At 41.6% G+C, this 72,089-nt stretch overlaps 2 protein-coding genes across 5 annotated transcripts; one reads left to right on the forward strand and one right to left on the reverse strand.

Annotated features, from left to right (window-relative positions):
* Positions 1-27,230: 27,230 nt before the first annotated feature.
* Positions 27,231-40,501, forward strand: LOC131254999 (uncharacterized). Its single transcript, XM_058255702.1, has 3 exons — positions 27,231-28,330; positions 33,555-33,982; positions 39,900-40,501. Exons 1-3 carry the CDS (start codon positions 28,166-28,168, stop codon positions 40,336-40,338), a joined length of 1,032 nt encoding a protein of 343 aa, XP_058111685.1. The 5' UTR covers positions 27,231-28,165; the 3' UTR covers positions 40,339-40,501.
* A 2,790-nt stretch (positions 40,502-43,291) lies between these two features.
* On the reverse strand, positions 43,292-52,002 carry LOC131255010 (centromere protein C). 4 transcript variants are annotated; one of them, XM_058255727.1, is made up of 11 exons: positions 51,677-52,002; positions 50,524-50,729; positions 50,313-50,401; positions 50,128-50,230; positions 49,256-49,476; positions 48,414-49,162; positions 48,227-48,326; positions 47,457-47,521; positions 45,497-45,599; positions 45,220-45,327; positions 43,292-43,946 (listed from the first exon to the last, which is right to left on the reverse strand). In XM_058255727.1, exons 1-11 carry the CDS (start codon positions 51,818-51,820, stop codon positions 43,819-43,821), a joined length of 2,016 nt encoding a protein of 671 aa, XP_058111710.1. In that variant the 5' UTR covers positions 51,821-52,002; the 3' UTR covers positions 43,292-43,818. The 4 variants fall into 4 exon arrangements, with proteins under 4 accessions (XP_058111710.1, XP_058111705.1, XP_058111699.1 ...); XM_058255722.1 differs by having other exon boundaries at positions 48,227-48,332; positions 51,677-52,001; XM_058255716.1 differs by having other exon boundaries at positions 47,457-47,542; positions 51,677-51,998.
* Positions 52,003-72,089: the final 20,087 nt, after the last annotated feature.

Here is a 72,089-nt window from a genome sequence, read left to right on the forward strand (position 1 = left end):
AAAGATCAATGACAACGCTTATGTTGTTGATCTTCCAGATGACATGGCGATCTCACGGACTTTCAACGTCGCGGACTTGTTCGAGTATCATGAACTAGCAGGATGAGAACTCGAGGACGAGTTCTTTTGAAGTGGAGGGACTGATGTAGAGCGGGTCGCGGACATTTTCATGGCCAAGATGGATCAGAAAAGGCCCGGTCGACGACAGAAGTGATCCGGACCATCGGACCTTAGATCGGGCGTATCTCGCAATCCAGGATGATTAGACGTAAAATATATGATTTTGGGGTAGAACGAGCTACTTTAGCCAACCAACCCAGCTATGCCGGGTTGCGCCGCCCGGAATTGCGAAAATACCCCTGGATCGACGGTCGTTTCCCCGTTTTAATTTCGTTTTTACTATAAATAGTAAGTTTTAGTTTGATTATAACTCTTCATCCGTTGGGCTTTAGGAGTTGCGCCCAACATGAAAAGAGCTTAGAATAATTAGGGGAACGGTTTGGTGAAGCCAAATAGGACACTTACTATTTTTGGCCGAAAACCTTGCGCACTAGTAGACATCACGACCGTCTATAAATAGTAAGTTTACTATTTATAGTAAGTCGCGGATTCTAGGAGTTTGAGTTGTAGTTTGATTATGATTTCTTTCCCATTGCTTGATACCCTTATTTAAAGGGTTGTGAACTCGATTTTATTCATTCATCAATCAATTTCGAATTTATTAGAATTTATTTCTATTTTCTGCTTTCTTTCCTCGTGGATTCGAGAAGTCTCTGTGAGGAGTCCAGAGAAGTTCCGTGGATTCGGAATAGTTATCCTCTTGAGGAAGACGGTGCTCGACCTCACGTCCTCCCCTGCGTCAGTGGTGCTGTTGCCACACCTTAGTGTATTTGTCTCATCCACACCCTGATGTATTTGGGTGGTGCTGTCCAATGTTTGGACGGTGCAGATTTACATGGATAATGTTTGGATGGTGCTCATTTACCTGGACAATGTTTGCACAGTGCTAACCATTGTTAGTGGGCCATGTGGAATGATAGTGTACAGTGATACACATGTTGCACCTGCTACTATTGAAATGATTTTTTTTATGTAATCCAAGTTTCCACCATCCATCAGGACGTGGGACCCATCATGATATGTGTGATTCATTCACGACGTCCATCTGTTTTATACCCAAGCTGTCCACCTGTTTTGCTTTCGCACCATTCATCTAGGACGGTGGACCACCCTGATGCAAGTGTTGTCCAGTACGTGGACCACCTTGATTGCATGTGTTTTATATTCCCACCGTCCATCACAGCAAGTGGACGCACCCCGATGTATGAGGCCTGCCTTGATGAATGTGTTATATTCACACCGTCTGTCCATTTTGATGGACGTATGGCCCACCGTGATGTATGTATTCTAGCCACGCCGTCCATCTGTTTCATCTGCGCCAAACCCAGCCTCGTGGGACACCATGATATATGTATCCATGCTGTTCATTTGGTGGGCCCATTTGGAATGTGCAAGCCCACCTGCTGGCTATGCAGGGCCCACCTGTCATGTATATGAGACCCATTAATGCGGTCCACTTGATGTATATTGAGGTCTACAGGTCGTAGCCCATTATGATGTATACCAAACCCTTGCATGAGGCCGTGGACCCACTGTATGTTCGGCCCTATGTGGGCCACTCCTTGGAGGCAATGTTGGTTGAATGTCTACATTGATGGGCGGTAATGGTTAAATATCCACATTGTGACCTCCCTTACGCCTGGATAGGCCTATTCTCATTGTTCTCTAGTGGGTTAACCCAAACGCTTGAGCCCTATTGATATTGTTTAATCCATCATCGGTCGTCCATATATGGACTTCGCCTTGCGACGAGGTCGATTACTGATTTCGATTATCAACCGATCCGATTGTCGTGACCGATTTACCGATTCTGATTATCAACCGATTCCTATTATCGGGACTGATCTTACTGATTCTGATTATTGATTGATTCGATTGTCGTGACCAATTTACCGATTCTGATTATCAACCGATTCCTATTATCGTGACCGATTTTACCGATTCTGATTATTGATTGATCCGATTGTCGTGACCGATTTACCGATTCTGATTATCAACCGATTCCTATTATCGTGACCGATTTTACCGATTCTGATTATTGATTGATTCGATTGTCGTGACCGATTTGCCGACTCTGATTATCAATCGATCCGATTGATGTGACCGATTTGCCGATGTTGATTATCGATCGATCCAATTGTCGTGACCGATTTGCCGATTCTGATTATCGATCGATTCGATTGTTGTGACCGATTTGCCGATTCTGATTAGCGATCGAGGCTGAGTATCATGACCGATTTATCGATTTTGATTATCGATCGATCTCGATTGTCGAGGCCGAGTATCAAAGCCGATTCTGATTGTCAAGGTCGATTGTATAGACCGCTTCCGATTGTTGAGGCCGATTCCGATTGTCGAGACTATATGATGTATATGCGAACTATAGTCGAGGCCTACTGTAATGTATTCATGGCCCATGGGCAAGGCCCATTGTGGTGTATTCGTGGCCTATGGGTAAGGCCATTGTGATATGTATTAGGCCCATGATGTATGACACATTTGATGTATTCATGACCCATGTGTAAGGCCCACATGTCATGTATTTGAAGCCCATGAGCAGGGTCCACCTGTTGTGTATATGTGACCCTTGAGTAAGGCTCATGGTGTTATATATTAGGTCCCTGTATGAGGCCATGAGTCTACTATATATTAGGCTTTATGTGGGTCATTCCTTAAGGGCAACGCTGGTTAAATGTCCACATTGTCGAGATTGATTGTCGATGCCGGTTATTGATACCGATTATGAGTATGTGATAGCATAGCATCATGATACATGCCCATACGCATCTTCTGCATGTTTGTTGTGAGATGTGTTGATCATTGCATATGTCATTGAACATGTTGTTATGAGACTCCCTGATAGGCGGAGGTTATCTCACATGAGCACGCAGTATGCGAAGGATTGATGCATGACTGGATTGTATGACTCATGCATCTCGCATTATGATTACTGTACGCCCTAGCGACATCAGGGCCGTAGCCTCCACAGGCATATCGTGGATGGCCAAATGGGACACCGAAAATGTTTAGTTCTAGCATACGGGCGTCATAGATGTCCCTGGGTGAAAATCCCTAAACCTCTGTGGCCAGGAGACGCCCCAACGTCGAGACCGAGTGGATGCATGAGCGCCCGAGTGCCGAATACCAGGAGGCCGCGTCTCCCACTGTGTCGTGGTCTGTTGGGAGGGGGTGTGGCCTTACCCGCCCGAGGGTAGGGGCAATACTAGGCTGAGTTTGACCAGCTTGTGAATGAGTCCGCTATCGACATGGCGGATAGTGAGGTTTCTTACGCTCACTTGGACTGTGCGGCTGGGAGAGCGGCAGTGCCATTTGGAGTGTACTAAACCCCGGTGATGATCCCAAAGTTGAACTATACTGATATGTGGATTTAGTGAGCAGGAGTTGCATACTCATTCATGCATTCATTCATTCACTATCCACTCGGGTTAGTGGTGCGCAACTATTTGTTACGTGTGCCTTCGCAATGGCCAAGATTTCGGTTGGGGCGCGCGACTAACCTGAGATCGGGAGTTTACCACATTGAGTCTGACTATTCAAATTTAGGTATGGGACTGGTTTGGATAAAAGTCTCTTGTGATGGACCCCATAGCCTGCGATACTGCGTACTATCATCCCGACTTCACACTCCAGCATGCTCATTCCATTCGCACCGCATATTGCATTACATCTGCGGCATATGGCATTTTGTGTTAACTGTGTTTGTGCATTTATATAGTTTAAAGGCGGCATCTGATATTTAACTCTTCATAACTTCTCATTTGCATAGTTGATTCGTATTACGTATTCTAATATTGTATGACTTATGGACTTGTCGATAGTTCCGCTTATTCTGTTATCTTATGATTCGTGGCATTGTCAGCATTTCTATTTACTCTGATAATTCATGATCTTGTCAGTATTCCTGCTTATTTCGACATTATACGATTTATGGATTACCAGTATTTTCGGTATTGTATAACAATGGCATTGTATTGAATACTTGGTACTTACCTTGTGCACACACTTACACCACTCTCTAAGCTTTCTATAAGCTTATGCACGATAGATGCGTTCAGATGATGATAGGTTGCAGCAGTGTTGAGCTTGGAGCGTGCAGCGGTCTTCTGGAGCTTGACTTTCGATTTACGTATTTCCCTTTCAGTATTGTATTCAAATGTTATATTAGTGGATATGTGATGATGATGATGTCTTTGTGAATTCGGTAATCTTGTGGTTATGCTTATTATGAGTTAAATGTATATTTAAAAAAATCCTCCTTGTAGGATCCTACGATCGAAATCTGGTGCATGGACACTAGGAGCCGACAATGGGGTACTACGGAGGCTATCGGCACTAGATTCGGCGATCGGGATTCCTGTGAATCCGATTTCCGGGTTTGGGGCGTGACAATATACATGCTTGTTCCTCATCTTTGATCACTTCCTCCATATCAAGCAGTTTGTAAACCAATTTGTTAAAGTTACTAATGTGGGCCTCCAGATCTCCACCCTTTACCATCTTGAAGTTATACCACTGTAGCTTCAACTGTAGGCACTAGTTTAAGTTTCATAAGCAATCCATAAATAATTCACAAACATGAAATAAATATGCATGAACAATAATAAGCATGTAATATAGCAATTTAATTCCAACAATTAACACATGTGATTATAAAATGAAAATATCGATTATCAATCAAAATTAAAATGAAAACTATCACTTAACTAATGGAAAAATGAAAAGCTCAAGGGGAAGAAATCATCACCGGATGTTTTGAACCGCCTACATCATTGTTAAGAGGTGTGTTTATCTTAGAATCAAATCCTACCATAGATTGCGAAGTTGTGCGGTTAGATCCAACTTTACACACTATTTAGAGTTAAGGTCTTAGCCTAGGGTTTAAATTGGTTATTCTTAGGGTTTGACGTAGAATTAGGGTTTTCATCCTAGGGTTTAGTCCTAGGTTTAGATTCTAGGTTTTGATTATGGAATTTGGGCTCTATTTTGTGTGGTCATTAATGATACTATTAATGGGAATAGTAAGTGAATAAAATAAATCAAATAAATTGGTTATTAATTTTAGGCATATTAACAATGGCTACTATTTTTTTAAATCATCTAACAACGACCCACGATGAATAATAATACTAAAAAATTCCAAACAACTATTAATATTAGCAACATACTTAATATTAGCTAACGTGACACTAATAATTATTGTGGTGAAAATAAATAGTATGCTCAATGTCAATATTAATATCTTAAGAACAGTAAAATAAAATACTAATATTTTAATAACGATAATTTTTATATTTATTAACCAATATCAGTATGAATAATTTACTAATGGTTAATTATATCTAAATTTAATAATCCTAAAAATGATAATAATAATGACAATGATAATTGAAATAATTTTAATCTAGAAAGAAAGTGTGGGCTCACCTTAAGATGCGGTCTATTGAGCGTGACCCAAACTCAGCTGGACTCGGTCCCAACTGAGTTGGCGTGGTCCTCTCATCCACTTTCTTTTCTTCCCTCTTCTTTTCTTCTCATCTTTCTTCTTCTTGCTCTCGACTCTTCTTCTTCTTCTTTTCCAACAACTAGATTGAAGCTAGCAAAACATTGGACTCCACCCAACTGAGTCGACTCAGTTAGAGTCAACTCGGTGCAACAACACCCATCTTCTTTCTTTCTTCTTCTTCTTTCTCTCTTTCTTTTCTCTCTTTTCTCCCACTCTTTTTCTTCTCTCTCAGCTATTAGGACACACTAACAGTGATGTCCAGCAAGCCTCTAACTCAGATGGACAGACTCGGCAACGAGTCAGCTTACACTCCAACTCAAACTCCCCACCACCCGCCCCCCCCTCTCTCTCTATCCTATCTTCTCTTTTTCTTTCTTTCTTTCTCTGCCGGAACCGCAGCAGCACTCGAACCAGGCCCAACTTGAACCTTTCTCGATTCGGGTCACCTGGTGCAATGGTGCAGTGCAGCCCAGCTTGAACTGAGCCTCCCTCTTTCTTCTTTCCATCTATTTCTTCTCTTCTTTTCCTCCTTCTTCCTGTTTAAACGGGTCCAGAAATACCTGGACTCAGCCTCAAGCATCAGGCCCAACTCGCAATCCAGCAAGTCAAGTCGAGATGGTGCAACGGCCCACCTTCCTTTCTTCTCGCACCGCACCTTCCCTCCTTCCATTTCATTTCTCACTGCCGAAGGTTCCACAGCACCACTAAATGATCCAACTCGAAGACAGCATGCCCGAACCGAGCCTGGCTCGGTTTAGGGCGGTGGGGAAGATGACCGGCTCTCATGGCAAACTCCCTCCCACGGCTTCTCCCTCTAATCCGACAACATGGGACGATTCATACAGCCCTTGGAAGCTTAAAGAACAAAAGGAGTGAAGCTCCAACGTCATTTGACCGATGGGTTCGAGCTTGGATGAAGACGGCAGGTTTTCTCTTTCTCATTCTCTTTCCTTTTTTAAAGACCTAGCTGGGACGGTCAAGATCACTTTGTTTGGGACGGTCTAGATCGGCCCTTGTTGGCTCACACGGATCGCCAACGTGGAGCGAGGACAATTTCCATTCTCAGAAACATTGTGTTTTTGAGACCTATTTGCAGCGAAGATTGTACCCACGCACGTGCATCCCAACGTGCGAGATGAGGAGGTTTCAGTCGAGCCCAAGCCCTGAACACAATGGATGGCTTGGATCGTCTATAGTGCCTGTGTAGGTGGGCCATTGATCAAGAGAAACGGATGCTCGTCCATCCTCTGTCGAACACCAAAGAGAGGGTAATCTCTCCTTTTTGAGAAATTTTCATGTCAGCGCAGTCTGACCAAGCTTCTCAGCTCAGTGCACTGCAAGTGCACACCCCTGGTGCACACAAATCCCATTAAGTGGCCCACAGGGTAGATCTTGACAGATCTGAGCCGTTCGTCGAGTTTTCTGGGTCTTATTAAGACATTAAGTCAAGGATAAGCCAGATCCTAGGCTTAGGTGGGCCATACTAACGGATCCAGTGTCCTTTAGTGTCGATTGCATTGACCCGACGATTAGATTGATTCCAATCCGGGCATGAACGGTCAAAAGGTTCTACGGGATCATTTGTACGTCTAAGTGCACCATCATATGTCACTATCTAAATAATTCTATTAATTTCTAATTACACTATTATAAATTGCCTCATCTTCACTTTACATGTGCATGTTGATTTTTAATTGTGTTGCAGGTCCCATTCTGATCTTGATCCATCCATATCCAAAGGTCCTAGGGATTTATTCAGGCAACCGGTGTCACGCCCTGAACTCGGAAACCCGGCTCACAAAATTCCCGATTGCCGAATCCGGCGCCGACAGCCTCCGTAGAACCCCATTTTCGGATCCCGGCACCCATTCACCAGGTTCCGATCCTGGGATACTACAAGGAGGATTTCAAATCATCAGTCTGATTCATAATGAGCATAACAAAAGCATAACCCACAAATAATAACCACAAGAACACCACCACAAAATCCACTATAATCAAAAACTTTTGAGTACAATGCGACTGAAAGGGAAAATACAATGTAGTGCAAAAGATAGAAACTCCAAAGCTCGTCTACACGGTCCAACTACGGCGAGACTACGGCTGCGACTACGTCCTGGTGTCACCTGCACGCATCAATCGTGCATAAGCTTATAGAAAGCTTAGAGGGTGGTGTAAGTGTGTGCGCAATATAAACGTGCTCAAAATGCAAGGTCAAGGTAATGCGGAATCATGGTGATGAGCACATGAATGCAATCAGCCGTACCAAGGCTATGCAATATGCGATGCGAGATGCAACTCAAGCAGACCAATCCTCATCATGTATCAGTACAGTTCTCATTCTGGATAATCACCGGGGTTCAATACACTCCAAATGGCACTGTCGCTCTCCTAGCCGCACAGTCCAAGTGAGCGTAAGAAACCTCACTATCCGCCTGGCCAATAGTCTGCCAATACCTATCCGGCACGTCAATAGCGGACCCATTCGCGAGCTAGTCAAACTCAGCCTAGTATTGCCCCCTACCCTCGGGCGAGTAAGGCCACACTCCTTTCCAACCGACCACGACACAGTGGGAGACGCGGCCTCCTGGTATTCGGCCCTCATGCGCTCATATATCCACTCGGTCTCGACATTGGAGTCATCCTCTGGTACCATCGGGTTTAGGAATTTTCACCCAGGGACGTCTATGGCGCCCGTATGCTAAAACCAAATATTTTCGATTTCCAATCCTGCCATCCACGATGTGTCTGTGGAGGCTATGGCCCTGATGTGGCTAGGGCATACAGTAACTACAATCACACAAATGCAAGTGCATGAATCACACTATCAGTCATGCAACAGCCCTGTATATACCATGCACTTATATGAGGCAACTCCGCCTATCAGGGAGCCCATAAACAGTCTATCTAAAGGTATATGCTATGATCGGTCACTCCTCACATCAGGCATACATATGGTGCGAATGATCATGAATCATAGATCTATACTAAACATGTATAAAGAGATGGGCTCTAGGTATAATGGAGGCGGCCCTAGACGGCCTACTTACCATAATTATGGGCCTATCAGTGGGCCTTAGGGAGAGTTATAATGCGGACATTTAACCAACATTATCTATTCAATGTGGACATCAAACCAACATTGCTCCCAAGAAATGGCCTTCCATGAATCACACATTGTAATGGGCCTTTTGTACATCTAATTGGGCCTTGACCCAAGGACCCAAATACATTAAATGCGCTACATAACATGAGCCCCATATCTATATCAAGGTGGGCCTCAATGGGCCTCATAATATGGGCCTAATACAAATCAAGGTGGGCCCCAACAAGGACCACTAATGCATGAAGATGCGCCTCCATAATGGGCCTTAAATTATCTCCAAAACAGTTGGACAGTGGGATGAAACACATACATTATGATGGAGCCCACACTAATAGAGGGTGTGGTTTACAATACTTACATAAGTGGGGCCCACCAAAATGCTCATTTTCCACCCAGCCTAAGGCCCAATGTTTATTTTCCAACCAACTGTTCATAGGGTCATGTGAACCAGGGTAGAGCCCACTGTAGTTTTTCTTTATCATCCAATCTATCTATAAGGTCACGTGGGCCTGGATAGGGCCCACTGTATTATTTTATTTTATATATATATATATATATTTTTTATTTTTCATCCAAAATGGGCCCACTGTTATATTTATTATCATCCAATCTATTCATAAAGTCACGTGGGCCTAAATAGGGCCCACTGTAATGTTTATTTTCCATACACCCCATTGATAGGGTGGTGTGGACCAAGGGCCCACTGATGATGTTTATTTCCATCCTATCCGTGGATGGGTTCACGTAGGTAGGGAGCCCACCGTGACGATATTTGGCGTCCAACCTGTTATAAGGTCATTGGACCTTGGGGCGGATGTGGGGCCCATCGAAATGTGGTTCACAAATCCAGCCCATTCATTGTGTGAGTCTCACCTGACTGACGGTCCATACCAAGTTTCAGCGACATCCAAAACTCAAGTAAGCCCCACCAAGCGATTTTATATGTTTTAGGCATGTCTTCACATGATTTTAGATGGTATGGCCCACATGAGTTCCGTATAAGGCAGATTTTTGGGATGGACGGTCAGTCCATGGGGACCCATCAAATGCACGGTGTGGATTGTCGAATGGCATCAAGGTGGGGCCCACAACTAGGGCCATGAGCCCAGTCCGTCCGCCCGTCGTCAGGCGCGACAACAAGCAGCAGCGCTGCATGCTGCTTCTTCCTCTCTTTTTTTTTGAAAAAAAATGATTTTGTATGGTTTTCCACAGACTGGGCCCACATCAGCCAGATCCACACCATTCATTGGCCCCTATGGCTCGATACAAATCTATCGAGGCCAATATCGAATAGTTTTCTGATGTACAGCAGCATCGGGGTGTATTTCAATGGTAGGAAACTGGTTTGCTATGCTAAGGCCCACCATAAGTTCAGATTGAGATCATTTTTCGGCTCAACGCCTAAAATGATCTGAGGAAGAGGATGGATGGCTTGGATTTGACTTATACATCAAGGTGGGGCTTGCATGAGAGGCCCACCACTTCTTCTCTCTTCTTTTTTTTTTTTTTTTATATACGCCCATGCCAGTTAACACTTCCCTTCACTGTTGCCAACGTCCAGCGTCCCTGGACGCTGGACGGCATAGATAAACACATGCTGTGGTGGGTCCCACGTAGATGTGGCCCACCAACATATATGTATATAATATATATATTATATTATATATATAATACATGTTATATTATATGTATTATATAAAATATAACATATATACATATATATAAAAAAATGCATTGGGTCCATCCAAACAATGGATGGTGTGGATCATCACCTGCAATAGAGTGGGCCACACCGTCTGATGTAGATGGACGGGGTAGATGTAACACATATTGGTGGGATCCACACCATTACAAAGAAAGAGAGAAAGAGAGAGATAGAGAGAGATATACGGTGAGATAGAGGAACCCCGCCACTATGGGCCCTCTAGATTAAATCACATACATCCAAATGGGTCCCACCAACAAGTGGGCCCTAAAGTTTAAAATAATGGCAAATCACCCACCTTATCTTCCTTCTTCTTGGTCCCTTAGACTCCAATGCTCATTAACTTCAACTTTGATAGAGGTTGATGGGGTTTAGATGGTGTGGATGAGAGATGAGAGGTGGACCACACTTGTGGTTTGGGAGAGAAGTGTTGGACGTGAGAGGCTTAGGTTGCTTGGAGAGATTTGAGAAGTGAGAGAGAAAATGAGAGGATGGGAGTAATATGAGGTGATGGAGTGATGGGTGTAATTAATGAAGCATGGGTTTGTTTGAAAAGTGAGTAAAAGAGGGATGGGTGAAGAGAGAGAGAGAGTTGACTTTGTGGAGAAAGAGGGATGGGTTGTTGTACTTGAGATAAGGTTGCATTTAATGGTTGATTGATGGGACTAATAGTGTAGAGATTCCCTCGAAATTCGCAGCGCGCGGTGTTTCTTCGGAATAAACGTAGATCGGCATCTTCTTGCCTGGGTATTGGTTCGGTGCGCAAGTCACGGCGTTGGAATCGCGGCGACGACGCGGTCGCTATGATACAACTTTCGGATCAAGCCGACGTCGGTGCGCGGGACCTGGCTTAGGATCGTACACAAACACCGGATACGGTGCGAAGGTTGCCGAAATTTGACCGGAAGGACCGCGGAAGCCAACGGAACAGTACGGACTAGGACACGGGTCTTACAGCTCTCCCCTCCAAATAAAAATTTCGTCCTCAAAATTTAAACAATCATCACAAGAAAACATAAATCATAATAGAAGAGGAAGCAAGGCATCGCCATATAAATATCAGAGACAACATACAACATACAATCAATCATCAAAGAGGTGAGGATAGCGCTCTCAAATCTCAGCCTCGCGTTCCCAAGATGCCTCATCCACAAAATGGTGACCCCATTAAACCTTCACCAAGGGAATGACCTTGGTTCGGAGGACCTGCTCCTTCCGATCAAGAATACTAACTGGCTGCTCGATGTAAGAAGCGTCCTCACGAACCTCCAATGGCTGCCAGTTAATAACAGGAACTACGTCTGACCCACATTTTCTCAACATAGAGACGTGGAAAACGTTGTGGATGCCAAACAACTGAGATGGTAAGGCAAGCCGATAGGCCACAGCGCCAATGCGCTCAGTGATCTCGAAAGGTCCTATGAATCTCGGGGCAAGCTTGCCCTTCACTCCAAATCGAACTACGCCCTTCATGGGCGAGACCTTAAGATCACATGGTCCCCTACATCAAACTCCAAGGGACGACGCCGGCAATCAGCAAAACTCTTCTGCCGGCTCTGAGCTGTGCGCATCCTCTGCCTGATGATATCAATAACCTCTGATGTCTCCTGCACAAGCTCGAGACCTAGGAGACGCCGCTCTCCAACCTCAGTCCAACAACTCGGAGATCTGCACAGTCTGCCATATAATGCCTCAAAAGGAGCCATGCCAATGGTCGCCTGATAGCTGTTGTTATATGCGAACTCAGCCAATCGCAGATGCTCATCCCAGCTACCACCGAAGTCAATCACGCAGGCCCGAAGCATATCCTCAAGGATCTGGTTGACCCTTTCGTCGCCATCGGCTGCCGGATGATACGCGATCGAGCCGCAAATCGGACCCATAGCTCTCTAAAGCTCCTCCAAAATCGAGACGTGAATCTCGGATCTCGGGAAACGATCGAGACCGGTACGCCGTGCGCTCACAATCTCCTCAATGAACAACCTCGCAAGCCGGTCCAAAGGCCAAGTCGCACGAATCGCAAGAAAATGTGCCGACTTCGTCGGATGATCTACGACAACCCATGGCGTCATGACCGCGCCGAGTCCTCGGCAAACCCATAATAAAATCTGTAGATACGTGCTCCCACTTCCACGTCGGGACACTCAACGGCTGCAATAGGCCAGGGGGTCTCTGATGATCGGCCTTGACACGCTGGCATATGTCACACTCGGCCACAAAACTGGCAATATGGCGCTTCATCCCCGCCCAAAAATACTGCCTCCTCATATCACGGTACATCTTTGTCGAGCCAGGGTGGATAGAAAACCGCGATCGATGTGCCTCGGTCATAAGATCTCTACGCAACTCAGGAATACTTGGGACACACAATCGACCTCTAAAGCGAAGTCTACCATCAAAACCAATCTCCCAATCCGACTGACTCTCAGATGTTGCCTCAGCCCTATAACTCTGCAACGACTCGTCTACCTGCTGAGCCTCGATTACCCTTGCTATAAGAGAGGGTTAAATTGACAGGCTCGATAACTGCACGATAGAAGACTGCAAACATCCTCGAGCATCTTCCACTCCTGAATCATCATATGCGCCACCAGGCCTCGTGGCTGACGGCTAAGGGCATCCGCCATCACATTCGCCTTGCCTGGGTGGTACTGGAGGTCAAAATCATAATCCTTCAGAAGCTCCATCCAGCGTCTCTGTCTCATGTTCAGCTCAGACTAAGAAAATAGATACTTCAAGCTCTTGTGGTCAGAGAAGAGCTCGAACCTAACCCCATAGAGATAGTGTCTCCACACCTTCAGTGCGAAGACAACTACTGCCAGCTCTAAGTCATGCGTGGGGTAGTTCAGCTTATGAACCTTGAGCTGACGAGATGCAAATGCTACAGGTCTGCCGTGCTGCATCAGGACAGAACCCAATCCAATATGCAAAGCATCAGTAAATACCACGAATCCATCACTCCCAGAGGGAAGAGTGAGGACAGGAGCGAACGTCAGGCGGTCCTTCAGCTCCATAAATGCTCGCTCACAAGCGTCACTCCAAATAAATTATGCGCCCTTCCGAGTCAACCTGGTCAACGGGGCTGCAATACGGGAGAAGCTCTCAATGAAACGTCGATAGTATCCCGCTAAACCAAGAAAATTACGGATCTCGGACGCAGTCGTGGGCTGACCCCACTGACGCACTGCCTTAACCTTTGAGGGGTCCACTGCGACACCCTCCCTCGTCACCATGTGACCGAGGAATCTCACCTCCTCCTGCCAGAACTCACACTTCTCCAGCTTCGCATATAGCTGGTGGGCTCAGAGGGTCTGCAAGGCGATCTCCAGACGCTGCATATGGTCCTCACGGGTCCTCGAATATATCAGAACGTCGTCGATGAAGACCACAACAAACTGATCGAGATATGGACGAAAGACCTCGTTCATCAACTGCATGAAGACCGCGGGTGCATTGGTCAGTCCAAAGGACATGACCTGAAACTCAAAATGACCATAGCGCGTCCTGAAGGCTGTCTTCGGGATATCCTCCTCTCGGACACGAATCTGATGATAACCAGAACGCAGGTCAATCTTCGAAAAGAACTGTGCACCCTGCAGCTGATCAAATAAATCGTCTATCCTTGGGAGCCGGTATTTGTTCTTAATCGTGACCCGGTTGAGCTCGCGGTAATCTACGCAGAGCCTCAACGAGCCATCCTTCTTCCTGACGAAGAGTACCGGCGCTTCCCAAGGTGAACTGCTCGAACGAATAAATCCCAACTCACGCAACTCGCCCAACTGACGCTGCAGCTCACGCAACTCCATCGGTGCCATACAGTACGGGGCCTTCGAGATAGGCGCGGTACCGGGCACAAGATCGATCTGGAACTCGATATGACGGCGAGGAGGCAATCCTGAAATCTCCTGGAACACGGAAGTCGCAAACAACCGGCAATCGATCAATACAAATGGCAACAGGCTCCTCGACGCAAGACATCAAGCAAGACAACGGCTCTCCTAGGCTCGCGATGAATCGGAATCGCGCAAGCCTGGTATGCGTAATGTGACCTGCCTCGCAGTAATACCCAAGATAGCATGGTACTGCAAGCCAATCCATGCCCAAAGATAACGCCAAAATCGCATCGGCAAAGACAAACAAGTCGGGTAAAAAGATATCACCGACAAGAACCGGCAAGATGGACAAAACGGCCCAATACTCTGTGATCCTCCCCAAGGGCGTCGATACGGTCAATCCTTCACTAGTAGACTCTGTCGGCAACGATCGGCGTAAATCCTCGGACATGAATGAGTGAGAAGCACCGTAATCAAATAATGTTCGGGCGATGCATGAAGAGACGGGAAGTATACCCTCGACGACTCCTCCGGATGATCGGGTCTCGCCGAGCCGCGTAGAATCTAGCCGAGTTGGCCGGGAGGTGTCGTCCCTCTCGAGGTCCCCGGTGCCGTTGCCTCGCGGCGGCCTATACTCCGCCTCGCGCCGGGGTCTCGGCGGCCGAGGTGGTTGTGGTCACTTCTGATGGGGTCGCTGCTGTGCTGAATGCCGAGGTCGCTGCTGTGCTGGAGGCTACCGTGGTGCTCTCGGCGGATGTAGGTGAGGCTGCTGTGATCCTCTCGATCTGCAGATGAGGGCGAGGGCACTCGACAAAGCGGTGCCCTGTCCCACCACATCCAAAACAAGTCCTCGTGAATGGCCTCTTGGGAGGTGCTGCTGGGGCTGCCGGTGCTCTAGCAGGTGGGTGGCTCATATACCTCGTGGTCGCCGCCGCTGGAGCTACCGGAGGAGGTCCGCCTCTTCGACCTCTCCTCTCGATCTCGCGCCTGCGCGCGCCCACTCCGCCTCATAAATCCGAGCCCTCCGCACTACCCTGGAAGGTCGGAAGCTCGTGCCCATCACACGGCCTCGAAGACCGTAACGTAAGCCGCTCGAAACGGCGGGCCTTCCGCCTCATCATCAACCATATAAGGCAAACCTCGAAAGCCACGAAACGAGCCGTGCATCGTGCCACGGCCATATCCCCGCACTGCAAGTCTCGAACTCCGGCCCTCGGCGTCGAATATGGTCAAAAATCGCTCCTCGAATCGGTCTATAAAATCATCCCATGTCCAGACGTAGTCGTCTCGCGACGCGGTAACCGAGGTCCACCATGCTCGGCCTCACCCGAAAAGAAACATCGCCAACCGAACTCGCCGCTCGGCCGTGCATGACATGGTATCAAAATCTTCTCCACATCGGAGCGCCACCTCTCCGCTGCTGTCGGATCTGGCTCACCCAGGAGGATCAAACTGTCGGAACTCTCCAAGTAGGGCACTCGCGCGCTCTTGCTCTCCTGGGCCGGTGAAACAACCGGTGTCTGCTCTGCCCCTGAAGTGCGGGGCCTGCTACATCTGCTGTAACTGGGAAGCACTCACGGATACGGTCGGATCCGCACCGGTCTCTGGTGGAGGTGCAGCATCCTCAGGATGGGCGGTATGAATCTCTGGTAGAGGAGCGACATCCTCAGGCTGGGCAGTAGGAATCTCTGGTGGCGGAGCAGGGGTCGTAGGTGGTAATGCGGGAGCTGCAGGTGGTGGAGCTGAAGTATCCGGTGGTGGTGCGGGAGTCGATCGGGTCACTCTCCTGCGCACCATGTCCTACAGGAAAGAACGAAGGCGCCTATCAACTTTGAAAACTCTAAAAGGCACGCTCGTTAAGGGTCGGTAATAAAAGATCGCTAGGCTATCCAAACTTATGACTTAATCATTTATAGCAGATATGTAATGTTGTTCTTGGTTATTCCCGAGTTATGCTCTGATACCAACTTCTGTCACGCCCCGAACTCGGAAACCGGGCTCACAAAATTCCCGATTGCCGAATCCAGCGCCGACAGCCTCCATAAAACTCCATTTTTGGATCCCAGCACCCATTCACCAGGTTCCGATCCTGGGATACTACAAGGAGGATTTCAAATCATCAGTCTGATTCATAATGAGCATAACAAAAGCATAACCCACAAATAGTAACCACAAGAACACCACCACAAAATCCACTATGATCAAAAACTTTTGAGTACAATGCGACTGAAAGGAAAAATACAATGTAGTGCAAAAGATAGAAACTCCAAAGCTCGTCTACACGGTCCAACTACGGCGAGACTACGGCTGCGACTGCGTCCTGGTGTCACCTGCACGCATCAATCGTGCATAAGCTTATAGAAAGCTTAGAGGGTGGTGTAAGTGTGTGTGTGCAATATAAACGTGCTCAAAATGCAAGGTCAAGGTAATGCGGAATCATGGTGATGAGCACATGAATGCAATCAGCCGTACCAAGGCTATGCAATATGCGATGCGAGATGCAACTCAAGCAGACCAATCCTCATCATATATCAGTACAGTTCTCATTCTGGATAATCACCGGGGTTCAATACACTCCAAATGGCACTGTCGCTCTCCTAGCCGCACAGTCCAAGTGAGCGTAAGAAACCTCACTATCCGCCTGGCCAATAGTCTGTCAATACCTATCCGGCACGTCGATAGCGGACCCATTCGCGAGCTGGTCAAACTCAGCCTAGTATTGCCCCCTACCCTCGGGCGAGTAAGGCCACACTCCTTTCCAACCGACCACGACACAGTGGGAGACGCGGCCTCCTTGTATTCGGCCCTCATGCGCTCATATATCCACTCGGTCTCGACATTGGAGTCATCCTCTGGTACCATCGGGTTTAGGAATTTTCACCCATGGACGTCTATGGCGCCCGTATGCTAGAACCAAATATTTTTGATTTCCAATCCTGCCATCCACGATGTGTCTGTGGAGGCTATGGCCCTGATGTGGCTAGCGCATACAGTAACTACAATCACACAAATGCAAGTGCATGAATCACACTATCAGTCATGCAATGGTCATGCGTGTACCATGCACTTATATGAGGCAACTCCGCCTATCAGGGAGCCCATAAACAGTCTATCCAAAGGTATATGCTATGATCGGTCACTCCTCACATCAGGCATACATATGGTGCGAATGATCATGAATCATGGATCTATACTAAACATGTATAAAGAGATGGGCTCTAGGTATAATGGAGACGGCCCTAGACGGCCTACTTACCATAATTATGGGCCTATCAGTGGGCCTTAGGGAGAGTTATAATGTGGACATTTAACCAACATTATCGATTCAATGTGGACATCAAACCAACATTGCTCCCAACGAATGGCCTTTCATGAATCACACATTGTAATGGGCCTTTTGTACATCTAATTGGGCCTTGACCCAAGGACCCAAATACATTAAATGCGCTACATAACATGAGCCCCATATCTATATCAAGGTGGGCCTCAATGGGCCTCATAATATGGGCCTAATACAAATCAAGGTGGGCCTCAACAAGGACCACTAATGCATGAAGATGCGCCTCCATAATGGGCCTTAAATTATCTCCAAAACAGTTGGACAGTGGGATGAAACACATACATTATGATGGAGCCCACACTAATAGAGGGTGTGGTTTACAATACTTACATAAGTGGGGCCCACCAAAATGCTCATTTTCCACCCAGCCTAAGGCCCAATGTTTATTTTCCAACCAACTGTTCATAGGGTCATGTGAACCAGGGTAGAGCCCACTGTAGTTTTTCTTTATCATCCAATCTATCTATAAGGTCACGTGGGCCTGGATAGGGCCCACTGTATTATTTTATTTTATATATATATATATATATATTTTTTATTTTCCATCCAAAATGGGCCCACTGTTATATTTATTATCATCCAATCTATTCATAAAGTCACGTGGGCCTGAATAGGGCCCACTGTAATGTTTATTTTCCATACACCCCATTGATAGGGTGGTGTGGACCAAGGGCCCACTGATGATGTTTATTTCCATCCTATCCGTGGATGGGTTCACGTAGGCAGGGAGCCCACCGTGACGATATTTGGCGTCCAACCTGTTATAAGGTCATTGGACCTTGGGGCGGATGTGGGGCCCACCGAAATGTGGTTCACAAATCCAGCCCATTCATTGTGTGAGTCCCACCTGACTGACGGTCCATACCAAGTTTCAGCGACATCCAAAACTCAGGTAGGCCCCACCAAGCGATTTTATATGTTTTAGGCATGTCTTCACATGATTTTAGATGGTATGGCCCACATGAGTTCCGTATAAGGCAGATTTTTGGGATGGACGGTCAGTCCATGGGGACCCATCAAATGCACGGTGTGGATTGTCGAATGGCATCAAGGTGGGGCCCACAACTGGGGCCGTGAGCCCAGTCCGTCCGCCCGTCGTCAGGCGCAGGCAGCGCCTGTGGCGCTCTGACAGCAAGCAGCAGTGCTGCATGCTGCTTCTTCCTCTTTTTTTTTTTGAAAAAAAACGATTTTGTGTGGTTTTCCACAGACGGGGCCCACATCAGCCAGATCCACACCATTCATTGGCCCCTATGGCTCGATACAAATCTATCGAGACCAATATCGAATAGTTTTCTGATGTACAGCAGCATCGGGGTGTATTTCAATGGTAGGAAACTGGTTTGCTATGCTAAGGCCCACCATAAGTTCAGATTGAGATCATTTTTCGGCTCAACGCCTAAAATGATCTGAGGAAGAGGATGGATGGCTTGGATTTGACTTATACATCAAGGTGGGGCTTGCATGAGAGGCCCACCACTTCTTCTCTCTTCTTTTTTTTTTTTATATAAGCCCATGCCAGTTAACACTTCCCTTCACTGTTGCCAACGTCCAGCGTCCCTGGACGCTGGACGGCATAGATAAACACATGATGTGGTGGGTCCCACGTAGATGTGGCCCACTAACATATATGTATATAATATATATATTATATTATATATATAATACATGTTATATTATATGTATTATATAAAATATAACATATATACATATATATAAAAAAATGCATTGGGTCCATCCAAACAATGGATGGTGTGGATCATCACCTGCAATAGAGTGGGCCACACCGTCCGATGTAGATGGACGGGGTAGATGTAACACATATTGGTGGGATCCACACCATTACAAAGAAAGAGAGAAAGAGAGAGATAGAGAGAGATATATGGTGAGATAGAGGAACCCCGCCACTATGGGCCCTCTAGATTAAATCACATACATCCAAATGGGTCCCCACCAACAAGTGGGCCCTAAAGTTTAAAATAATGGCAAATCACCCACCTTATCTTCCTTCTTCTTGGTCCCTTAGACTCCAATGCTCCTTAGCTTCAACTTTGATGGAGGTTGATGGGGTTTAGATGGTGTGGATGAGAGATGAGAGGTGGACCACACTTGTGGTTTGGGAGAGAAGTGTTGGACGTGAGAGGCTTAGGTTGCTTGGAGAGATTTGAGAAGTGAGAGAGAAAATGAGAGGATGGGAGTGATATGAGGTGATGGAGTGATGGGTGTAATTAATGAAGCATGGGTTTGTTTGAAAAGTGAGTAAAAGAGGGATGGGTGAAGAGAGAGAGAGTTGACTTTGTGGAGAAAGAGGGATGGGTTGTTGTACTTGAGATAAGGTTGCATTTAATGGTTGATTGATGGGACTAATAGTATAGAGATTCCCTCGAAATTCACAACGCGCGGTGTTTCTTCGGAATAAATGCAGATCGGCATCTTCTTGTCTGGGTATCGGTTCGGTGCGCAAGTCACGGCGACGACACGGTCGCTATGATACAACTTTCGGATCAAGCCGACGTCGGTGCGCGGGACCTGGCTTAGGATCGTGCGCAAACACCGGATACGGTGCGAAGGTTGCCGAAATTTGACCAGAATGACTGCGGAAACCAACGGAACAGTACGGACTAGGACACGGGTCTTACAACTGGGACCACCCATACTATAGATTTAGAATATTATTATTATTATTAGAATAAGTTTTAATAATTATTATTATTATTATTGTTATTACTATTATTATCATTATGAATTATTTTTTCATTATTATTATTATCATTATTATTTTCTAAGTTGTTTATCGTGGTTGGCATCATGATCAACACCATTTATTTACTGTATGGCTTGATAAGAAAGGTTAGACTATTTTAAATTTGTGAGTGAGCTATACTTTCTACATACATAGGTTATTTTACGATTTATGAAGATCTGACAGTCAGATCATTACAAAATATGATCAGGGATGATTCCTAGGGTTCTCGGCCTAGTTTAGGTGAAGTCATTAGAAAGTTTAGTAATCAAGTGGCCTAACCGTAATGATCAAGTGGTGTACATCTGTGGTAGTTTTTAAAGTTAGACAGACGATGGGTTTGTTAATCCAAACCTTAGGACGTAAGATGGATGGTTTGATTAGCTCATTCTGTGAACGAAGACAACTCCTAACGTGTGGATTCGTTGGCTCGTGTTCTGAAGATATGATGGACTAATTTGAAAATCAATCGGATAGATGGCTTGTTATACGAATGAATGTTATACAAGACGATTCAAATGAATAGATCGAGAGTAACCGAGTGTTGATGTGCAAAGATAACCATGTGTGTTTCCACATGCGTGTAAACAGATTTAGACTTCCCTAGTAACACCCATGTATTGAAAAGTATGGGGCATCACATAAACGCTCCACAGCCAACTAATTGTTGGATTAGTGGCGGCTTGCTGTGATTTAGCTCAGACGCCACATAACGATTTTCATGTGAACCTTGGATCTGAATCAATCACAAACACTACATGGCTAATAGTTATTGTTATTGATAGTCATATGGTGCTATGGGCCACCAGATGGATGTTTTAGATCAGCAAACGGGGCCCACTGAAAGGTGGTGGGTTTTCTGAAAAATCGGAGGAGATGGTGTCCTCATTAATGGCGGATCCGGATCCATCGGATGATCTTGCAATCTGGGACGCATGGATGGTTTAGATTTGACTGTTGAGCATTATGGGACCCACTAGATGGACGATGATCTGAGTTTTTTACTTAATGGACTTAAGTTTCGAGTTGCTGCGGCAGTGGGAGAAAGCTCGAATCATAGCTAGGGAAATCCCTAGTTTGGAGGGCTCTAATGGCTCTAAGTGGAGGACTAGGATGCTGCAGAGGCAACCTGCGTGGATCGCTAGTGTGGAAAGAAGGAAAAGGGGGAATTTTCCATTTTCGAAAACACCGGCCGTACGCACTCGTTTTGTGCTTAAGGTTGTGTGCACACCTGTGCGATCCAACGGGTGGATTAACCCTGGTTCTGGTCGGCTTCAACTGACCAACGAGATGGACGATATGGATCATCCATTCGGATGATCATGGTGGGCCACGACCAATGATAATGAGCGTTGCTCGTTCGAATTCATCCGGGCAAGAAAAGCTCCATGCTTTCTTGGCAATTTCATTGGGTCAAACCCAATTGACTAGATTCCTTCATTTGGTGCGACGTGGGTGTATGCCCGCTGTCTGTACTCACGTAGCAGATGTGGGGCCCACAGTGATGTTCTAATGGATCCGGGCTGTCCACTCACTTTTTTTTGCTCAATTTAGGACCAGATCCAAGGTTTAGGTGGGTTGCACCTTCAAATCTCAGCCTATGTTTGAGATTTTTGATGATCTGAGAGCCAGATTCTTCCTAAATCTGATCAACAACATATCAAATGGTTCATAATCCTATTTAGGGTAGATTTGACGATCATTTCTAAAATCAGTTTACCCTACACCTTAATTGGATGGGCAATCATGAGTTTAAACGGTTGAATTATTTTGAGATGATCATCGACGGTCCAAAGGTCCCCTGGATGAATCTAATGACTAGTTTTGATGTCCATATCAATCATTGAACGAGGTGAGGCTTAAGTCTAATTACCTATCTTGAATTCCATGGTTGATACATAATCCCAACGGTCGGATCTTATGATCCAGAAGCGCAAGTGTTTCATATTCACTCCTCATTAGTTCTAGGTGTCCTAAAATAAGTGTAAGTAGAGATCTAACCACTTATCCTATGCTTAGAGGGTCAAATGGCTCAATCTATGGATGAGGATCCTTCTACTGGTTAGATTTAGGTTAGATCGAAAGTGAATATCTAGACAAGATGACTCTGTGTTCGTACTAAACTTGATTCCCATGGTAACACTCGAGTACTGAAAAGTACATGGTGTTACAGGAGGCCTTCTCAACCTGAGGATTAAAAAATTTATTATATCTTATTAAAACTTTGTTATATATCATTTTAAATGGTTTTTCATCAACGATCACAAGTCTTACATACCACTCTTTCAGCTTCAGTTTTTCAAAATTATGAGTGGAAAGCTTATATTGAGACACATCTCCTTCAAACTTAAATTATAGCAACTGTTGACCTGGAATTTAGATTTTCAGTCTCTTTGAACAACTTTGCTATGTCTATTTAAATGAGTAGTTAACCTCCCAGTATATTTGTTGTATAGTGATTTGCAGGGCATACATCTAATCTTCAACACATCATTAACTAAAATTTTTCTTCAAAATCATCACTCACAATTGACATTTTATTTTTTTGTTGAAGTTATAACTGAAAACCCATCTCCCTTAACAATAAGAGGAGATGTAGCGGACACACCGACACAAGGGGTAGTTGGGGCTTCCTCACTAGCCATCTATAAATATAAATATAGGAAACTAACTTTTAGGTACTTATCAACATGAGTAGTGTGTGTATATAAATGTCCTCTAAATTTTTTAGAATTTTCTAGCTGTATAAATCAGTCACCAATTCAATATTGAATAGATTGTAATGTTTTCATTTTTCAATTTAAATGTCACGTCAAAATTTTAGCAGCATCTCCCCTTATCTCTCTAGATATATTAATCTTATATTTAATTTTCATGTTAACTATTTACACAAAGTATGGATATTTGATGATGGAAACAAATGCAAAAAATATATCGAAAGAGAATAAGATAGACAAACCGAAACAAACATATGCATTTAAATTAGAATAAATTAATGAAAACATTCTTGATGCAAAACAATTAACCACTTGCTCTAAAAGCTCGAACTGATAGAGCTTGGCGAATTAATCCCTTAATCTCATTACCCGAGGCCTAAATCCATGGGTTAGGTCCTCGACCAAACCCTCCTCATGGGCCCTAAATTCATGGATTCCTCCACCTCACATGGGCCCCAAATCCATGGGTTTCACAGGCCACCCACCCCAAGTGTGCCCCCGCATCCCACTGGCCACCCCACTCAAGCCCAGTGTGAAAATGCCCTTGCATTTATCACTCCCGATGAGGAGTCTCGAATACAAGACCTTCCGCTCTGATACCAATTTGATGCATGACAATTAACCAATTGCTCTAAAAGCTTAAACTGATAGAGCATAGCGATTTAATCCCTTAATCTCATAGCACAAGCCCCAAATCCATGGGTTAGGTCATTGGCCAAACCCTCCTTGTGGGCCCCAAATCCATGGGTTCCTCTGCCTCATAAGAACCACCCACCTCACATGGGCCCCAAATCCATGGGTTCCGCGGGGCACCTCGAGTGTGCCCCCGCATCCCACGGGCCATCCCACTCGAGCTTTGTGTGAAAATGTCCCTGCGTTAATTCTTATCTATCCAAAATTAAACTGTCCAAAAAGGGACAATTTGAAATTTTCTATACATCCAAAAACACATTGAATCTATGTCTGACAATATAAAAATCCTCAAATGGGCTACTGATTATTATATACTATAACAATAAAACATTAAAAAAATTAATGTAACTGATTAAACAATAAGAAATTAACAATAACATTAACATTAATATTAACAACTTAACATTGACATTAACAATTTAAATAATAAATAAATAACATTAACATTAACATTACTTTAACAATGGAATATTTAAAATCACATAATTGATAAATGATGACTAACAATAACATTAAGTCATTTACAATCTAAATTCTAACATTAATCTATATAATAATATCAATATATTATAATATATGTAATTTATATTATATTTATACAATATGCATCATCCATTCATCCATCCAATTATCTATCACATCCATGATCTATCTATCTATCCAACCAATCATTCATCCATCCCTCCCAAGTCACATCCATCCAACCAATCATTCATCCATCCCTCCCAAGTCACATCCATCCATCCCTCCCGTGTCCCATCCATCCAACCATCCAACCAATTATCCATCCATCCATCTCTACAAAAGTTTTAGGGTTTATATATATAGATTTTTTTATATATAATATATAATAGACTGTTTAGGATTTTTTTAATAATAATATATAATTGCGTATAAATATAATATATAATATATGGTTTACTGTTTAAGGTTTTTTTTATTTAGTAAATAATATATATTTATAATATATAATGCAACGACTAGCAATCAAGCCGCCAGCCATGGACAGCATCCAGGCCGGTTTGGCTGAACTATCAAATCTCACAACAAAAGGGTGGGGGAGATCACAAAGTTCGATTGTTTACCGGATGTGCAGGAGAGGACAGGGGAGATGGGTGAGTAGAGACGGACGGCAGCAACGAGTGAGCAGAGACGAATGGTTGGACCAGCAGGGGGGGTATGTGAGAGAGGGGTAGGGTTTTTTGTGGTATTTATACCGTTTAAACCAAGTCGAGTCAAGTCAAACCGATTCAAACCGAGTTCGAGTTATGTACCGATTCGAGTTGAGTCGAAATCGGACCAGCTTGAACTCGGCTCGAAATATTTTCTAACTAAAAAAATTAGCTCAACTTGGCTCGAACTCAGTTTCAAACTAATTTAAATTAAGCTTTTTCGAGTCGAGTCGAGTCAAGCAAGTTAACCGAGCTAACTCGGTTCGTGTACAGCTCTACTATCCACCCACTCGCGCAATGTGTAAAATTGGATCAGGCGACATTCAGATGGTGGGGTTCCTCCTATGATGATGGGTTGCACATTTGTCTTCTGTACGAAAGGACTTTTCGATACAGATAAAATGAAATGAGAAATAGATTCTTATAGTTGGTCGCGAAGAACAGTTACGAACACCTTTCCGATTAAGGAATTGAATCCAACGTACAAGCATAGACTCAAATGACTAGCTACTTGGTTAATGCTACGGATTACACTATATAATGTAAACAGTGAGCTAAAAAGTAAAAGATTACAATATGGAATATAATTTGCTCAAAAGGGAAAGTAAATGATTACACTATGGAATGTAAATAAATGGGTAAATTGAAATGATAATTGAAAGATAGATTTGGTTTGTTTGGATTGGTATGAGACGATTTTTCTTGTTAAATTCTTTTACTATTTATTACCTTAATTTACTCATCTAGATCATTCCCACATTCTGATGGTTACTATATCCGTTCACTACTACTTGGCTTTATAGATGCTTCCCACATTCTGATAGTTATTGTAACCGTTTAGCACTACTGCCTTCTGGAGGCTTTAGTGTCACCTATCCCAGTAACCACTCCAGTCTTTTTTGCTGACTCGATAGCATTTCACTCGGCCGCTCGATCGAGCTCCTGAATGATCATCTATTGCTTGATCGAGCTCTTAGATGACCATCGGCCACTTGATTTGCCTTCTGCAAGACCATCGGCTACTTGATCGACCTCCTGGATGACCATCAGTTGCTTGATCGACCTCTTGAATGGCTATCGGCTGCTTGGTCAACTGCTTAGTTTGCTTTTGAATTCCTTCCAATTGCTCCTCGCCTTGTAATCCTATTAGTTATGATTCCATAAAATTGACTTCAAACATCCCTGAAAATCTTTAACTTGCAATACCTTTCCATTGGTATAATATGTATCCTAAAATTGATGAGGAGCCGTCCAAACGTGAGCCCCGTGATACCAAAATCAGATTTATCGAATGACGGTAACCGCTGATTAACGGACACATTTCTTTGTTGAATATGGACAGTCCACTAGATGTCCACCTATCGGCCAACTTACAATGTAACTGTGGGCCCCTATTTGGACCGTTTAGTTTAGATAATTCCTTTCCATGTGTAGGACTCTCAGTGAGTGCATATGAGCTATTCCTGTCCGCCAGAGTATCAGGGTTTATATTTTTTTCAGAGAAACTACCAAGACAGTATGGTAACGGATTTTCAAAAAATTAACGGTTCCGTACTGATTTTTACCGGGCGAGTCTAGAAACCGCATTTCAAACTTCAACCGAAATGAAAAAGCTTGCGTCACTTTGGTACCGATAAGGGAAGCCTTACGTTCGCTGACGTGGATGGAACGATTTCATGTAAATGAGATCCACCCCGTCCATCAGGTGGTCCACCCTGTGTTCTGACCGTTAGCCAAAATTCAGACGGATTCAATACTTAGGTAGCCCACGCCATGGGAAAAGGTACCCTGTTAAAATCGTCCAAATTTCTTGTGGGGTCCACCTATTTTTTAAATTCCATCCAGTCCATTCATCTGACTTTTCACACCAGGAAGAACGGATTTTCCCAAAATCAGGATAATACAAAATTCATGTGGACTACACTAAATGAATTTAGAGTTTGAGGCATACTTTGTGCCGTTCTGTGGCCCACCTAAAGTATTTTATTTGAATCAATTTAGAATAAATATTTATAATGTGACTACCGACATGATGGACGGTGTGGATCTTATGCACGTGCATCCCATGTAGCGAGCAGATAGGCACATGTCAGGCCCACTAGCGGGAGGGGTAATTTGGTAATTTCGAGTTGACAGCAACCCCCTCTCTCTTCAACCGAGAGTAACCGGTCATCCAGGAGAAAAGAAAGCATATAACCCGTAAAAGCCGGTAAAATAAGAAAGGCTATAAATAGAGCAGATTCGTACCGTTTCTCGCTCCTGTTTTTTTCTTTCCCTTCCCTCCTTCAAAACCTTCCATTTTCCGTCCTTCACGCGGAAGTTTTCCGAAGGAAATTCGACAAGAATATCCGGAAAAAAATCTAAATTTTCTGGTGTTTTGACAAAGGATAGCGAAGTTCGGAGAGGTTTCTTCTCGAATTTGGTTGAATTTGCAGAGATTTGAAATCTCTTTTGCTGCAAACGGTGAAAGATAGGAGATCGGTGTGTTTTGAGGACGAGTTTCGAAGATCAGAGGCTTTTGTCTCAAATCTGATCAAATTTTCAGCAACGTAAGATATCTTTTGCTGAAAATCGCAAAAGATTGGATGTTATTCGTCATTTGATGAAGAATCACGAAGATCAGAGGCGTGTTTTTTTTTTTTTTTTTTTTGCAAATCCGTGTGTGTTTGAGATATCGTCCGTGAAACCAAAAAATCTATGTTTTTCACCTTTTGACGAAGAACTGCAAATGTCGGAGAGGTCTCCTCGAGTTTGGTCGTATTTGCAAAGATTTGAGATCTCTTTTTGCTGGAAATGGTGAAAGATCAGAGTTTTCTGTGTTTTGACGAATAGTTTCATAGATCAGAGGCTTCTTTTCTCAAAACTGCTCGAAGTTTTAGGAATTTAAGATATTTTTTTGCTGAAATTCGCACAAGATTGGATGTTCTCTGCCATTTGATGTAGAATCACGAAGATCAGAGGTATTTTCCAGTGAATTTGTATGTATTTGAGATATCTTCCACGAAAGATCATAAACATAGGATGTTTTTCATCTTTTGAAGAAGAGCTGCAAAGATTGGAGGTTTTTTTCTCTTTATTTTTCAGAAATTTACAGAGATGTGAGGTCTATATAGGAATAATATCAGCGATTTAATATTTCTAGTAATCTGATGGAAATCAGAGAGTTGTGATTTTGTAATCTCGATTGAGCACTTCTGGTTTTGAATCTCCTCACCATGGGAGTGGATTACTACAACATCTTGAAGGTGAACAGAAACGCGACAGAGGAAGACGTCAAGAAAGCATACCGGAGATTGGCGATGACATGGCATCCAGATAAGAATCCCATCAACAAGAAAGAGGCAGAGGCCAAGTTCAAGCAGATCTCCGAAGCTTATGAAGTAAGTTATCAGATCGACTCCATTGCGACTTTGTTCGAAAAAATCTTGAAATGTAAGATGGTTTTTATGAGGGTACGGTGCCCCCCACCCCCCATATTGCATCCTTAGCTTGATATGAATCAATCATGTTCTCATTATTACCATTTAGAAGCCTTGGTCTTATAATCATGTTTCATTGATGATCCTGACCTTTGAATCTTGGATTTGAATATGAGCCATTAAATATTCATCTTCATACACAATCACCCCAGATAGCATAGCTCTTAGATGGTAGAAACTGGCCCCTGTATGGTATGGCGGCACCGTGCCCTAGCAAAACCCCATAAGATTACATGGAAGGACTTGCAATGAGTTTCTTAGCTGACATGGTCATAGTATGGATTCATATGAAATGTTTTGGTTTCTGTGATGCATTTTGATAATCTGCAGTTGGAGGATTCTTTCAACTTTTACCTTCTTTAAGGTCTTGAACAGAGTGTAACTACCTTCCAATCAAAGTTTATTTTGGTCTGCTGCCTTCCTAAGGTAGGGCCCACCATGAATGGTGAATATTAGTCAAGATGGATCCCATCCTGAATCCTATGCCCTAAAATCCTCTATATGCAACTATTAAAACTACAAAAACAGTCAAAACAGATGTAACAAGAGAAGAGTCCGATTTACACAAACTACTACTTTATGGTAAACCATCCACGAAGTATGCATGCACACCAATTGGGTTATCCAAAATGCAGGCCCGTTAATGCAAACTTGAAAGGGGAAGCAAATAGATCAAAGAAAAGAAGAAAGAGATTGTGGAAAAGGGCCTAACAATTCTCTAGCCAAATGCTAGAGACTGTGAATGCAAGACTGTGAGCAAGCTCAACAGTCCTATATTCTTAAACTAAATATTACTTCCCCCCTTCAACAACTAGTGTAGAGAAAATAAGAAATTTTTCACAAAAAGAAAATATTGTTCAAGTATTTTATTCCATATGGCCTAGGCCTTATTTATAATCAATCCTTACAATCTGCAATAAAAACTATGGAATGTAAAAATAGAATTCCTATCTAACAAAGATCTAAAAAATAGGAAACTATCTAAATAAGAAACCATTTAAATAAGAAAGTACTTAAATAAGAAAATTCTAAGATTACTTCTTACCTAATATAAAGATATCAAGGAAAATTACCTAATGTAAAGATTTAAAAGCAATGGAAAGTAAAGATATTTCCTAAAGTAGAGATTTGTCTAAAATTGAAAAGTGGGCCCTTTCTTGTGCACATGTGCGGAGCGTGCATGTGTGGGATGTGAGGCAATAGCATCAATTTCCCCTGGCTTGAAAAAACTCAGCTCTGTCGAGTTAATGGCAATCTACTCCTCATAGAGTTCCAAGTTGATGCACTTGAAATCATCTGTTGAAATCCACATGTTGTCGAATCTCGGTCGGCCTTTTCATTTGACAAGAAACTTCCGATACCCTCCTTGGTGTGTGACAACTATCTTATCATCAAACACATCTTCAATAATTTCTTTAAGCCGGCATGGTACCTCGAGTATCTGGATAGCATGTTCTTCTCTGCTCTCATTTGCAAGATGTACAGGATAAACCGTAAGATCTTCCACATTAAAAATGGGGTTGATCTTCATTTCGGGTGGAAGCTCAATTAGGTATGCATTGTCACCTAGTTTCTTCAAAATATGTTAAGGACCCACCTTTCTGGAGTGGAGCTTTGTATAAGAGCCTGTTAGAAACCTCTAGGCTTGAGCCGCACTATGACTCTATTTCCTTCTTGGAATTCTACAGAATGTCGTCGAACATCTACATGTCCCTTGTAATTTTCATTACTAAGGGTGATTTTTCGCCTAACTTCCTCACATATCTCCTTAACATGCTGTGCAAAAGCTTCAACTTCTAAGCTCAATCGAGTCACAATAAGAAGTGAGACTAAATCAATAGGTTGTTGAAGTCACATACCTATCACAATTTTGAAAGGAGAGAGTCATGTAGTACACGGTTCACAGAATTGTTATAAACAAACTCAGCTTGTGGTAACACGATGTCTCATGAGCTAATGTAGTCACCAACTAGACATGGAAGTAGATTCTCAAAACTACGATTGACGAGTTTAGTCTACTCATTTGTTTGCGGATGATAAGCACTTGAGAACTTGAATTTAGTTCCCATCTTATACCACAAAGTGCTCCAGAAGTAGCTCATAAACTTGACACCACAATCAGATACAATCATTTTGGGAACACCATGTAGACGAACCACCTCTTTGAAAAAAATGTTGGCAATGTGCATGGCATCTAATGTCTTCTTGTAACGGATAAAATGAGTCATCTTCAAGAACTTGTTAACCATAAAATAAATAGAGTCATGGCCATGTTGAATCTTAGTGATGTAGAGCGGGTCGTAGACCTTTTTCTTGGCACGGTTGAACTGAAAGAAGCTCAAACAGAAGCGAACGTAGTCCATCAAATCCAGGCCCGATCCTACGTAGGGCATGACGTAACTGGGACCCAAGCACATCCGATTTGAAGAAATTCATTCCAAATAGGGAGAAATTGTCGTTCGAAGAGTGAATCGTAAATCGACCATAACTTTTGATCCAAGTATCATTGCAGGACACACAACCTCTCAATTTTTACTGTAACGGTCCATCCGGTGTCAATTGACTCTGATAGCAGGTCATGTCGGTCCGTTTCACAAGAAAACACTTCCTTCCTATTCAAAACTACGATTTTAGGAAAAACTAGCTATTTTTAGTAATTTTTATTTTGACATATCTCCTCCATTTTAGTATATACAATCTTCTTAGGAATTGCTTGTAATCATGCTAGGATTCATCTGGCACGATTAATTTAAGACTTTTTATTTTTCAAAATTTTACTATTTTGGGTAAATTCTATTTTAGTCAAATTAGGACTCTTAAATAGGGTTTTGCTTCTTTTTTTTTTTTTCTTTATAAGTGATATAATCAAGAACTCTAAGGATTATTGAACAATAAGATTTCAAATTTTCCTTTTTAATCTTGTGGATTCAAGGTTTTGCCTACATGAGGAAGACGGTGATATTTCTCCTTACGCCCTTTCCTGCATCACTTGGGCAATCCTAGAACGAAATCCATATCAATGTCTTCCCATGAAGCATCTGGCACAGGTAGTGGGATATAAAGACGTATTTTGCTTATTACTTTTACCCAACTGGCACACTCGACATCGACAAACAATAATTCCAACATCTTTCTTTAAACTTGGTAATGATGGGACATTTTCACACCAGGGTCGAGTGGGGTTGTCTGTGAGATGCAAGGGCACACTCAGGACGTGTGGCTCGTGTGATGCAGGCCCTATCCCTGTGAAGTGGGTGGCTTGTGTGAAATGGAACCTATGTGACGTAGAGCCCTCGAGGGCGGTTTGGCCGAGGTCCTAACCCATGCGATGTAGGGCCTACACTGTGAGATAAAGAAATTAATTCGTCATGATTTATCAATTCGAGCTTTTAGAGCAAGTGGTTAATTGTCCTGCATCACTTGGCCAATAAAAATGATCCTCAACTGGGGCTATCAATTTATCCGTACCAAAGTTACCACTAAGGCTAACTAAACGAAGCTCACGTATAATAAGCTCTCGTAAGGAGCATTTAGAAAGACACGACCTCATATTATAATAAATTTTAAGGTACCAAGTGCATACGCTAGCAATGAGCGTTGAAAATACCTTCCTAAAATCATCATATGCGACGGTCTATTTTCGGCTGAGGGCGTTCGGTACTTTATTTTCGATGTTGGTGCGATGTCTTAGGGCCTGTTTGGATGCCTGTAAGTTCTTTTAAGTTGTAAGTGACTTACCTATAAGTGACTTACAGGTGAAAGTTACTTACAGGTAACCTGTTTGGATGTAAGTTGTAAGTCACAGGTAAGTTACTTTTTCTGTTTGGATACCCTGTAAGTTACTTACAGATAGAAAGCTGTATATTTACATCGAGCATATCTTAGATTGGGGAATCGTTCTAAAATGTTATAATCATATAAAAAAAACATGGGATCAAATATGTTATTTTGTTAAGCCCATCAAGATGAATATTTGAGATAATTATTAAGCTAAAACAATCATCAAGTGGGATATAAAAGTGGGCCCACGAATTTAAAAAATCTATAATATAGAGTAATAACTCAATTTAAGCATTGAGAATAAACTTAAAAACATTAATAGAAAATCTAGTAATTAAATTACTTGCATTCCGACTGTGCAATCTGATGTAATTTCCAAGGGCTAGCGCATCATCAATCCCACTCTATCATCAAAGTTTTTCTCGTTCTCTAATGAGGAGTTTGATGCTCAGGATCTAAGAGATTCACGAACACTGATGTAGATCGTTAAATTACTTGCATTCTAACTGTGCAATCTAAGAGATTCACCAACACTGCGAGTACATCACAGGATCACCAACCACAGGCCACAGTGAGACCAACCAGATAAACGATCTACAGGATCACCAACCACAGGCCACAGTCCTTGACGATTTCATGGGATGCTGCATCACATGGTCCGTTTGGATTAGAGGCCCATAACACGTGTGAAAAAATACGTAGGTGCGTATAAGTGACTGTTTGGATGCCAGCATGCCTTATAGCACGCGATCCCTTCCGTTTTCAAAGGAGAAAAAAAGGGTAGATGAAACCCTACCGTTTTAGGAGGAGAAGAGACGGAAGGCAGTAATTGCAGCGAGAGATTGCAGAGATGGAGAGAGATTTGGTGGGTTGGTGCGTTTCTCCCTCTTCCCCTCTTTTTAAAAATCTAACCGTTGAGCCTGTAAGTGACTTACAGGGAAGTGACTTCCCACCCCCATCCCCCTGCGGTTTTTTGGTAGATTTGCCTGTAAGTGACTTACAGGTTGTAAGTTACTTACGGGTAATTTTTCTCCCCCAAACACCACCTGTAAGTAACTTCCCTGTAAGTAACTTCCCACTTACCCAACTTACAGGCATCCAAACAGGCCCTTAGGTTGAATGTAAACTCTTGAAGGTAAGCACCGTAGATAACAAGCCATGGAGGAATTGCACATGAAATCCCTTTCGCAACTATAACAGGAAAATACTGATTATATTTAGATTTTTTATTTTTTATTTACGCAAAGAAAATTGTTGAATTTTCATTAGTAAGATAATATCTCACTGAGAAATTCCACGAAATACGATTTATTTTATTTCCAAGTATCTCACCCATTTGCTTTAGGTCTTGAGCGATCCAGAGAAGAGGGCTATCTATGATCAATATGGAGAAGAAGGCCTTAAGGGTACGGCCCCACCCGGTTCCAAAAGTGGATTCTCAAGAAGCAACACTACCAGAGCGAACGATTCCCAGTTCAGTCCTCGCAATGCGGAGGATATCTTTGCTGAATTCTTTGGGAGGAGCCCCTTTGGGTTCGGTTCAACAGGCCGTTCAAAGTCCACGAGGTACCAGTCAGACAGCGGAATCTTTGGGGGTTTTGGTGGGACTAGCAACAACTTCCAATCTTACACTGAAGGGGTTGGGGTCAGTGGGGGAGGTGTGCCACGCAAGCCACCCCCTGTGGAGAGCAAGCTACCATGCAGTCTCGAGGAGCTCTACAGCGGGTCAACGAGGAAGATGAAGATCTCTAGAAATGTCATTGATCCTAAAGGGTACGCATTCCATTTACTACGCCTATCTTTCTTCTCATGTGTTTGATCTGTTAGCATTCTTCAAGGTAAAAGCAACAAAAGAACAAGTTTCTTTTGCGAACAAGCTTGTGAAAAACACCACTCCAAACCTTTTTTAAAAAATTACAAAAATAATAAAAAGATACTCCAGCAAGTTTCTAGAAAGTCGGATTAGCTCATGGAAGTCTGTATTAAATGGATAATTTGGAATTTTCCAGCTAGTTCTTTAGTATTTGTTGGAAGTGATACAACCACCCTCCCATACATTGATACACCCAAAGTTAGGAGATTTGACATGAAAAGTCATGAGTTCCAGATTGACTGTGAAATGAATTGGGATGTCATTTGCATTTCAAGAGAAGTTTCTGTATCAGTATTGCCATTTCTTTTGGTCAAAATTTCAATTCTGAAACCATCTTCAGTTTTCAGGATTGTATTAAGCTTTGTACTTCCAATCTACAGACTTAATTGGATCTGCTCTGGAATGTTTCTGCCTTACTGCTATGAAGAAGCTGGAACTCTTCCTCTTTGATGGAATAACCCAAGACATTCAAAATCTTTCCTTAGATTCCACTGGAAAATCGAAACAATGGGTACAGATTAAAACGAGTAAAACGCAAAGGAGGAAAAGGTTCTCCTAAGGTTTCAGGATGTGACAATGAACAGGCCCAACTCTACAAAGCATGCTAGCATAGTCACATGGTCACACTTGTTGTGATGATAATGGTTGAAAAACTCGATTCAATTTAATATCCATCCAGGTGAGGTTAACTTGAGGACTCGAAAGTATTCACATGACTCGATATTTAATAATAATTAAATAAAATATAGTGATAAACATTTAGAAAATGTGAAGTGTGTGTGTGTGCGCACGCGCGCGCGCGCGTACGCACACACAAATGCTCTCCTAGGAACTGATTCTCATAGGAACTTCGTGAGAACTTCAGACACGTGCATGGGCACAAAATTCGGATTGTCCACTAGATGAGTCACCTCGTGAAACCTCCTAGGCTAACTTTTTGGCCCAATCCAAAAATCTGGTGGGCCATAGCAAAGTGGAAACCGTCAGGCCCTTGATTTGCTTCTCACTTTGCTATGGCCCCAATCCAAAAAGTTAGCTCTAGGGGTTTCATGAGGTGACTCATCTAGTGGACCGTCCAGATTTTGTGCCCACATTACGTGTCAAAAGTTCTCATGAAGTTCCTGTGAGAACCGGTTCTTAGGAGAGCATTACTCTATTTGTTTATATAAAGTTAAACATCAAGTGCCGTGCACTGGTTAACGTTGGTTCTCTTAGAAAAGATGAGGGTTCAAATCTCTCCCGCTTTTTTGAGTTTTCTTTATAAATTTAAATTTATAAATAATAATAATAATAATAATAAATAAATAAATAAAGAGAAGAAGAAGAAGAAGAAAGGGATGGGTGACTGACTTGGCTTGAGTCGTTGTGAGTCACATCAAGTTGACCGATTCAGTGAGTCGACTTGACAAATCTCTCTCAAACTCGGTTGAGTCACTCTGAAGAGCAAGTTTCTCACTGACTCGGCTCGAAATCTCACCTAATAGTGCTCTTTTTCTTTTTATCCATTAATGTGTTTGCCGCAGTTCCAATAACAGAAAATGTCTGCCACCATTCAAAAATTGCGGCAACTCATCTTCGTATACATGTAGCATACATGCCACAAATCTACACCACCAAATTGTGGAACCCTTTCGGAAAGGAGAACAGACCAAAATCCATACTATCGTATTGATCCGAAAAATGTACACTTCATTTTAACTGATCTGAAGAATGCATATATGTTAGATTACCTTGGGAAGTTATGTGGGGCCTTGCAGGGAGGAAAGGGATCTTGGGAGGAGATATCAGTTGGCATCATCAAAAACTCGAATAAGAATGCCATTACAAGAATGTGAACAGCTTGTCATGAGACTGATGAGTTCCAAGTAGCGGTGGATCTTCACCAAGAGTTGGCATTGAACCTCACCTTCATGCCCTTGCTATAAATTAACTGCTAGTGTGTAGGATGAGGTCCATTGGTGCATGTTGTTTAAATTGGAAGTCTGAAGGAAGGCTCTGGCATGTAGAGGCTTAATAGTAGATCCAAGATATACTATTTGCAATGCAACTTTAACATGAATAGTTTTGGAGGCAAGGCTTTAATAGAGATTCCTCAAAGCAAATTATTTCTTAGCTTGGTCTATTCTTCAAGCCAATTGATAGATCGATTAGGAGAATCCCAATAGAATTAGAGCTAGGTGCATGAACACAACTATTCAATTGAGAGTATTGGGAAAGTTAGCAGGAAGCATGAGCAGATGATGTGATGCAAAGATGAAAATGTTGAGATGGATATGTGAGAAGTCTTGGAAGGACAAAATTAGAATAAGGACATTTGAAGCAGCTTGCAACTAGTCCCAATAAGAGATAAAATGAAGGAGAGCGGATTGAGATGTTTAGCCATATGCAACGAAATGAGAAGATAGATCACAAAAGGAGGGTACTTTGATTAGAAATGAAGGGAATGAGGGGAAGGCCAAAAAAGGACTAGCATCAAGGTGGTGAGAGGCAATTTGAAGGCTTGTTCTCTTATAGGGCATAGGGTCATAGAGTAATTGGAGAAACAAGATTCACAAAGCCAACCTCAAATAGTTGGGACAGTGTTATGACGATGACAATGATAATTTTCTAGTCGTGGAAAATACATTTCGACAAAAAAGTAAAAGGCATAGTTTGTAAAAACTACCAAGTTTTGTGTAAATGAGCACTTGCATTATAATTTTAGGGAGTTGGTATCGAACCACTTGAACAATTTTCTATTTTTGGTAAGGAAATAGTACAACATTATACCCATTGTATTTCGAAAGAAGAATGGGTATGTACATCTATTAATGAGGGTCTATGTAATTTTTTTGAGAAAAGGACAAGGCCGATGAATATACAAAAGGAAAAGAAAATTACAAACAAAAACCCTCTACAACTCTGACCGACAAACAGGAAAATGATCAGATGCTAATACATAAGCTGTTTGAGCCCATTCCATCACATCCAGTTTTGTCCTATTGAAGACATCCGAGATGCGCCCCCTATGATTTATGAAGCAATGATTGTTTCTTTCCAACCAAATGTTCCATAATCCTGCCAGCAAACACAAATGCAAATTCCACTTCCCCACTTTGCCCTTTCCCCCTCCATGCCGAGCAATGAAGAACCGATCAATCGAACTTGGAGCAACCCATACTAATCCAAACAGAAGAAAGAAACCAGCCCAAACCTTTGAGGCAAACGGACAATGAATAAAAAGATGGTTCACTGATCCTCATCTTGAAGACATAGTAAACACACATTCGGAATAATCATTTACCGCTTTCATAAGTTATCCACTATAAGGACTTTATTTCTACCCACTAACCAAGCATAAGCCGCCACCTTTGAGGGAGCACCATACCGCCAAACATGTGCTGTGAGACACTCAACTTGCTCATGTTCCTCTTCAATCATCAAATAAAAGGATTTAACCAAAAAGGAGCTGGACTTTTTTCCTTTAATCATACCATAGAATCTGATTCCAAAATGGTTGGATGACAGTTAGAAAGCAATTCTAATAATCTTACCAACTCATCCACCTCATCATCATTCAAATGCCTTCTACACAGAGGTTCCCAAATGATTTCACCTCCATGAATAGAGAAGCAACGATCGACCAGGAGATTAGATTCTGATGCTATTCATGCTAAACAAGGAAACACATCCTTCAACTTTTGATTCCCCACCCACTGGTCCTCCTGAAAGTGAACATTTTTCCCATCTCCAATAGAAAAGCCTACCCCTTCCCAAACCCTGAGTCTTAGACTCTTAGTACACTTACTGATCTCCATAATGATGAAGCCGTAATCAAAGAAGAAGATTTTGTTCACCTACCCCCTTCTTCCAACCCATATTTTCTACCCAACACCACTCTCCAATAACTGCCCTCCTCAACCCAAATCCTCCAAACCCACCTTCCCAACAATGTCAAATTCCTTACCTCCAAACTTCTCAAACCTGCACCCCCTTGAGACAATGGTTTACACGCATCTTCTCATTTTAGAAGATGAAATTTATTGTTCTCAGCCACCCCTCGCCACATCTTCCCATTTTAGAAGATGTAAATATTGACTCCATGTTTTTATAAATATCATGCATGGCGGCTGTAAATAGTGACCCCATGTTTTTATAATCATATGTGCACTATAATTATATAATACAACTGTACAAGCTATAATAACAGCCTATTGGGCTTCAGTAGTAAATCCCAAGCCTGGCCAAGAATATTTGTAGGCTTCTAAAAGTTATGCCTAAGACCATCCTTATGGGCTGTAAATTCAAGCCTAAGCAAAGCCCAACATGGGTCAGGCCTTAGAACTTAAATGCCCATTGGGCTACACACATCCTACTTTTCATCGACTCCTTGCTACCACCTCCTAGTGTCGTATCTTTGGTCTCTGAAGTCTTTATTATTTGTCCAGAAAAAGCTCATGCGTCTTATCTAATATGGAACCTTGTCAAGCAATAAGCATGGTTGCAGAGAGGAATCGAACCATCTTGCTGGCAATTTCTCCAATGATTCGGATCAATGGAGGAAAGAGAGAGAGAGAGAGAGAGAGAGAGAGAGAGAGAGAGAGAGGTTGCAGATCTGTGTCCACACCAGCACATCATTGGACCTGGATGGTTTGATGGGTGCTGAACCTGAAATGGAGCTTTTGCTGTTTGATCCCTCTAAGGGCCCGTTTGGCCGGTCGGATTGGAAGGGATTGGATGGTATTGGAAGGGATTGGAAGTTAAATCCCGGGATTGGCCTCGGGTGCCAAACAGAGTCGGTGATCTGATCCCAATCCCATGGATCTTAAGACAATCTACTGACAACACCATCATTACCTTTAAATCCCATCCAATCCACCCTAATCCTTTCAAATTTGCCTGGGACGTGTTTGGTTCGAGGGATTGGAAGGGATGGGAAGGTTTAATCCTGGGATTGGCTGGGCATGCCAAACAGAATGGATATAGCAATCCAGGGATATAGCAATCCCATGGATCTCAAGACAATCCACTGACAACACCATCATTACCTAGAAATCCATGCCATCCACCCTAATACCATTTAATCCCTTCCAATCCACCCGGCCAAACGGGCCCTAAACACTATCCAATGCCATTAATCTACAGTCTAGACTAAGACTAACACTCAAAAATAAAATAAAAATCACAGAGGCTTAATCCTCTACAAACATTTCAGAAAAGCTTTTCCTATAAATGTTATTCACGTGCGAGCGAAGGTCATTTAACTCTGTGTGGGGTCCACCGTGTTGTGCATATGCCATCCAACTCACACATCAAGTGAGTCCCACCATGATGGGATGAACCAAAAAATCAGGTTGATACAACGGGCCACACCATAGAAAACTATGGACAGCCACCCAAAAACTTCTAAATTCACGTGGTAGCGCACATGATGGTCATGTCGGCCTTATTTTTGGGGAGTCCTTTCTTGGTTTAGGCAACCCTTCTGGACAGGTTAGACTCCTTAAAAAAAACCAATGGGCCCCACTAGCAGAGTTGTAGAATAAGCTTTTTCTACAAACATTGTAGAAGATGCAGCCTCTAGAAAAACCATAATCTCAATAAAAGGTTTCAGTAATTATTCTAACTTGCACATGGTCCTCATCATTGATTGTGGCAATTTAAAAGGCTAAAGTTTCAAAAATACATGTTATTAGCACATGACCATGCACTGCAAATATGTGCACGGCAACTATCAATTACATCAGTCTTATTTACACTTCTAGCAAGATGTGTTACACATGATTCGTGTTTCTCTTACTATTTTTTTTGTAATTCTTGGTATGCAAAAACATGCAGACAGATAGTGCCGGAAACAGAATTTTTAACTATAGATGTGAAGCCCGGTTGGAAGAAAGGAACAAAGATCACATTCCCAGAGAAGGGTAATGAGCAGCTGAACCAGCTTCCAGCAGATCTTATCTTTGTCATTGATGAGAAGCCTCACAACGTGTACACTAGGGACAGCAACGACCTCATCGTTGACCAGAAAATATCGTTGGTGGAAGCACTGACAGGAACTTCAGTGCATCTTACAACACTCGATGGTCGCCGTCTGACAATCCCTGTGACGGACATTGTCAGCCCTGGATATGAGCTTGTGATCACCAACGAAGGGATGCCGATCACCAAGGAACGGAGGAAGAGGGGAAATTTGCGGATCAAGTTCGACGTGGTGTTCCCAGCAAGATTGACGGCGGAAAAACAGGCAGGTATAAAACGCATCTTGGGAGGCTGATGATGATATTGATGATATATAAACTGTATGATGATTTTTTTTGTTCACCATGGGTGTGTTTGGATGCACTAATTGGATTGACTTGAAAGGAACAAAAAAATATATATATCACAATTCAATTCAAATTTGCATCCAAACGCAACCAAAGTCACTGCATTTTTATTTTATTTTATTTTATTTTATTTTGGTTCTTCTACAATTGTTTCATTTTTTAAAAATAAATAAATTTAAAAAAATAATAATAATCAGTGTTGTGTACCACCCGTTTTTGTAAGCAGTTGTCCTTGAAAATATCCAATATTTCTCCCGCCAACATGCTACATGTGCTGGGCGCCTTTTCCATGGAGACACTAGGCCCCACCTTGAAGATTACTCGTCTTGAAAATCCAGCTGATCCACCCATTGGATGGGCCACACCTGTATGTTGAGTCAAACTGTCGGCTGTCCATTTGTCCATTGATTCCAGCAGTGTGGCCTACCTGATGAACGGAACAAGCAGACTTTTTTGCTAGGTGGTCTTCATAGTGGGGCCTACTGTTTGCATGATACAGATGTCCTACATTAGGACCTTGCATGAGAAGTTGTCATACCTTGTATTACAACCGGATGTAGGTGATCAGTTTCCTTTTATGAAACAAAACTTGGGTGTTTGGATAGACAGAAACCAAAACATGAACATGGAAAACAAACGTGAAATCCTCGAGGAATGGAATAGTGCAGGTAGGAACAACAATTCCTTTGTTTGGCTTGGAGTGTAGTGTTTCATAAAATTTCTAAAAGGTCAATGGTCAAATGGTAAGAGTTGTCTCTCATAACATATGAAATTTTCATTTGACAGGTTTTAAGAAATCAATATCCACATATATATATATATATAGAGGCATGCTCACCTACGCACCTACGCACGTGCGCACCTTTGCACACGTGTCATGGGTGTCGAATCCGAACGGTCCATAAGATGCGGAATCCCATGAAACCTTAGGGGGTGAATTTTCACCCTGATCTAAGATTCTGGTGGGCCATAGCAAAGAGAAATTCAAATCAAGGGAAGAAACCTTTTGCATTTTTCATGGCCCACCAAAGTTTCGGATCAAAGTAAAAATTCATACGAGGGGGTTTCATGAGGTTCTACTTCATGTGGACCGTTCAGATTTGCAAGATTCATCAGATATGATGAGTTCTCAAAAAAGTTCGTATGTACTACGTACGAACTGGTTCGCAGGTGAGCATTTCCGTGTGTGCGTGTGTGTGTGTGTGTGTGTGTGTGAACCTTTGAAGTGGAAAACAATTTCCGCAGTTAGTTTCCTTTCATTGAAACAGGGGAAAAGTAAATATCCATAGTAATCATTTTTTTCTCCAAAGTTTTTGACATTCCCAAACTTAAAAGAAAATGAAAATTTTCATGATTTTGATTGGTTCAGTTTCTAATGTGTTCATCCAGTGGGCTCCACAGGTAAACCAGCGGCCCAAGATCAGTTTCATCAGGTAATCATTCATTCGATGTTCTGCAAATGGACAAATTATAAATTGAACCATGGTCCAAACTCAACAAGCAAAAGCTGTCTGATTAATGAGATTTTCAAGCAAAAGCCCACACCAACCTGCTAATGATTTGAGAACATAAATATCCTTTGCCACTGCTTTCTTTTTTCTTTTTTCTTTTTTGAAGAGAGTGTTCCAGACCCTTTCCAGGTGAGACTATTTCCTATGGATACACAATCACCCACAACCACATATATCGGGTAATGCCGAGGGGAGTCGAACCCACACTTGTAGGGAGCAAACGCCACTTGCCCAAACCTCGTTGAGTAGCCGCTGCTTTTCAACAGCTCATCCAATAGCAAACATGGATAGCTAGGATCACCCAATTACTGTAAGATCTTGCCCTCAGTAGTAGCATGGCTTCTAGACTCAGCAACTCAGATGACTCATTCAGTCTTGAGTCGAGTCGCAACTTGACTTGTATTGGACTCATCCAAGTCTTACAACAATGATCAGTAGGTCCATTGGCAGTGATGTGTTATCCTGGTATATGTCATGGCATTAAATAGCTATTGAGACGAGTGACTTGATACTCGTGCAGAATGTGATGGTTCAAAAGCATGATAATACTTGTAATTCTAATTAAAAACCCACCATTTATTGGTCATAACTCTAAACGAAGATTAATGATATGAGCCAAACAGCTGATTAATGAACCGTCCCGTATCCTTTATTCAGATACTAGAATAAAGGCAAAAAAAAAACCTGAATAAAGGCTTGTGTGGAATGTAACACTTTCAACCAGCAAAACAACCCGTCCATCACATGCAACAATGAGGATTGCATCACAAAGAAGGTTTTGACACATCCCACAATCTGCATTTCCTAACATGCAACAAGCCCTCCCCCCAAGGTCGTGTTTGGATATCCCCAATTCCATGCAAAACAAACCATTGATGTGACAGTTTGAGACTACTGGATAACACAGGAAAGGAAAAGACTTGCCTGTAAGCAGCAGTTTGACAAATATCACTGAGATTTTGAAAATCTCACAATATTCTTGCAATATTATCAAACAATTTTCTAAATAATGGCAGATGTTATCACAATATTTACTTAAAAAATAGTAAAACGATAAATATTTTGTTATTTAAATGTATGTGTGCGTTTAAATGTTAAATTAATTTATTAATTAACAAAAATATGTTTAATTTCAGCAAACAGTTTCTCAATAATATCTCAAGAGAAACCTCAAATTTTGAAGACAATTTTGCCCTTTCCATTGTAGGGCCCCACATCTGACATTTACACATGGCACTTTTTCACCAGGGCACATCAAGGTTTACAAGGATTCATGTATCCCCTGTTTACAAACAATTGCATCCCAAAGAAAAAAGAGGATTTCACAAAGCATCATCACAAATATGATTTCCACTTTCAATCTAAACAAGACCCATAAAAATGGAACTCATCTTTCAACAGTGCTCGTGGCAATAATCATTTGACTAATCATTACCTGTTCTCTTCTTTTACCTTGGAATACATGTATCCAAACATGGCCCAAATGACTGTCTAGATGAGCTTCAATTGAGTGCCATCCAAACAGGCTCTAAACCAATTGGATCAATTACATCTTTAACATGAAATCAAATGTCATTTTCCACACATTTAATGAAGAAAATGTACTGTCTGCATTTAAGAGTGAGCATTTACATCAACATTTCAACCTTTTTCCTTCTTTTCTGGGATCACCCCCATGTAGAAAGGCAGGCCATGACCTACTCAATATGGAGACCACCTAATCTCCAGCATCCAACCAAATGGGGTCCCAAAATTGGGGGCAATCCTGCTAATCAGGTTAGCCAAGGAAACGAGATGCATCATATATGTTACAACTGAAAGACTGAAAGGGTGAAACACAGAAGAATGTTACAGATATCAAGCATCCCTTTCGTCAACACCTGGTACACAGGCATAGCTCAAGCTCCATATTTGATGTCAATGCAGAGCAGCCAATTCAACAAGGTCTGCATATTCTTCAGATACAAAAGACTTCACCTTGAGCACAGATTCCCTTTCAACCTTACCTGGAGACGAATACTTCACTCCGATTACTGTTGGTAAGCCTGACAGAACATGCAAAGCAACCAAATCAATCATTTCCTATGTTTAATCTGTAAAACAGAAATATATTAACAAAGAATATGAAAAATGTGAGGAACTCCATTTTCTCTCTTTTCAGCTAAAAGTAAAAGCAGGTGCAAATGGGCACTTAACTCAAGATGCTAACGGGAGAATGGATTAGGATCAAATTGCTCTATTAAAGAATATGATTTCATGCAGAGTCCGTTTGGGAGCAAAGATAATAAAGAAGAAAAGAATGACTACAAGATGAACCAGGGATACAGGGGGTGGCCATGATAACATAGCAACGATGACCCTTAGTAGCTACAGCAATTACTAATACACTTGCAATGAGTGAATGGCCATTGAGCTCAATTTGGCCCTTTGATGCATTGAACTCAAGTGCCACTGGAAGCCGGCTTCTCCGTTCCATTTTCCACACTTCCTTTTATAAATAAATAAATAAATAACCAATTTCAAAACCATAGTGCCCATGGTGTTTAAACAGGGCACAATGGAGATTTGGTCACTTACCAGTCGCCTTCATTAAGAGTGATAGCATACCTTGGACATGAGGGTAAGTGCGTTCTTCTCTTGTTGCAAAACCAGGGTCAGTACCAACATAAAGTTAGTTAAATGGGATGGATTATGGAAAACATACTTTCTCAGTCGGATAATTGGACAACACATTTCAAAACATTGCATTTGTTGCCGACCACTTTACAATTGACAAGTGGATATGGCAAGAATTGGCTTTGAGGGGTGGAAAATGAACAAGATCAAAGATTTTCCGCATTGGTGGCATTTTGGAGTGCACAATGTTATGCTACACCTAGCATAAAAAGAAAGAAAGAAAAACTGGACAGGAGTGAAGAAGTTTAATTTTAAATTTTAGTTCACATACGAATGACAGAACACCAGGAAGGGTACAGACATGAAATTATGGCAAAGTTAATACAGAAAACAGGAACCTGTTGCCATCGTTCAAAGAGGAGAATTTTTTATTTTTTATTTTAAAGGAACCTGTTGACATGTTAATGTAGCACTCTTTGTTGACAACAAAGCACAAATGATCATTTTTAGGAATTGATGGAATCATCAACTCGTGAAGGAAATAAACATAAAAAAGGGTGACAAACTACACAGAACTGGCCATCACTCACATATCAGGTTTTTAGTAGGAAAAGTTTGCCAGTGGCAGCAAGAAATTTCTGATGAAGTAATAGAAATAAAGCTTGCACTGCATAGAAAATCTAAGTAGAAACAAATACTCACTGTCATGTATGCGTCCATATAAAAGACGTTCGCCTCTCCAATGCTCTAAAGGTCTTGATCTAATTCTGGTGCTTCGCCTTACCCCAGCTTCAAACTTAGTACCAGCTCCTGAAGATTGACAACACTCGTCCACATTAGTCTAACGAAAGCTTAACAACGAACGTACAAGCGAACATTAAGTATGACCTTTTTTCTTTTGTATACTATCATAATTTTTTTTATAAAAAATTATGCTGAAAGTTCAAATTGCAGCATGGATGCATGAGTAGAAATACACCTGCAAGACTTTGTCTGCACAGACGCGCTCTCTTGGTTTGCTTCTGTGGAGATGATTTTTTCTTTCTTTTACTCGGTGAAATTTGCGAAGGTACCTGAAGATCCTGTTCCACAAGTTACAAAATAAAACAACATCATCATCAGCGAAGCTTTATCCCGACTAATTGGGTTCGGCTACGCAAATCCTCTTCCGCCATTCCACTCTATAAAGGGCCAAAACTCCCACAGGTAATAGTCTATTTCATAGGTTGATTAAATCAACAAGTTTCACAAATAAAACAACAATTGCCTTAATGTTAATTGCTCAAACAACTTTATGAAAGGAGAGTTCATTGGACAAAATCATAAATAGGCAGTGTAAATTAAGAAGATTCTTGTATAAAGAAAATGCCACCACAAGCAAATAATCACTGTATAAAAACCTAAGCCAATGACGGAGCAAACCAGCAACAATCAGAGAGTCGTCCTACGATCCTATCAGATTCTAGAGCATCCCTTTCTTCACAAATAGATCTTTAAAAAAAAATCCAAACCTTTGTCATCTGCTGCTACTAGAAGAGGAAGGTGAAGCCTAAGAGATGAGCATGTCAGTTGGTAAAGATAAAACATGCACAGGTAATCCCTGTGTTCAACCTTGCTACAGCTTCCTCTCTCTTAAGAGAGATGCAGGCAGCCATAGCACGGATGACAAAAACTGGCAAACTGGAAAATGGCAAGTTTAATTAGGAACAAATAAAATATGAGTATTCCGATTGAATGTGTTGAAAATCTTGCAAATGGGACTGCCACACAGAATTACAAGGAAAACCCTGTAACAGAATAGAATTGCTCCTAGAATCATGCACATGCATCAAGGGCCAAGGGCGTGATATTCTTCCTAACTTTTATCCCCCTCATTTCACAGGCAGAGAATGAAAGAACAAAGAATTAATTAACCAACAGTGAGTCCACAGAGAACATTATCATCCCAGTTATTTGGGGTTGGCATTACTCTTTTAATCAGCAACAAGCGGATTTTATAAAAAGAACGAAAGCAAAACAAAATACAAAGGACCGAGGCCACATTAAGGGAGGGATGCAAACTCCTTCCTTCCCATGCAAGATTGAATCATCAAATTATTTGAATAACAGGCAGCTTCAGGGCATATGATGGGAACCCCACAGTTCTAATGACTTCTTTACAAAAACATCTAATGACTGTTCAGTGATTCCTCATTTCAGATTTTGCTAGTTAGGATGAATGAAATACTTCCACAAATAGACTACTTTCTAAGTAGGGCTGTCAAAGAGACAGGTTTGGCTGGGCCTTTCCAGGGCTGAGCCTGGCCTGATTTACATGACACTAAGCATGAGCCCAGGTCAAGACCAGTTCAGGACTACTGGCCCCAGCCTGAGCAGAGCCCAGATAAGCTTAATAGAATTGACCTGCGACCCAAGCCTGGGCTCAACTAACCTAGTAGGCCGAAGCCTGTTTAACTTTTTTTTTAAAAAATTTAAAGGGATGGTTGGAATTTTATTTCATAGTAATATTTGTTTATGTTTAGGTTTTGTATCTAAATATTAGGATGGCCATGCTGGACCTGGGCCTGGTCCCAAAGTGTAGCCTGATTAATCATACCCATAATCAGTAGGCCTCAGCCTGGCCCTAGAGCCCATCTATTATCAGGCCAAGCCTGAGTATGGATGGACCCGCCCATTAACAGCCCTGGTTCCAAGAAACCAAAAAGGTTTCACATGCATAGATCACACTAAGAATAAAAGGGAAAAGAGAAAAAGGACAAATGCCCCACTATTTATATTCAGAACCCTATCACAACACCGTTACCAGCGTAAATGTGAGCCAGGCATCATATTGGATGCACAAGTGTAACAAGCTCAGAAAGAACTACTGTTCACAACTTCCAATTCTCAAAGCCTATAAATAACATGAGTAGATGGGAAAACAAGAAAACAAACCCAACCTTATTATGCTGTCCTGGTAAGTTAGTGGGACTTTCTGAGCATCCATCCATTTGAAAGCAGGCACCTGCCGTAGCAATTGACTGCTCTGTTATACAAAGTACAACAAAAATTAAAGACATTAGTTGAAGAACAGCATTGCTACTTGCAACATTAAAAGTAGTGCTCCAGTTCCCAATACTTTAAGATCATCCATTTTTTAACACAGAACAACAGCAGAGCAAGTTGGTACAGAATGATTTGAACTAATCTGATTTTGAAAAAATCAGAAGAAATCACTCTGATATAACAACAGAAACATAGAAGTAGATACTCGTATCATATTGTGATCTCATTTACTGAGGATACACTATATCCCTCATTTCAGGTATACTTCAACTTTCCACATGAGAGCAAGCTAATCCACAAATATCCCAATAAGTTTCTTTATACCCCTCATTTGAGGGCATACTTCAACTTTCCACATTAGAGCAGGCTAAGGAAGAAAGAGACTAAGAGCTGTGAGATAAGTTTTATTTAGCATTGTCATAACAAGCCCCCCTTCCCTCTTTGGCATTCACTACATCCAAGTACAACCCCGTTTAGAAGATGAATGAAGTTCCTATATTCTGATTCAATACCGAAAGGTTCCATCTGAGTATGCGTGTCTGCACAATTTTGAGTTTTAGTTTACTTAAGTTCCATTAAATCAATAATATTTTTTTTAAATGTACATCAAAGGAATTATCTTAAGCCAACATGAAAAACATAGGTACCGGCACAGCTAACATACCTGGCTGACCTCCACGGCAGTGATCTGTCCCTATGGTCAGATCTTTGAGGCCGATCTCTAAATCTTCAGATACTGGTACTCCCGGCAGCATATCTTTAACCTGGGACTTCATCAAATAAAATGTAGAATATTATCAGTACAACATCACAAATAACATAATTTGCATTGATATATCTAAAACACTTGCCTTCTCTTGTGAGCTGCCATCATCTCCGTTTGGCATAATTTCATCGTCAAATCCACTTGGGTGGTTGTCCGTAGGCATGTCAATTGGAAAAGCTGAATCTGTTGTTGGAATCTCTCCTGAATTGACATCATTGCCCATGGCATTACTCTCTTCAGCCATTTGAGATTGCAACTTCCCATCTAAACTAAAGCTGTTTCCATCATTTCTCAGAGTGGGATCATCATTGGCACATGAGCCCCTTTTTTCAAGCTGACCAGTGCCAACAGTAGGTGAAATATCTTGTTTGTCCTTGCCTTGAACAGAAAAAGAATGTACAGTATATGGTATATCAGCATCAAGAGGCATGGAGAATGGATCTGTCGGTGGATCTATTTGCAAAATACGCTTTTTCAACATAGACATTGATGCAAATGGACTTCTTGGCGGAGTGGGTGAAACCTGTGGGCAGCTGAAGCTTTCGGCCTTTCTTCGGTTCTTTGATGGTGTTTTCTCATTAGCTATTAGTCTTATCCCTTGCTGCAGTTCTGACAGTGCTTTTCTTGGCCTCGACAATGCTTCCTCTGATGCCTTAATATCATTTCTTTTGACACTCTCAAAGTCAGGCAGCGATATTTTGTTTAGGGTGACTGGTTTGACATGTAAGCGCTCCTGCAGTAAACTAACTGTTTCACCGCCATCTAGATCTCTACAAGTAGACAGCAATTCATCCAAAAGTATGTTGACTCTGTTCTCTGTCTCCACTATAGAACCTGATCACAGAAAATAGTTAACAGATCAGGATGCAAGAAACAAAATCCAATTATCCACATAAAGAAACAAACTAGATGCTTCTAGAGTTGGACCTTTTTCTCCAGTGACAACTAAAACTTCGCCATTAGCCATTTCTGCCTCCTGTGATTCACCAGGCTGGACATCTGCATTTTGCTGTGAACTATCACTGGATGCCACATCAAGTGTTGTCTTGGAAGGACTAAGAATTTTGGTATTGGACATTTCTTCTTGTGACAATAATACATCATCACCAGCAAGTGTTGGATAAAGATGCTTATAATTAACCGTTTTCCTGATCAAAGACAAGACAATGCAACTAGTCATAATAAATAAACTTCAATTTTCATGAAGTCAGCAGTATCGAGTATGCATGTGGGCAGATGTCGATGAAGGAATCACAACAGTCTTAAATTGACTTTGGATCAATTACACGATGTTGTGGGCACATGCATCCCATGATATCTGCAACTTGTTAAGAAGAATATCATGGTGCAGACTGCAGAGACATCAAATCCATACATGGCATGCAAATGATTCAGACATTCATCTGTCAATATCCTCCATGGATAGGTGAAACCACAGAAATCACACAAATTCCATCCTATCTAATGATCAGATCAGTAGCTCACTACGGACTGTACAAAAAAACTGAAAAATGGTCCACGTTCAATGGGTAGAACGAAAAACAACATCCACAAATCAAATAGTTAGCATTATCCAATCAGCACAATTTCCAGGTTATGCCCCACCTATAAAGAGGGCATCAAAGGAAAGCCCTGGATCACCGCACAGACCACTCGCATGTTTATGGCTTTGCACGTACCATGAAATGTGTACTTGGAACGTCAGTCATCTTTATTTATTTTTTCATATTTTTCGAAATAGTTTCAATTGTTGCATATTAGTAACAGAACTGCAAATAGATATGCAATCTCAAAAATACCCAAGAATTCCCGGTCGACGACGCCGTGCCTTTGTGTCTTTAGGATGTTGAACTGGATCGACCAAAGTCTCTCCCCTTGATTTCCTCAACTCCTTCTCAGCATCTATAACCCAATCATTAGAAACAATAAAAATTAAAGACAAACAAACTTAAGAGGTGGGTGGGAGACAAAGAACTGAGGTTACTTTCAAGCCTTTCATAAGCCGCAAAGAATTCATCTGGATCTTGCAGATGATCAATGCTCAAACTTGCATCTAGAAGTGGAACAGGCTCACTGTAGCATTGACAATATCAAAGAGTTCTTTAGAATACCTTTTTTCTTCTTCCAATCCAAATATATGTAAAGATATTATAATGATATTCACATCAATATCATACTACAAATCAATCGGTTACCTTTGACTGAGCTTAAAAGAAAATTGAGCCCGTCTACGACCTAATGCTGGTCTCCGCTTTTGGGGATTTTCCATACCATTTTCAGCCACTGATCTATTTTCATCTTCAGAAGGCAGCTGACTTGGATGCTCAAACTTCGGAAGTTCTGAACTGCCACTTAAAATTGCATTTGCTTGTTCTAGAAACATTGAAGGGTCTTTTAAATCCTGGGTTTACACAAATGTATACATTTTGTCATTTCTTCCATAATGACATGGCTTCTGAAAGAGCCAAAGCAATTGAGTACTAAGAAACAATTCGCATATTTCAATGGCCTTGAGCACATGTTTTCAGTTTTTTTTTTTCAGTTTTCGCATACAATATTTCAGTTATGAAATTTTATTTTATTTTTTTTTAAGTGTTCTTAGAAAGAATGGGACGTTACCAAAAGCTCCTGACTTGGACTTTGCATCATGGTTACAGAACACTCCAATTTATGAGAAATATCAAGAATAATTCGCAAACTCATAAATAATACCCCGATGTTTGCAAAATGAGAGATGTTGCATGCAGGCACTGTGTGTGGACTTTTAGACATACATCCCTGTCTTCTAGCCAACATGTGACTTGAGCCATGCAAAAGGTGGCCACACCAACAAGATTGCCTGAGGGGGCAAAAATCAGGCTGGTCCACTCATTGAGCAGGGCATGCCATTCTAAATCAATGTACAGTCAATCGTCTGACTCACCACACTGAAATTTCCCTAATTTTTGCCATTTTTTTTCCAAATATTTCAGAATCACAAATAATTCCCACACTGAAATTTTCCAAATTCAAAACTTTGTAACAAGATATGTTTGCCCAAAATACCAAAGAAAGTGTGACCATGAGACATTCTTGCACTTAAAATTATCTTTAAATATTTTGTACATGCTGCTTTTTACAAGCTGTGAGAGGGTGAACACATTTGGGGGGTGGGGGTGAGACTTCTGTGTAAATACTTTTAATGGAAAGTAAAGCATCTTTCCACTTCTCAAATTGAGATCTGGGACGAGAAATTCAAGGTAGAGATGAAGAATCCGTGAAATCCAAGATTGAGGCTCAAATTTCAATCTGAGAAATCAAGCATTATCACGAGAAGGAAGATGAAAGGATGGAGAGAGGTGGAAGTACCCTGGATCTGAGCATAGTATCAATGGAATCGGAATCCGTGGCTGTCTGCAACGGAAGCCCCTCGACAGCAAAGGTTCGAAGAAGCGGGAAGAAATTGCGCCCGAAGGGATCGTTTTCCAGATCGTCGCCTTCATCCACCACCATTGTTCGTGGCGATTTCGCTGCAGCAGCAGAGAGGCGCTCTTGTGATGAAAACCTACGGTAGAGAGAGAGAGAGAGAGAGGCGTTCTGTTGATCAAACCCTAGGAGAGAGAGGCGCTCCGGTGCTAAAACCCTGAGAGAGAGAGAGAGAGAGAGAGAGAGAGATTTTGAAAAGGGGGCAAAAGGGGGGTGGGCGGGAGAGCGAAAATCCAACCAGGCGAAGCCAAATAGGCAAGCGAGGTTTTCAGTTTGTACAAGTGGCCCCATGGTTTGTTGATCCAGACCATTTGCGTAGTGGGGCCCGTTGTGGATGGCCCATTTCAAAAAGATCCATGTGATCCTGCAGCTTTAGGGAATGAGCCCAAAAATGAGGCAGATCAAAATCTCAGGTTGGACCACATTATAGGAAACAGTGGTGATCAAATGACCACCATTAAAAACCTCTCTGCGGCCATAAAAGTTTTGGATCAAGCTGATATTTGTTTTTTTACCTTCATCTAGGTATCCATGACCTAATTCACAGGTTGGATGGCAAATAAATATTGCAGTGGGCCCTAGGAAGTTTTCAATGGTGAGCGTTCAATCACTACTGTTTTCCTGTAGATCTGCCTTGTATCTGCCGATATTTTGGGTTGATGACCTGACCCAAAATGTATGGACGGTGTGGATAAAACACACGCATCATTGGGGGCCTACATAGAACCGTGTCCTAGGGAGTACTCACGAGGTCTTTTTGGTCCTTTTCTCCGACGAATATACATCTCCCAGGACCGTGCAGCCCTGGGGTTACCGTGGGGCCTACCTTGATGCATGTATCATGTATCCACGCTGTCCATCCGTTTTCACGTAGAATTTCAGGGCATTATGCAAAAATGTAGCAGATCCAATTATCAGGTGGACCATAAATAAGAAGCAATGGTGATTGACCATCCTACCATTAAAAACTTCTTAGGGCGCACCTTGATGCTTCCATAGTGTTTATTTATCATCCAAAATCTGTTGGTAAGGTCACATAAGCCTACGTAAAGGGAAAATAAATAAATATCATCTTGATCCAAAACTTTTGTGACCCATTAATGATCAATTAACACTATTTCCTATGGTATATATGGTCCACCTGATTAGTTAGATCTGTTTAATTTTTCAGATAATGTCTTAAAATGATATAGAAAATGGATGAATGGCATGGATAGATAATACATACATCAAGGTGGGCCCCATGGTAATGGTTGCACCGTTTTGGTTGAGGCAGGGTCTTACCAGATGATTGGATCTATTTAATTTTCCTGATAATATCATAAAATGACGTGGAAGAATGAATGAACGGCGTTCATACATAATACATGCATCAAGGTGAGTCATGATAAGAATAGCACAGTTTAAGTAAGGGGTTTTTAAGTAAAACAGCCCTAAATGTAAATGTAAGGTGTTTTTAATTAAAATGGCCCTAAATTATGATGTAATAAAAGCATTGATATTATATTTATAATTCATATTGTTTTTTAGCTTTACAGGATATTTTAATCTTTGTTTTTAAGGACAAAAATGTAAATCTACCCGTAGTCCCTTTCTCCCACGTCAGCTTGTTGTGAAAGATGTGGCCTCTTGAGAATAGACACGAGCCCTACTAAATCAACGATTGATGTCACCCCTTGGTCGATTAAATATGTTTACCTTAATCAAATAGTCATGAACCTATAGTATGATCATTAAAATATTTTTTAAAAAAAAGCTATTTGTGGCTCACAATTCTATTAACATTGTAAGTTAATTTCTATACTATTTCTTCCCGTGTGGTCCATTTGTGTTATGTTTTTTCTTTAAATTTAAGTGAATAGCATGAAATTATAATCTATTTCATGTAGACGGTTTGAATCTACCACAAGACAATCTAATGGGCCCCATATAATATATGGGATGGGTTGAACCGGTGAGTCGTGTAAAGGTCATTTAACATCTTTTTTTTCTTTTTTTTCTTGGGAGGGGACTATTTTGACTATTAAGAATGTTGCCACATTCATGGTACCCACTCTCTATATGGATGAACAGTGTGGATACAATATATACATTATGATAGGGTCTACAAAAATTGGTGACATCACTTCAATAGCTAATCTTGCTACTCAACCTGTCAACAGCTGATCCGCGTTCAGAGCAGATTGCCCACTACCAATAGCGAGGTGGCCACTGGATGGTGCTCTTATTGTAATGTTTATTTGTCATTTAATATGTTGATTAGGTCAAACGGACCTTGATGAAGGGAAAACACAAAAATCAACCTAATCCAAAATTTTCATAGCCTCCAAGAAGTTTTTAATTATGGGAGGTTAATCGCCACTATTTTTCTGTGGTGTGGTCCACATGAGATTCGGATGTCTCATTTTTCAGCTCCTACCCTAAAATGACATGGAAAAATGGATGGATTGTGTAGATACAACACATACATCGTGGTGTCGCCCACCATGATATTTGTGGGAAATCGACCCTGTGTATCCAGATTTCAAGCTCGTTTTAGGACATGCCACACAAAAAACAGGCAGACCCAAAACTCAGAAGGTTGCGGGAGAAAATAGTGGAGATTGAACGACCACCCTTGAAACATTTGTATGGCCACAAAAGTTTTGTATCATGTTAAGTTTATTTGTGTTTCCAATTCATTCCAATTGGAATGACCTGATAAACAGTTTGGATGGGATATAAGCATCAAGGTGGACCTAGGAAGGTTTCAACAATTCTTTCCCCCAGTTTTTCCTCTCACATGGCCTCTTTGCGTTTTGGATCCACCTGATTTTTGGTCCCGTGTCCTATACAAAATGATATACCAAAACGGATAGCAGGTTGGATTTCCCACAAACATCATGGTGGGCCCCACCTAGCTTTCCACTCCATGAACTTCCTGCCTAAGAGTTTCACAGGAAATCGGTATCCCCCATACCATGATGAATGAAATTGAACACAGATGAATGAAAGAAAACTTTTCTTTTCATCATTATCAACGCCTATCTTCGCCCAATGCATAAAAAGAGGCTTTGCCCCTCTACCAACAATACTATTTGCTAGTGCAATCTAACAATCAACAATCAAGATGATGGGATAGGTACAATAATCAAAGTAGTACTTTGAAAAATAGTAAATAAATCTTTTCGTGGGATCAAGTGCCCATGTAATGTAGTGTGGTGTGGGTGTTATATATATATATATATTCGTGGTAAAATATTGAATGAAAAATGAAGTGACACTGATAATGAGCCAAGCAGCTTATGCAACATTAGTCACATGGAAAATGATTTTTTTAGCAGAAAAACTTATAAAATAAGAGGTTGGGATGAATATGTTGTAGTATATACGACGTAAATAATACCTGGCAATTTTACCCTTAAAATTAGTCATGTGCAATATAAATTTTTTATTCTAAGTGGGAAAAGGGATGTCGCCAGCCCTTCAACCGAGGGCATTTTTTGTCATCTCTGTTTTATCATGTGAGTAGCCCGCTCGTCTTCCTCCTTTTCTTGGAGCCTGCATTGTCTACGTAAGTTATGGCCCACCAAGATAATTGTGTGACATTCACTCCATATATTAGTTGTGCAGAATTATTTTAGGACATTAACATAAAATGAGATAAATCTAAAGCTTAAGTTGCCACATCACTAGAGAAGGTTGTGGATGGTCACACACGCGTCATCCTCTCTCTCCTCTGTTTAATAGCCAACTTGTCAAATAGATAGATTGCTTCACACCGAGGGTTCAAGTCCTTTCCTCGATTGTAGACTCTCCAGAGTTTCAACATGAGGTCTTAGGTTCGAGTACAGGTCCGTGTCCGTGTCCGGTGCATGTAAAAAAAAAAACAAAAAAAACATGCCATCTTAGAGCACCAAACAGGTCTCCCTCAAGCCACATGCACAATCACTTCAAAGGACTCAATTTTTGGCCTAGCTGGGTCAAACTCAAAGACTCAGCCAAGTCTCTATCAAATGCAGTGACCGCATGACTCATGGTCTATATGAATGGTTAAATGTTTTCTTTGATCCAACATCACCTAATTAATTGAATGATATAATTTCCCATAGGTTTGATGCACTAATATGCATGCTTAAATAAACATGTATAGATTAATAAATGTATGTATCTAGTTATACAATGATTTTCAAATAAATGTGTATAGATTAATTCAAACCAACCAACTTACCAAGTTAGTCTAGGTCATTTAAGTCATGCATGCTTAAATAGGATATCTACGTTATCTTGTCCGTGGCTAGTTTCTTCTCTCCTTCTTCTTTTATACATGTTCGGTCTAAAAACATGAAACATGTTATAGAAATGGGCATGTTTGGCATATGTGGGAAGCTTAAGATGGATGTTGTGCATTGACATATGAAGTATATCGCACACGTAAAACTTTAGATTATTAGATGTTTTCAGATGTGGCTAATCACAGGATATTTGATGACATTTGGTGTATGTATGATACATGTGCATGGAACATTGTTTTACCTCGTACACCTATTTAAGGATAAGCTTTGGTTATATTCATTCTATATCTTTTAATTGTGCTCTTGCTACTTGTTTTACATTATGTAGATAAAGCTATTTTTATTTATTTCATTCTTATACATAAATGGGTTATACAAATTTTTAAATAATTTATTTGATTTGTACATATGATGTGAAACACTACTTTATTGCATTCAAACCACCCATAAAAATCTTAAACAATCTCAAAACTAGCCCCATCCATGGAAAACTAATAAGAACTGTCCTCGTACTTTAGAATCATTGTTCTGTGTAGAAGATGTTTTCTAGATGAAAAAAGACCACCATAAAATAATATTTCAATAGAAAAACTCACCAATTTTAATTCTCTTTTAAGGATCTTTAAGCATTGTGTTTCAAATATGAGGTCACAGGTTTGAGAGCCCATACAGTGCGTGTGGGAATGTGGGTGTAGGAGAGTGAATGTTTATGTATCCTCTTTAATTGATTTTGTATCCAACGCAGAAAACCACCTCCACTTATTTATACTAGTGGATAGAGACTTGCAACTGATGCTGAGGGATAAAGGGAGAGATAGCTGGCCAGAGGGACTGGATAAAGGGAGAGTTCCATGATAGAGGGAGAGCGTGGGCTAAAGTGAAAGTGAGAGAGAGAGATGCAAAAATTATTTGCAGGGTCCACCTTAATGTCTATGAGACATCCACTTCATCCCTAGTTGAATAATGTCATGTTAGGATGTGATCCTAAAAACCAGGCAAATCCAAAACGTAAGTGGGGTAGGATACATGAAACAGTACAGATAGAAATGCCCACTGTTGCATCCTTTTTAAGGCCTCTTAAGACTTTTAAATCATGCCAATAATTTTGACTTTTCTGTCTTCTTAAGACTCACCTTATAAATGGGTTGGATGGCATATAAACATCACTCCAATAAGATTTTAATAGCGAGCATCCCAGTCCCAAGTGCTTCCCTTTCTGTGACCCACTTGCGTTTTCTATCCACATCATTATCAGTTGACATCCTAGCACGAGGCGGCTAAACAAATGGACAGTCTAGGTCACATAGACATTACAGTGGGCCCCATATAATGTGTTGTTGCACGGATTCCTTATGGTTGTTTGGTTTGCAGGATTAAACAGTATGGAATTGCATTAGATGTAATTAACACCATCATTGCACAACAACTGCATGTCTGAAAATACTATGGTATTTTGACCGTCAAATCTTACATTTAGGATCAAATTCTTTCTTTGGAACATACATGTATTGAGCGACTCGTGCATTTGGTAGGCTATGGAATTATCAACAGTGGACTTGATTCACACTCATGTCGGCCACTTACATGCATATGCAACTCAAATGTCAAGCATAAAGGGTGCATATGAATGGATGGTGGGGATAAACCACATATATTGATGTGGGGCCCACAGATTGTACATAAACTGTGTGTGTGCACTGTTAAACATAAGGGTCGGGGCTGCATTTTCTGCAAGCGGATTGCGACCTGCCCCTGCCCAGCGGAAATCAGTGCAGACAGGGTCTCCGTGGGGCCCACTGATGTATGAGTCTTACCTATGTTGTTCATCCATTTTTCCAGTTCATTTGAGAATATGAGCCCAAAAATGTGGCAGATCCAAGGCTTAATTGGACCAAACCACAGTAAGCAGAGGTGATAATGACTCCCACAGTTGAAACTTCCCTAGAGCCCACTGTGATATTTATTTGCTATCTAACCTATTCATAAGGTCACAGAACACGAAAAAGGGAAAAACACATTTGTCAGCTTGATCCAAAACTTCGACGGCTCCCAAGAAGTTTTAAATGGTGGGCATTCAATCCCCACTGTGTGGTCCACTTGACCCTTGGATCTGCCTCCTTTTTGCATACCCTAAAATGATCTGGAAAAATGGATGAACGGTGTGGATAAAACCCACACATCAAGGTGTGCCCAACAGATCCCTACCTGGACCTATTCCATCTGATATTTATTTTCAATGATGCATAATGGTCCCCACGGTTTGAACTATGCTGGCATGAATACACGCCTCATGAGAGATTCCAAGAGTTGGGGGGGTCGCGGGAAACAAATGACTTGATATATGTTGTATTTTAAATTATTTAAAAATAATTTAGTGTTTCAAAATATCCATTGGGAAGGGCTATGGCTGTAGCCATAAGTGCCTTATACATGTGTCTTTTCCCTTAAGTCTGAAAGGTTGCATCCTTTCATATTTTGTTTTGAAAAGCTATATCTTTTTAAGTCTAAGGGTCGCACCAATTGGGTTTAAACCCAATAGTCACAACCCTTTGTGAAAGGGTGTCTCTACACCTTTAAGGATGTCTTTTCAAATTCTATAATAAACTTCTACTTTATGATTTTAAGATGGATTAGAAGGTCAAGTTTCCTCTTAAAAATGTGTTCAAGTATTTTCTAGTTCGGGTCGAGACTTCAAGTGTTTCGAGCCCGTGTACAGTGAGTGCACCGCTGAGACCGAGTCATAGTCGTTATATCCTGGAAGTTGATTGCTTTGGAAACCTGTTGCACTTGGAACGTTGTCCAAGGAGAGCAAATTCAATTTCAAGCCGAGCGACTCACATCACGCCTCGACTTCTATAAACTAATAAGTTTTCTCTTTTTCTTAATTTAAATTTATTTTATTTAAATAGTTTTTCAAACTCCATATCCCAACAATCTTGAAATCAAATATGCTTGAAAAACTATTTAAGAATTACGGTTGCATCTATCTGGTTGGAATACCCCAAAATAAAACCACACTAACCTGATTTGTGAGCCATGGCCCATATAATCTAGAGTTGTCATATCCCACCTAATGGTCAATATCTTTTAGATACTTGTTATGTAAGTTTTTTGGACCACATGTACAAAAGTGAACGTATGCACTGACTGTGAACGATTAGAGTACTTTAGATCTTGATATCTATAAATGAGAATGGTTAGACTATGATCAAATATATAAGAGGCCTGGATTCCTGAACAATTGGCCGGATTCGTTGTAACCCCCGTTAGCACAAAGTATGATCCTCAAGTTGTCAGATGGGTCGAGCTAAAGCCATCTTGGGTACTAGAGATATAATCTACATATGGTCTTTATGTCCCAAACACATGTTATTCTATCATACACATGTAAAATCCTAGAAATCTATAGTGCCTACCTCTTCGATAATGTCAGGCCCTATTCACTCATAAGAAAGCCTACATTTAGTACATTTTCTCAAAATCATGATATGACATTAAGGAGATTTTTTTTTTTAGATCTCAAAATTTGTAATTTATTTTCTCATAGCTTGAGCTAAACGTAACCTTCACATGAAAATAAATCAAACTGTTGAGCTATACAGAGTAGGATATACACTAATCTCAACATCCATGTACGATGAAAATCAACCCAAAATGCATTTCAAAATGGGATTTTGTGTTCAGATTCCCATCATATTAGGAATTCTTCTTTGTAGACCACTATGCATGGTTAAAAAGAGAACTTTTGTAAGAAAAATGTGAAAGAAACTTAAAAATACAATCTTCCAAAGTATCCTCTAAAATGAGCCTAATAGGTTGATGGTGTGGTCACTATCTTATAAGTCTGTTAATTGCTCACATGCGGATGGGTAATTTCATTGTACAGTCAACCAGATGAAAGATCTAAATCCATCACGTACGTGCCAGAAATAGAATTCTCGGTATTGGAAAATGTAGTTGCTAATTATGTGCATTCTCATCATTTTCAAGTTGGTGTAATCCTTAATAAGGGTTCTAACAAGGAGTATCTGGTAGTTGTAACCGTTCTATCTGAACTTGACATGTTGCATGAGAGTAAACAGCATTCCGATGACCCTTGATTTAGTCCACTGATCTGATGGACCTCACATAGGAACAAAATTATCAAATATAGAAGGACTCGAATGTCACAATAATGAGATTTCTTGGGCAATCTATTAAATAAATAAATAAATAAAAAGGTGGAGATGACTTAAATCTAAAGAGGTGTAAATAAAAATAATAATAATAATGAACCGATAATCCAACAACTTGTTCAATGGGAATGAAGTGGATGGTTATAATCATTTATCTTAATAGCTTGTGGGTTTATTCTTTTGTTAGTTTCCTCTCATAGGCAACCTTTTAATACTTTAACAAATTATTGTGGTTCATACACATGCAATCTATAATTGTATATGATATATGTCTTTGGATAATATAATTCGGACCCAATTTTAAAGATCAAGACTATTCAACTAATATGCCGGACCATGTATAATATGTGTCACCAAAATATTCTTCCATTGGACAATCTTACATATCCAACTTATATACTGCAAGTGGATGATTTATTGTCTACTTTATGATGAGATATTTTGGAAAGATATTTGATGGCGACTAATGGTGGGTGGCATAAGAGTGCATGGTCTGAATCGTGAAAAAATGGGGCCTACTGTATTGTTAGTGCTAGAATAAATATAACATATCATTTGATCAAGTGCATGTTAAGGAGTTGATTTTTATGTGATTGATGCGCATAGAATGAATATCTATATTGATGTTGATCTTTAAAAATGCAGTAGAATACACGGTTTCATACTAAAGCGTCACTGCACACATGTTTGTAACATAAATAGTTCATTAGTGGGTTATTCTTTGTATTTATAGTGACCTAAAAATTAAGTTATAATGAGTGCACACAATGAATAAATGAGTATGCTATATTGAACTTGATCAGATCAATGGCCAAGTCTATCAAACTATGGGCTTACTTATTACTGTATATCTATAGATAACGCACATTATTCCTTTTGTATCATTGCATGTATCTTGTAGCCTTTGATCCGTTCTATGTGGATTTATGATTGATATGTTTGAATCTTGTATCCATGTGTCACATGTATAAAATATATTCTTCTCATTATAATATGAAACATTAAATAATGTATGACTCTTGATACATAGATACTCAGAAATTGTATATATGTGGAAAAAATTTCATTTATAAAGTGTAGACACTGGAAATCAGCACCCACGCTGATTTGTATGTTTGGTTTTGATGGTGTGGGTGACTAGGTTGATTTGTAGATGTTGGAGAATCGCCACTAACCAATAAATCTCAGAATCCTGCAGTCGGCTAGAATCCGCGGAATACGTAAGGTTGGAGAAATCAGGAAACTGTCCTACCTTAGATTGACTCTTGATCTACGATCCGGGATTCCAGGTAAGGAACCTCGATTACAAAGAGGGAAGGTATTAAGCACCCTCTCTGCCCGTATAAAGGTACAGTCTCTACTTAGTGTGGTAAAACAATCTCAAGGGATGATGAATGTTGTGGTCGAGATGGGACTAGGCACACGCGTGGATTTCTGATGTAGAAGGATCCGAGATTTTGGTAAGCCATAGAGCATACGTCCAATGGCGTGTCTAGAAGGTGGATGAAATGATGCTTATGCAAACAAGGTAAGAAAAGTGGACTAGACTACTAGGAATTTCTGATGTGACAGGATCCGATGTACGGTAAGTCACAGAGCATACGTTCACTAGAAATCTTGAGAATAAATATCATGATGAATTATTGTGTAAAGTAAAAGGATCTTTGGCTTGAACTTGAGTAGGCTAAGACATGCGTTGCACCATGATCAATCCGAGCTAGACTTAGGGTTGAGGAGGTTGAGAGGAGGCTAAGGGATGGCTGAAAATTCTGAACCTTGAGGCTTAGGATCTCCTTCTCTCTCTCTCTCACTTGGATTTTGGAAATGAGAATTGTGTTTTGTGAAATGTGAAGAGGAGAGGGCTATTTATAGCCTTCCCCAATGGCATTGTTATAATTACCGGGTTTGAAAGGGGTAAAAGTTGACATGGCAGCTTGTGGTTGGTTGAGGAGAGAAGAATGCCACATGGCATGCTCTTATTAGCTCTTAGGTTGGTAAAATGGTAAATAGTAAAGGCTGGAAGGGTAAATTCAGAGGAAAGTTGACTTTCGGGCCAAGAGATAGTTGTTACTCGGAGGACACATGCGTCTCACACGTGGAGGTAATTGGATTATAGCCGGCAGCAGTCAGACTACCGCTGGAGGTAGTCAGCTACCGCCTGGCTACAGTTTTTCCAGCAGTTTGACCGATGGGCTTATTTCAGGCCTAGGTAGTGGCCCAAAGCCCCTTTTTGGATATTTGGCCCGAAATTGGCTCGATTGTAACCCGAAAATGACTCGATAAATGGATCAATTTTGGGCATGGTTTAGCTTGAATGATGGCTTGTAATGGCTCAAGTTTAGTTAAGGTTCGGATCATGTTTGGAAAATGGCTGCGGTTTTGGGTAGGGCGTGGGGTTTAGGGGTAGGTTAGGGTTAGGGTTAGGGTTTAGGGAATGGGTTTGGTTCGGATCAGGGTTTGGTTGGGATTAGGATATGATCATGGTTCTTGGATTGTCTTAGCTTTCTCAAGATATTAGCCTGGGTGAGGTGTCTATAGATGCCCCCCTTTGGCTGAGGTTGCGAGCAACTGAGCGCCAAAGAGAGTGGACACCCCACCCTTCTGGTTAGAAAAAGTAGTGGTTTGAATTTGTTGTCTGCCATTGTATCATTGTCAGTCGACTGTTTGGAAAAGAGATGACTCGCACATATCATGAGGGTTTGAGAAAAATGTTGTGATTGTCCCTGCGCGTTCTGCAGCATTACGGGTCACCAGTCATAACCCTCTCACATCAGATTGTTAATAGCGTTTGAGGGTAAGTCTGAAAAGTAGGGCCTCTGCGCTTTTCGCGGCCTTATGAAGAGTCTCATACTTGTTTGATCTGTTGTTTCCTTTGCTACGTAATCACCCTAGGAGTACTTGTTCCGTTTGATCGTCAAAGTGGTTAGCTGCCCTACGTGTTCTGTGGCCTTACGGGGAACTCACTACGACGACTTGGACTCGATCAAGACTTTCCAAGCATCCCGGACTAGGTATGTGCGGGTAATCTTTTACCATACAGTCAGCTGATTCTGATACTTTGGTTACAATGGATTGTCATCACTTTGAGTTTGATTATTCTTTCCAGAGATAGATTCAATCATTTCTACTAGTATTTGTACGACTATCCAGATATAGAGGTTGGGCCAATCGTTCATGTATCATGTACGGATTCGATCATCCTACGGGGAAACCGGAAGGGACCGATTCTTATTTCTTTGTTTGTACTGACCGCAACTGGAGAATATAGAAGATTCCTCAATGTACTGCACATCGCGTGTGTTTTTTGAAATTTGTTTTGTTTGAAAACTAATCTCCTTGGAATTCGACTCCTTGGGGATTTGATTTGAAAAATATTTTTGGATTTTTTGGAAAATATTCGTTCAATCTCACAGGTGGGCGTTGTCGTCTAGTTTTTTTTATTTGTGCAAGTAAATAGTCACGTTGCCTCCACTGATGAGTTAGCAGGGCTAACAATTTTTATTGAAAATATTTTTTTCAAATTTTTTGAAACATCCGTCCGATCTCGCGGGAGGGCGTCGTCGTCCAGCTTTTATTGTGCAAGTTTAAGAAACAGTCACGTTACCTCCACTGATGAGTTGGCGGGGCTAACGATTTTTATTTGAAATATTTTTGGGATTTTGGAATATCTGTCCAGTCTCGCGAGAGGGCGTCGTCATCCAGTTTTTATTGTGCAGTCTGGATTGAATAGCCAGATGGCCTCCACTAATGAATTAATGGGGCATTAAAATGTGGGCCTTGTGAGCTTTGAAATGTAGCCTCCGGGGCTTTGAACTTATGAGCCTTGTGGGCTTTGAGATGTAGGCCTCTAGGGCTTTGAAATGTGGGCCTCTGGGGCTTTGAACTGTGGGCATCTAGGGCTTTGGATTATGGGCCTTGTGGGCTTTGAAATGTGGGCCTTTGGGGCTTTGAACTTATGGGCCTTGTGAGCTTTGAAATGTGGGCCTCGAGGCTTTAGACTATGAGCCTTGTGGGCTTTGAAATGTGGGCCTCTGGGGCTTTGAACTTGTGGGCCTTGTGGGCTTTGAAATGTGGGCCTCTGGGGCTTTGAACTCATGGGCCTTGTGAGCTTTGAAATGTGGGCCTCTGGGGCTTTGAATTTGTGGGCCTTATGGGTTTTGAAATGTGGGCCTCGTGAGCTTTGAAATGTGCACCTCTAGGGCTTTGAATTTGTGGGCCTTAGGGGTTTTGAAATGTGGGCCTCGTGAGCTTTGAAATGTGAGCCTCTGGGGGTTTGAAATGTGGGTCTCTAGGGCTTTTGACTGTGGGCCTCTGGGACTTTAAAATGTGGGCCTCTGGGGCTTTGAAATGTGGGCCTCTAGGGCTTTGACTTTGACTTTGTGGATACCCGACTTTGTTGGCTGCTTGTCATATATATGCATGAATGCTTTTATTTTTTTAATTTTTTTTAAAGAAAGGAAAGTGATGTATAAAAACGCTTTTTTGAAAGGAATGAAAATTTTTATTTGTGTCAAATTTGTCGATGTTTGCTTGTTTCTAAACTTGTGCTTAGATGGTGGAATTAGAACATTGAACTCAGCCCATGTCGAATCTGGTATTCTGAGTTGTTTATCAGAGATCTCTATTCCTTGAGAGTAGCGCATATTAGGATGATGCCCCTTGGATTTGGGCAGAGTCTGACAAAATTCTGATACAAGACATATCTCTTCCTTGTTCTTCTTCACTTTGCTTATTGTCTTGGCTTCTTCTATACTTGCACTTTTATTTTTTATTTTTTTAATTTTCTAGCTGTTTTTGTCCGTAACGCCTTTTCACGTTTTCATCACGACCGGTTTTCTTGTCATTTTTACCCGTGGTGTCCTTTCGAATTTTCACCATGTCCTGAGTTTTTGTTCTTGTCTGCCCCTTGGCAGCTGTGCTCTTTTTACCCTTGGTGCCCTTTCAGGTTTTTACCAAGTCCGCTACATGCCCACTGTTTTTACTCGAGGCGCCCTTTCAAGTTTTGCTTAGGCATGATATTTTCTTTTGATTTCTCTTTTTCTTGTATAGAGGCGGGAGGCTAGACTCCATTCATTGCCGGCCGACTGGTGAGCTGCCTGACTTTGTCTTCAATCACGATCGTAAAGCCGTCAACATTGAGTTAAACTATCCTGAGGGGAAACGGGCTAGTGACTTGTGTTCTCACTCATTGGGTTTGACTTTTTCTTATTCTTTTTTTCATCATTATTTTTTTTAGCTTTATTCGTCTATTTTTGTTTCTTTATTCTTTTTCTCTCTTTTTTGTTGGGACCCTTTATTTTTTTGGAACACTTATTGGAAGGAAGAAATGGTGATGGAATGTACCTCAGGATACTAACCTCTTGTTGTTTGACTTCAGCTTTACTATTGTAGTTGTTGACATAGTCAGTTAGGCCTACCCGTAATAGATGTTCACGTTGTCGATGTTGATGGGCTCTAGAAGATCTTTGCCCCTAATGATGGTGAGACGAAGGGCACCTCCCGGAAGAACCTCGTGGATGATTAGCGGACCGTCTTAGGATGGCCTGGAGTTGCCCCTTGGATCTAGTAGGCGCAATGATAAAATGTGCATTGTTACTATGTTGCTAACCTTTCTTTCAGACTTATTTGTTGTTGGTCATGGCGATCGTTGTGTGCTTTATGTCTTCGAGATGTAGTTGGTTGCATCGAGCTTACCACCAATCATCTTCCTTGACTTCTTACTTCATTCGTACCGATGATGTAGGATGTTGTTGACGCCCGCTTTTGTTTACCACGAGAATGTACTCATGGCTGTTAGATGCCTTTGGAGTCATTCTTTCGATGATGTCCACACCCTATAATGAAGAGGGGTTAGGGTGTTATCAGGTTATAAAGACTCGAAGCATGCACATGGATCCGTTACACAAGCTTCGAATCCTTGAAGCACTTCCTGATGCAATAGTTTGTCTCCATCGTTCATCAGTAGGATTCCATCGTGGACTTCGGACATGATCTTGACAGCTTTTTTTGATGGGCTTGACTTCAGGCTTCATAGCAGATGTTGTATGATTGGTTCTTCATTTGATCTGGGTGAGGCTCCATAGGAGGACCCAAAGTTAGATAGCCCCAGGCCTCAGGAATTCTGTCATCCTCTGCTTGTATTCAGTAGTCGATGATCTCTTAATGCATATTGTTCTAGGAAGCTCAAGGGATCTCAAGTTCACAATTTCAAAATCATCCATGACAACATTAGCCTTTACCTCGAACTTTCGGAGGGAATCATTTAGCTCGAGAGTCAGATCATCATTTCCCCCATCCTGGGCTTTGTTAAAATTCATGAGTTTAAAGTCTAACTCCAGATCGAAATCATATAAGTCGACTTTAAACTCAAGTGTTGTAACAGACGCATTTGGCACATTATTACTTGTGAGTTTTGAAAGATTTTCTATAATTTTTGTGTTTTGAGAAATTTCTGTTGTTTTTTTATTTTGGCAAATATATGATTTTTTAGCATTTTGACAAGTATCTGAATTTTTTTTAGTATTTCAAAAATATCTAATGTTTTTGGCTTTTGAGAATTTTTTGATTTTTTTTTGACAAGTATCTGTTTTTTTTTTTTTGGCATTTCGAAAATATCTAATGTTTTTGACTTTTGGGAATTTTTTGATTTTTTTTTTGGATTTTTTGAGAAAGATCGCGATGTGAACCGAGGATTACCTGATTCTATTCGAGGAGCCAAATATTATTTTCTTTTATTGTGCCGTCTTGGGGACTGCGAACCAGCTATTGCCCTGCACTCCCTCCCCTTAGGAGGCAGGGCCAGACGGATCAGTAGGTGGGCCCTCATTGCCGTGTCCAAATGTTGTGATGAGTTTGGTATTGGGCTCTGAGTTGGTGTTGGGTGTCACTTTCCTTAGCTCATCCCCGATGCATTGTGAGTCTTTGGATTCGTTCAGCTCAGGTGGGATCCAAACTGTGGTCCAGTCAATCAAGGGCAATTCTTGCCCCTTGCCTGGCTTATTTTCAAACAGCCCAGTTGGGCTCGTTTTGCTCATTTGATCTTCTAGGGTGGATCTTGGTTTGCCCACCGGATAGATGATCCCATCTTTGAAGTATTTGATTGATGCGTGGATGAAGGGATCATCCTCCTCTTGCCTATTTTGCCATCCTTCCATCCATTTGTGCTTCGGTATCTCACCCTTAGGAGGCTGATATCCCAGTCATGTCATGCCTGTATTTTCTTGATATTCGAGCTAATAATAAAAATGTTGGTGCTCGACTGAAGGGAAGACATAATTTGATCCGATGGGACATGCAAGAGGCATGCAATTTACAATCTCAAATTCGAGACTATGGTATGGGATATCCTCATCGAAGCATTGTATGTTTATGATCGGGATATCTAGCTCTTGACAGTTGACTGCTTCTATCGAAAATATTTGTTAAGGATCATCCAGAACGGTCAGCGCCTTATTTCCGAAAATGTATTTGACCTTTTGGTGAAGAGTCGAAGAGAGAGCTTTGACTCTATGGATCCAAGACCGATCAGGGAGGAGATGAAATGAAGCTATGATGTCAAAGACCTGAAAAGTGATGGTTGATGTTTTGGGGTTAATCAGAATCTTGACTTCAATCTCTTCCTCGACTTTTTTCCTAGAGGCGGGGGACCAACCGTCCTAGACTCTTCTCTTGAAGGATCGAAGACTGAGTAGGGCCAGACAAATCCCTTTGAGTATCAGAATGTCCTTCCTAGAAAGTTATCGCATGATTGAAGCTAGACCTTGATTTTACTAGGGCATATGGTATGTTGATCGGGGAAGGAGATTTTTCTTAAAGCATGACAGTTGGAGCAAGGGTCGGATAGGCAGATGGTGCCCCTTGCGAGACAGAGGATGCATGGATTGGATTAATTGGGGTGGCTCTGAGGGCACAGAGATTGGACCGGCTAGAGATGCCCCTTGCATATTTAAGGGCGCAGAGATTGGATTGGATGGGCATGCCCCTTGTAGAATTAGGAGTATTGGTATCAGACTGACAATGATTGAATGGATGCATTGAACTAGATGGCAAGGCGATTCTCCCTGAATGTTATTGGTGACAGGGGTGCCCAATGAGATGGGGCTTACTTGATACAGTGGCAGGGGGATTCTGGAGGTTGTAATTAGTGGTGGTAACAGCAGGAGAGGTAACCACAATTGTTTGGTTGTCAATCAGATCTTGGATCACATGTTTCAGGGCAAAACAACAATCCGTTGTGTGGCCTCGGGATTGGTGGTATGCACAGTACTCATTCTCATTATAATTTGGTGACAGAGGGTTTGGTGGGAGCCTAGGCAGTAGCGGTGTAAGTATTTACCTTTGGACTAGCATGGCTAGTATCTCACTATAAGTTTGGGTTATTGATGTAAACTGCCCAAGTTCCCGAGCCATCCTCATCTGCTGACCATGATTGGGGTACTGAGAAATCTCCCTTCATTGTTGTTGTTGCCATTATCCCTCTTGAGGAGCGAATTAAGCACCTTGGGTAGAGGCGATGAGATTATCTTCTTCTGTTGGATGGAGTTCAGGAACATTTCTGTTACCGTTCTCGTATCTAGTAGACCTTTCTTCAACTATCCGTTGTACTAGAGAGGCTTAATAAGGTCACTAAGAGGAGATTGTCCCAGCTCTTATTCCGGCTTCGACTTGTTCCCCGGCATGGATGAGATGAGTAAAGTTGGCATATGGATACGAGACGAGGTATTCAGAGATACTCGGGTTTGCCGAGTGGATGATTATGTATATTTGCTCCTCGTCATCAGTGAGTGTTTTCATTCTGGTGGCATGGCCCGCCACCATCCAATATGAGTTGACAATGAATCATCATTCCTCTGCCTTAAGGAAGCAAGATCCGCCATTTTGGATGTTATATTAAGATTGTACACAAAACAATCAATGAAAGCTTGGGAAAGTTGTTCCCAAGTTTTAATTTAATGGTAGTTTAATGATGTGTACCAATCTAACACACCGCCTTTCAAGGATTTTTGAAACAAACGGATCAATGCTCTGTCATTACCTACCATAGTATTAAGCCCTCCATAGAATGCTCTTAAATGGTCCATAGGACATCCCGTATCATTATACCTTTTGAATTTGGATACCTCAAAGTTTGGAGTCACCCGTGCATCTGGAAAGGGACACAAATCCCTGAATTTGGTGGATAGGTGATCCACTCCTTGCTGCCTTTGCAACTGATTTTGCACCATTTTGCAGTGGTTCCCGCAACTCCTCGATTTTTGACTTGCCATGCTGAAGATATCTTGCCCTTATTGTAGTGCTTATGCTGCTTCTTTCTCGTAAGGGTTAACTTCTTCAACCCTTTTATTTCCAAGAATGGGGGGCTGTTGGAAAGAAGATGGACTCCCGATGGCGGGAGGTATTTGGAATTGAATGTCGCTCCCTTTCGGAGGAGGGTGTGATGTTCGGAAATGGCTCTCGCCTGGGGTATCCATGAATTCTAGAATGTTTCTCCCGTTAGGGGGAGTAAGTTGGACTCAAAACTGACCCCCTTCATGGGCATCCGTCAGTTCTTGTCTGTGATTCCTGTTAGGGGGAACCTATGTTGTGAGTTGATTGTTGTGATGTGCTGAGTAATGATGTGTGGGAGGGTTGCTCTCGTTTGTTGGTTGTTATTGATCTTGTGCTGACTCCTCTAGGAGAGGGAGAATAGGATTTACTGGAGGAATGAGAGAGAAGATAAAAGGAGTTTAAGGGATTGAGTTGTTTTACACACTAGGCTAGGTTGCTTGCGTTTTGGTGCGGCACTTGGCACTAGGCGAAGCAATATCTCTTGCAATGCTCAGAAACTTTGGGCCATCTCATTCATGGCTACAATAGTTAGTGAGTCTGTTGGAGCTGCCGGAGGTGTCGGCGCTGATGCCGGTACTGGTGCCGTTGCTAATGCTTTGGGAGCTGGCAGAGCCACCGGCTCTTCTTCATGGGTAGCCATAGCTGCATGGGATCGAGTAGTCGTGGCTAGGATTGATGCCTAAATAAGTGTAAGCCAAAGATTGTTGTTTTTTAGTTAGTTTGTTTGTTTGTCTTATGACTGTTATGTTTTTTTTTTTGGTTTTTTATGAATGCAGTGATGAATATCCCTTGAGATTAAAATACCACATACTTTCAAGTTGGGTCTTAGCTAGTGCGCTCTAGCATTTCCCCAGTGGAGTCATCATTCTATGGACATTGAAAATCGACGCCCACGCTAATTTGTATGTTTGGTTTTGATGGTGGGGGTGACTAGGCTGATTTGTGAATGTTGGAGACGCCACTAGCCAATAAATCTCAAAATCATACGGTCCGCTAGAATCTGCGGAATAAGTAAGGTTGGAGAAATTCGAAGACTCTCCTACCTCAGATTGACTCCTGATCTACGATCCGGGATTCCAGGTAAGGGACCTCGATTACAAAGAGGGAAAGTGTTGGGCACCCTCTCTACCCGTATAAAGGTACGGTCTCTACTTAGTGTGGTAAAACAATCTCAAGGGATAATGGATGTTGTGGTCGAGATGGGACTAAGCACACACGCGGATTTCTGATGTAGTAAGATCCGAGATTTCGGCAAGCCATAGAGCATACATCTAACGGCATGTCTAGAAGGTGGATGAAATGATGCTTATGCAAACGAGGTAAGCAAAGTGGACTAAACTACTAGGAATTTCTAATGTGACAGGATCCGATATATGGCAAGTCACAGAGCATACGTTCACTAGAAATCTAGAGGAGTAGGGGGGTTGAGAAGGGAATAACTCTCATGATGAATGCTTGTATAAAGTAAAAGGATCTTTTGTTTGAACTTGAGTAGGCTAAGACATGGGTTGCACCATGATCAATCCGGCCTAGACTTAGGGTTGAGGAGGTTGAGAGGAGGCTAAGGGATGGCTGAAAAATCTGAACCTTGAGGCTTATGAGCTCCTTCTCACCCTCACTCTCTCTCTCTCTCTCTCTCTCTCTCTCTCTCTCTCCCTCACTTGGATTTTGGAAATGAGAAGTGTGTTGTGTGAAATGTGAAAAGGAGAGGGCTATTTATAGCCTTCCCCAATGACATTGCTGTAATTACCGGGTTTCAGAGGGGTAAAAGCTCTCATGGCAACTTGTGGTTGGTTGAGGAGAGAGGAATGGCCATGGCATGCTCTCATTAGCTCTTGGGGTTGGTAAAATGGTAAATAGTAAAGGCTAGAGGGGTAAATTCAGAGGAAAGTTGACTTTCGAACCAAGAGACAGCTGTTGCTCGAAGGACACATGCGTCTCGCATGCGGAGGTAATCGGATTACTGCCAGTGGTAGTCAGACTACCACCTAGGTACAGTTTCTCCCGCAGTTTGATCGGTGGGCTTATTCCTGGCCTGGGTAGTGGCCCAAAGCTCGTTTTTGGATATTTGGCTCAAAATGGCTCGAAATTGGCTCGATTGTGACCCAAAAATGGCCCAAAAATGGATCGATTTTAGGCATGGTCTGGCTTGAATGATGGCTTGTAATGGCTCAGGTTTAGTTAAGGTTCGGATCAGGTTTGGGAAATGGCTGCGGTTTTAGGTAGGGTGTGGGGTTCAGGGGTAGGTTAGGGTTATGGTTTAGGGAATGGGTTTAGTTCGGATCAGGGTTTGGTTGGGATTAGGATATGATCATGTTTCTCAGATTGTCTTAGCTTTCTCAAGATATTAGCCTGGGTGGGGTGTTTACATAAAAATTTTAAATTATGTGGGTTATGTACTTAAAAAGTTATAAATCCATACAAATATTATATTGGCCCATGTGGGATGATTGGACTTGTGTATTTTTAAAATATTACCTTTTGCAAGACCAATAGATGAAAAGTCTAGATCTTACATGT

This window comes from Magnolia sinica, chromosome 1 (genome assembly GCF_029962835.1).
Source record: "Magnolia sinica isolate HGM2019 chromosome 1, MsV1, whole genome shotgun sequence".
Taxonomy (NCBI): Eukaryota; Viridiplantae; Streptophyta; class Magnoliopsida; order Magnoliales; family Magnoliaceae; genus Magnolia; species Magnolia sinica.

Coding starts and splice junctions, on each gene's coding strand:
- LOC131254999 (XM_058255702.1), top strand. CDS start 28,166: ATGGGAGTGGATTACTACAACATCTTGAAGGTGAACAGAAACGCGACA. Junction 28,331..33,554: donor AGATCTCCGAAGCTTATGAA/GTAAGTTATCAG, acceptor CATTTGCTTTAG/GTCTTGAGCGATCCAGAGAA. Junction 33,983..39,899: donor AATGTCATTGATCCTAAAGG/GTACGCATTCCA, acceptor AAAAACATGCAG/ACAGATAGTGCCGGAAACAG.
- LOC131255010 (XM_058255712.1), bottom strand. CDS start 51,820: ATGGTGGTGGATGAAGGCGACGATCTGGAAAACGATCCCTTCGGGCGC. Junction 47,543..48,226: donor CTGCCGTGGAGGTCAGCCAG/GTATGTTAGCTG, acceptor TTTGTATAACAG/AGCAGTCAATTGCTACGGCA. Junction 45,328..45,496: donor GTGCAGACAAAGTCTTGCAG/GTGTATTTCTAC, acceptor GTCAATCTTCAG/GAGCTGGTACTAAGTTTGAA.